The sequence below is a fragment of the Wolffia australiana genome, chromosome 4 (genome assembly GCF_029677425.1).
Source record: "Wolffia australiana isolate 7733 chromosome 4, ASM2967742v1".
Lineage (NCBI taxonomy): Eukaryota > Viridiplantae > Streptophyta > Magnoliopsida > Alismatales > Araceae > Wolffia > Wolffia australiana.
The window spans coordinates 5,632,311-5,704,399 of NC_135838.1; the positions used below are offsets into that span (position 1 = coordinate 5,632,311).

A 72,089-nucleotide genomic window follows, 5' to 3' on the forward strand; every position below is an offset into this window, starting at 1 on the left:
TATCGTTATGTTTTTCCATGTCCGTATCTGTGCGTATCATTTATTCTCGCATCATTTTAGTTTCTCTAGTTTTATCTATGTTGTAAAAGGGGGGGGGGGTCCTCTAATGGGCCTCCCTAGTGAACTCCCTGTAAGGGGCCCATCATGGCCTATATAAGGCCATGATGGGCACCGCGTTCTTTTTTCAGAACTGGAAGTTGTTTTTGGCAGTTATCATTCATCATCCAGGTCTCACCGTGAAGGGAGAGGAAGGGAGAAGAAGATGAAGAAGAAGAAGAGAAGGAAGAAAAGAAAAGAAAAAGAAGAGGAGAGGGGGAAGGAGGAATCAAGGGCCCTTCGCTGTCGCTATCTTCCCGGGAATCTTCACTGTGGACGTGATCATCCTTGCATGTAACCGTCGAGGCCAATCCCCTCCACTGTTGGGTAACGCCCCTGTGGCACTCTCTGTGCACGAGTTGTACTCGACGCCGCGGCACGGGTAGCGCTACCTTGCGGCGTCAATACGCTCCAGTTGGGCAAGGCGTCGACGGTGATGTTGCACTACGCAGCTTGACGTAGCGCGAGGATCTGTCGCCGACAACGATCGTCGTCCAGTGTGGTTGTTTTCGTTGGCTCCTTTCGGAAATGTGGTTTGGTGCCATCGTGGTGAGTCAACGCGGCACGCGTCACAATAGCCCGCAAGCTTCTCACAGTATTGAGCAAGCCCTACTCCAGCATGAGTGCGTCTGTGGCTGGAACCACCCACGGCGATTCATATGCGTCACGCTTCGTGGAGATCTGAGTGGGGATGCGGGCCGGTGCATCCGTCCGGTGCCAATACCGGCGATCGCGATAGTCGCCTGCCAAGGAAGATCAAACACATCATTCTCGGACTTTTCGGTGCTGCTCATCAAATGATCGGTGCAGCAAGCATCCTACGCTTTGATCAAGACCGTGTGTCCTCCGCTCGGACTACAGTGCCGGTGCCCACACGTGTTGCTTAGCACCCGATTTGCCCGACGATTTGCCACATACCTCATTCAGGTCTGCACCGCATCTGGCCCTGCACTTTGGCCGGTTGACCGACACATCGCTGGGCCATGTACGTGGAAACTGAACCAACAATGCTAGTGTGCGGCAAGGGGCGTTGACCACCTTCCCCCCCCCAGATCTCTGCTGCTGCGCTTGTGCATGTGCCCACGTTCCGACATTTGCACCTCGACGGATAGTCTCGTGACACTATCGGTGGACGAACGCCATTCGACTGCTCGTTCCCCTATAGGTGGTCTCGCTGACGCCGACTCGGCACATTTGCACCATTACACGACCCCGCTACCATTGACGCCAACGATGAGTGCAAGATGTCATGCTGCGGCCGTAATGACTACCCAAATACGGTCGCACCGTTGAGCCACGCCCGTTCGCCCGTGTCGCCCGCCGCTACACCTCTCTCATCTTCATATTCAATCTCTACTACCACTCCAGCGCCGCAAATTCCCACTGCGTGTCTCCAGCACACCCCGCCTATCTGCCTGCACCGCCTCGTGCACTGACGAAAACATCAACAATGAACGCCACCACTGATGAGGTACACCGTTCCCCTTGCTCGTCAGTTATATTACGTCTTATAGTATATTTTTGACTGCAGTCCACCGTGCTCGTGTTAGTTTAGGTGAGAGATTACTTCGAGAGAACTACGAATTGAGTGTTCCCCTGGGCATAGCCTCTACGGAATTATCTGTTTGGCACCGTAGTCGCCGTCATTGCTCCGACGAGGTTCAGAAGGTCACCGTCATCGTCATCAGTCGCCCGCTCCCGGAGCTCGGAGCTCGGCAATTTCTCGCAAGTTGGACCTACACGTACACTTCATCTAGGGTTTCATGGCATCACGCAGTTACATTCACTTTAGTGAATTACCCGTCGGATGACACCATTGACGACGTTCGACGTTTTGTTAATATTTTGATATCACAGTGTGAAGCCAAAGTTGTGCGAAAACTACTAAACTTCAGAATTTAGGCATGAGAACTCAATGTGTAGCACATCAAAGTAAAAAAACCCAAGAAGGCCTCTTTTGAGAAACATGCCCTAGAAATCATCAGGGGGGGAGCAGATGCGCAACGAGGAAAGCAAGGTGTAGAAAATCAGGGAGACTCTTGGAATCTAATGCCGGTGGAAGTCACATAACAAAGGTGTATTCATGGGCTTTTAACAGCCCATGAATACACCTTTGCCAGCATGGGGACCAAGTTTAGAGGTGTGGAAGATGGTCGTTGACTAAGACAGATCACTGGGAAATAGTTTTGGAGGGGAATCACCCAACCACACAGAGCCCAAGGAAGGCTACATTTCAGATGGGTGGCAATCATGAGGGGATCTGATGAAAGGTAATCAAGGACATCGAAGAACTCAAATTTAAGTGTATCAATTTCTTGTCAAAAATTGATTTAATCAATAAAACTTATAAGCCATGACTCTTGAAATAAAATGATTAGCTAGTGATAAACAAAGATGACCTCCATAGGGAATGATGATTTGACAAAGGCAAGTTAGGGTGTTAATTTTAGTATTGTTGTAAATTTATTTGCCTAAAACAAATAAAAATTTTGATTAAAGAAACTCAATGAAATACATATAATGGGAGTGACATCACCTCCACATGGATTTAGTTCTACAGTTGAGCTAGAATTAGGATATTTAGGTTAGGCATTGAATTGGGAATTTATTTTAGTAAGATGTAAGATGAAGGATAAATGAGAGAGATGGGGATATGAATTATAATTATAATATGAAGGGAATTATTTTATTATATATATCTGAATGGAGTGAAGTAGCTTGTAGATATATTTCAGGTTCTAAGATGGTTTGATTAACTTGATAGGGTGGCGTAGGCTAAGAAAAGATAGAAGGATTAAAGAATAATTTAGATGTGGGTATTTATATTATTATATGTTTAATAGGTAGAAGATGGATTAATAGAATTAGGTTTATATGTGTTAATTTATTTAATTAGTATTTTTTAAAAAATTGTTTTAGAGAAAAATGAGAGCAAAATAAAATAAATCAGGAAAAATATTTTGATGCATGGAACATGTTTGATAAAATATCTCAAAGAGGATGCAATATGATATCTGGATGAAATCAAATTCAACTTTGACTCGAACCAATATTTATGCAATGAAAAATGATCATAAAATCTTTCTCAAGAAAAATGAGTAAAGATTATTTTGGATCTGCCCTGATACAAAGAGCAATGGGTGGGATTGCCGCCTCCTAACCTTGGCGTGCTCTTTCCCTTATTTTGTCCTCATTGTTTATACAGATATGGGTCTATGTCCACTCTCTTTGGCACCATCATGGGCATTTTTAAGCTGTCATAGAGGAGTTATGCCCCTCCTCTTGCTCGCTCTGTCATTGGTAGGGTATTTTGACACCATTAAGAAGCTGGATCCAAATATGGCAAATTGGATATAAAAAACCCAATGTTAAGGCTTGGGAGGACCTCTCATGGCCGTAGAGGGCGTGGACCACCCTTGGGGATCATCCAAAGCTGTCAGAATGTTGCGCTGGTCTTCCTTGGTCCTCTCAACCTGTCCTGTTGTGGGGTTGAAACAAATTCATTTAGCCAAGATCTCAAATCCAAATTTTTTAAAAATGTTAGTTCTATATAAATATTATGCGAGGGGACAATTTGACATAAACGAACACTTCCCATGTGCTGGTCATTCTCTATGTGCTCTAGGCATTTGTAGGTTGCGGCCTTCCTTCTGTGTGCCTGTGTGGGTGTTCGATGGGCCCGTCTATGTTGATACTATGTCTGTGCTTGCCGCTGCTTTGCATGCTTGCCCTCCTTGGCCGTGGTGGCTTGAGCGCCTTGTACTCGTCGGCCTGCGCCTGGTGTGGGTAATGTTGTGCCTTGTGGCAGCTTAGCCACCTGCAAACCCCCTTTACTTTTTATTTTTCTCCGTGTTTAATTTTTATTATTTATTTAAATTTTACTTCAGCCCTGCAAAATATGAAATAACATACCAGAGAGAAGAATTAAACACTTTAAAATTAATAATGTTTAAAACATATTTTCAATGAGAATTAATGGGTATCTAAATTATGTAAAAATAATATTAAAAAGTGTTGTTTTAAAAGAATGTCCCATTTAATTCTTGAAATGAGGATTGATATTAAAATCAAGATAATATGATTAAAATGATGCCAAAGTAACCGTAAAATATGTAGAATTTGATGCCTCATTTTGGGTTCATAATGATAGAAAATCAATGAATTTATAAATAGTGATTAAGGATGATAAGAGATGATTTCTAAGATACCAAGATATATTGTTAGATGATAAGTTCATAATTGGGAAATTAAAAATATATAAAAATGTTTATAAATAAAAGAAGTGGGCACAACACATGATGATGGTTGGAGATATGCAGTACAAATGAATGTATGTGGCTGTATGGGTGTGGAGTAGTGGGTTGGAGAACAAGATGAGAACATAAGTGCAATCAACTCACTGTATATCTTTATTTTCAGGCAAGATCAAGGTTAATTTTGTCATGGGGAGAGCCCCCCTAATTTTTTTGCTTTCCAACTTTGAACAACTATTTTCATAAAAAAAAACTTGATAGATCTCAAAATCATTTTCTTTTACTTTCCATACCAATGTAGGAGCAGATGAAAGATAATTTATACATATATAGAGTGTCCATTTATAGATTAAAATGTATCGAAGGTGATATGATAAATCGACAAATCTACCCTCAACATTACAGCCCATAACATCTTCTATATCGTCAGATATTGCCATTTGAAGTTAGATTATTTTGAACCATTGAACTTTTCTCTCTCATATCAATCGCCAATATGTCAAGGAAATCCTCAATTGGCAAACATTATGCTCCCCTATACATGCCTAATCATTGTGATCCACATGTAATTGATATCCTAAGATTCTAAAAAAATTTCACCTTGTTATCCAGGTGTCTTCCATTTCCTTTAGCCTAAAAATACGATGAGATCACAAATGTCCCAATCTTTGAGTCACATAATTGGTAATTTTTAGTCATCATTTTTCTTGTGTTGGCATGCTTCTTATTTTCAGTCAGGTTAACACATGTACATGTGGTGCGCTACATTTATTGTAATTAATAGTATCCCTTTTTTCAGCTGTCACTTGTCCCTGCACATTCAAAGAAAATCAGACCATGATTGATCAATCATGGAATCCTGATTTGTGATATCATATTGAAATCTTTTTAAAATGACTCTCACATCATATCATTGGTAAATCTCAATGATTTCCTACTAGTGCAAAAATAAGATGACATCTTGTGAGGACTCAAAATAAACATAATAGTCTTTAAAAACCCTGAATAATTGTTTAAAAAGTTCAATTTGATTAAAAATATGAAAAGCTGATTCTAACTCATAAAATTATTTTTTTATGTATGACAGAAAACAATTAATTAAAGGTATTCTGATTTCAAAATTATGTTATTTATAAATATTATGTCAAAAAAATTCCATAAAATAGATTTTATGATTTTAAACTTCATCATACATATGAAACCTTTAATTTTAACAAGTTTTTTTTATATATCAATTTAAAAATCAATGTGTTATCTGAGACAATCTAAATGATTTGTGTACAGAGTGATGTCAAGTAAATGGTGTGGTCTGTGTTTTGGAATCATGTTATGTTGAAATTAATATGGGAATGCTGTCTGATGAAAAATGCCCTGAACTGTGCAAAAGGAACACATAACCTCTTGAATGAGCTCAAGATTGTTCTTGGGTGACAATCTCAGTGATGAAGCATGTAGCAATGTAAAGGACCTGAGAGAGGTCTCAGATGAGGTATAAACTTCTTAGTTGTGTGTAGTCATCAACATAATAAATGTAACGTAGAACCCCTACAATTGAGGCAACCTGAGAAGGGCTCCAAACATCACAGTAAACAAGGTCAAATAGATCTGATGGAAGAATACCATCATGACTATGATAAGGCAAATGATGATATTTTCCAACATGACATGAACCACACAGAGATTTCTTGATTCAAATACAAGGTCAAGTTTTTTTAAACTTTATATAAGCAAGGATGGCCAAAACAATCAAACTAAAAGGAAAAAGAGGAGGCCGTAGATGTTACAGGAAGACCTTGAAGATCGGAGGATGATTCATCCAACATGCGTTTCCATACACATGGACCAATCTTATGCACCAGACCAAATATTTATCATGAATGAAGATATTAAAATAGTGGAAAGGAAAAAATGTGACAGAGGATAGTGGAGCATGTTTGATGGCATTGCTGAAGAGAAGAAAGAAGAAAAATCTGGGAACATTGAGGAGTTGGTGCAATGGAAGAATAGGATTCAGAGTGGTGGTCTCATGGCCTTTGATTGGACAAGCCTGACCATCGGCAATGGTTTCTAGTGGACTGGGAGTGGCGTGATGAAGGGATGAAATGATGGAGTGTGGGATAGCCTTATAGGTCTAGGCCATTAAGTCAATAATACACATAGATGATAAAACAAGTAAATTGCATGTTCTAGACATGAAAGTGTCCTTCATGGTGTCAAGGCTGGCAAATAAACGCGCATACGATGGACTGGTAATAGTATGTATCCAAGATACATATTCATCCATCATAAAATTCACTTGAATTGTTGGAGAGGAGATCAAATATGATACTATAGTGAGGTGGGGCAAGAAGTATCATAAAATTCACTTGAATTGTTAGAGAGGAGATCAAATACGGTACCATAGTGAGGTTGGGCAAGAAGTATCACACCTAGGGCCTGATAAGATTGCTTGTGCACACTCTAGATTCTCAAACTCCATCCAAATTTTTTTTGATAGGTGGCTGAAATCGCCAAAATAATACATTCTCCAAGGGAATTACACACCTTTCCTTTTACAACTACAACCATCATCACGCTTGGGACTACAATCTCTTCCCCACGTGGGAAGGTCAAAAGAAGTAGTCAAGCACAAATGTGTTAGTGGGGAGAACAATTGAAGCTTTAGCGGTGAAAATTAGACCTGTAGAAAAAGTTGGAGGGAGATCCAAAACACAATCACAAGAGGTACTTGATCACAGGTCAAAGAAGCAGTCATAGAAAACTTGATGGATATTATATGGCCGTCAAGCCATATCACACCGCCACATTTTATTTAAGTTCATTGAATAAAATACTATGTTCATTATTATTCCATTGTGATGTTTATCATGAAGTCTATGAATACACGCAATGACTTAGTTTGAATTATGATGAGATCATAATGTATTAATCACTAGTCTTGAAACACATATTCTAAATATTCCTATTCGGTGGATAGTCAAGATGTACATAAAATTATCTGAATAGAATTTCACTAATTGATCCTACTTATACAATAAGTATATCTGATCATGTGGCTATTAGTGTTGCAACACTAAGGACAAATAGTGGGTGCTCTTTGGAGAAAGAGTTCACTTAATTGATCTGAAGAATCCCTAAATGATGTTATACCTAAATATCAATCACGTTAATTCATGTCGCGGCTGTCCAAGTGATTCATTGACTTGAGATACCAAGGACATCTCGTGGATGGACGACTACATTTTGACGACGACTTACAAACCTCTAATCATGGGATTCAAAGCAGTCATAGCTCGGATGCAATAAGAAGCTCACAGAGATAATTTAGTGGTCAAGATGGGATCATCCACCCTCGGTATAAGAGGAGATTGGCTTAAGGAAGATGATGCAGCAAATTCCTGGCCAGGGTAGTGAGGATATTGGGGAAGGCATTCTTCAATGATCCCCGTTATACGTTAGTACTAATCGAATGATGGATTAGGGTTTGACGATCAACCATACCGTAAGTCATTTGAGAGTCTTGGGCAAATGATGGATTATACATAAATGGTAATCGATGATGGTAAAGGTTCCATGGAAGAGTTTAAACACTACTCGTATATTCAAGAACATAAGGTGTAACTTGGCACCCCACGAACTAGAAACTTAACCTATCGATTGGGTTAAGTCGATCCTTAGTTAATTACTCTACATGTTGATATATTTAATTAATAAGGTTGGCCAATAATTGTTATTGGGCTACTATAATTATTAACCAGAATGATTTATGGGCCTAGAGGGTCACATCATAAGATCATATAGGCATTGGTGAATACATTTTACTTTATGGGGGTTTTGAGAAAAAACTTAAGTAAAATATCATTAGGGAAGGGGCCCTCATTTTCAAGCACCCATGCCATCCAGAATTGAGAGTCCCCCTTTCTTGACACTACTCTCTTCTCTTCTTGACTAAGCAGAGTGTCTTCATGTTGAGAAGATCTTCAAGATTTTCAAGGAGAGTTGGAGAAGAAGAGGCAGAGATCCAAACTAAACATGATCGCATGGATATTTCTAGAGATGGGGCACATGAATGACTTCAGAACGATCTAGAAGTGAGCAGGTCAAGGGTGGAACAAGTTCCCCATAAGGTAGATGTGATGTATGATTTCATAAATCGATTGTGAATCAATTATCGCTTTTGCATCCATAAAAAAACTTGTTTTCATGATTGAACCAAGGTGATGAACCCAATAAAACTCTTAGAAATAATACTTGACAGTTTAAAGGTCAATGTATGGTAGTTGGTAAAGAGATAACTCTTGAATGGCTGGTTGAAGAGACACACACAATAAACCTGAATTAATAAATCATCTCGTGATACTAGTCTAAGAGATTAATATTGTTGTTGTTGGTTTCAACAAAAATCATGAAATCATTTTAACATATTATTTATAAACAAAAACTAAAATTCTCAACTCACTCAAATGTATAAACATGGAGTACAATGAGAATGGGAGAATCCACCTTGAGGAAGGTTCGAATTTTTTTTAAAAATGATTGGCTTGGTCAAATTGAGTCAAATTGAATGAAAAGAGATAATAATTAAGATGCTATTTATCTAATTAATTTTAAGAATAATATTAATCTAAATAGAGATATAAATGTTAACAATCATATAAATATGTCAATTTCTAAGAAGAGACAAAACTAATATCAATTTACAATGTTAAGGCTTTAAAAATGGCCAAATTGATGACATTAGATATCTCTATTTAGATTCACCTAGCAATCGATGTCAGAATTGTATCAATGAGTTATGGATTGAAAGATTATTATTAGAAGAGTCTAAATATATTTAAATGATGTTTGAGATTTGACTACCGAGATATGGATCATGTAGTTCAATGCTCAAAAATCACAACTTGTGTGAGGATAGCCAAACTTTCCGCAAAAAATTCAACAAAAATTTCCGCAAAGTTTCCGCAAAAATTCCACTAAGTCATAAACATTACTTGTTTTCATGAGAATTGAATCAAAACCTATGTTATTTCTAAACTAAATGTCTTTTTAGATCATTTTAAATAAAAAAAATAGTAATATTTCCAATTCAAAACCCCAATAAAGTAGGCCTTAAACTGAGTTCTAAGATAATTAATCGCATCATTCTTTGCTTTTAGAGTATTCCGACCTGTTGGAGACTATTATCCCTCATCTCTTGATGGATTGAGAAGATTTTTACACCAAGATGAGCAGCACCAAGTCAAAAATCCAATGACTACACACTTGATCCATTGAGGATGTCTCAGGTATCCATACTATGAAGAGAAAATACATTCATATAAACACGAGAGGTCTCAGCCATCCATTTTTTAATAATATTGAAAGGGCAAGATGATGCCACATGGTATCATGGGAGAGTCCATATCTTGCACATTATGGGGTCCATAGTGGGGTCGAAGTCTAATGACTCGTGTTCTTCCACGTGTTATTCAACATGTTCTTACATCATCATCTAATGACTCATATTTGTCCAAGTGTACCTACATAGAACTCCAAAATATTAATCCTATATGGAAGTATTTAAAATTTATGAGAGATTATAAAATGCTGATACTGAATATTGTCATGAAATCAATCCTCTTGGCTTCTTATGGGCCACCTTGTGCCGCCAAGGTGATTCGCTAGGGCCACTTAGCTGTGTTGGTCTGTTGGAATCCCTCCACATTGGCACATCCACGTCAACTGCTTCAGTGGGCCATGCCTAGAATTTTTTTGCCTTTTAAATTATAAATAAATAATATAATGTAGAAAATTGATACCTTTTAATTCATAAGGCATTTTTAATGGATTTTTCTCCACTGGTTTCTAATTTTAATGTTATTTAAATCCATCCTATTTGAAATAAAAATTAGACAAAAATGATTAGATTACAAGAACTACTAGTTTGACGTAGAAATTCAAACGTCTAAGCTTTGCCTTTATCTCTTGCTTCCTTGTTTATCCACATAAGTCCTAAAATAACTAAACTCAATAAATATGGTTAATAAATGGGTTGACCTTGAGAAAGGTCTAACATGAATAAAAAATATGATTACTGTTCAAATAAATAAAATTTATGACTTAGTGGATTGTCATGGTAATGGAGAAAATATCATCAAATAGCAATAGCATGAATCATAATCATGAGAATTAGGCATTATGATGGAGGACCATCCCGTTGAGCATGCCCTGACTCTTCATCAACCTTGTCGCAGAGCCCGAGCTGATGCGAAGAATCCAAGCTTCCACTACCAGGTTTAAGTCGCATCGTGATAACACCCTAAATTCGGTCTTTATTTCAAGCAATTTTGCACAATTTTGTACATTTAACGAGACTAAAAAGGTTTTTTATCATATATTTACATGAAATTAATGTTTTCAAGTGATTTCTGATTTTTCCTATTTTTTTTGTTAATTTTATGAATTTTTAGGGATTTATTTGAGCTTGAAATAATTATTTTTAAAATAAAATGGTAGGTTTAATATTTAATTTCGAGGTTAATTAGTATGGGATGAATTACTAAATTTTCTAGAATTTTATGGAATTTTCTATATTTTTAGGATTTTATTGGATTTTTCTGAGATTTATTTAAGTGAGAAATGAATTTTTCAAGAGGAAAAGGATATATTTATAAGGAGAAAATGAGCTTTAAAATAATTTTTACTCTTTTAGGGGATTTTCGTAATTACGAGTTACAATTATATCACTAAAAACAGCTCTTGGTAGTGGCATAGACACATTATGTAAAGGTCTCAGGGATTTAATTGAAATATGCTTGGTATTTTTGTGATTTCAGGAAAAAATAAGAGGAGAGAGAATGCGCAAGGGGCATATTCACAATTACTTTTGGGTGGTGTTCAGCTGCAATTCCACGCTTTCTAAAGGACTTTTGTGCAAAAGAAGAATTCAAAATGCACACGCCAATGAGAGGACGACACATCATGGCGTGTTAAAAAAGAAATGAATAAATAAATGAATTTAAATCCAATGGCTTAAATTGCTGTAAAATTCATTTATCAATAACTTTTGATCCTGAAGTCCGATTGAGATGACTTTTTTATGGATTTGCTCATCTTGATCCCCTCTTTCTATCTGTTGGATCATCCAGATCAAGCCTATGTTGATAGATAAAAATTAATTACAAAATAGGGGTAAAATGATGATTTTCACCATGTAACCTAAGTATAAAAGCTGGATTTCAAGAGGGGAGCTCATTCTTGATGGTGCTCTATCATAGCTGCAAGACAGAGAGGAGCTCCAGCTTGAATCAACTTGTTTGGTATTTTTTCCTTCTTTGTATTCGAACTTTTGGTGTATTTTGGATGTTGTTAGTTGAATTTCTTAATCATTCTTCTTGATCCTTGTCTGAACTTCTAAATCGCTTGGCTTGAGAGACATGTACAATCCCTGACTAGGATTAAGAGGAGAAATTGAAAGATTTACCTAGCTATTCCAAGTGCATATCAAGGAAACTATAAAAAAAACTTATAAAAAGGGTTAACTTTCTAGGAGATTAGGTTTCCCATTTTATTATCCAACAGAGTAGTTATTCCTGCATTATCGAACTTACAGAACCAACCAAAACAAATCAAAATTTTCTTCTTAATCTCTCTAATTGAATTTTTTGATCCTTTTAGTTGGATCAATTAATTCAACTTAGAGCCCCTTATTTCTTCTACTCCTCTCTTCTCTTCTACCTCCCTTTCTAACTTCCTTGTCTAATTTGGTTGATTTGATCTCCATTGAAGATCAAATTAACTCTAATTAGGATTGAATTATCAAGAAAATCATAAATTGGATTAACTTACTAGCTTCCCTTGGACGATACCCTTTACTTGTCACTACACATCTTAAGTAGGGTTTAATAAATTTTATTGTATAAGCTAAAATTTACAACGACAAGGGATTAAATTTGGTAAAATTGACCCCTATTTTTGGCTTATCACATCCGCGTCATGCTGTTTTATGTCGTATTCATGGAGTTTTACAGTTTTGGCAGTCTTTCGTTGTTTTACGATGGTTCCTCTTCGCATCACCAGCTTTACTTCTTCATCCGTGAACTGTAGGGAGGCCCCCTCCTGCGTGTGTACAGGCCTCCCCAATGAGATTGGAGTATTTTGTGATTTTTTTTGTTATCTTTAGGGGGGAGGGAAACCATGCTTGGGTTCCTTCCTCCCTAAATAGCCTTTGAGGGGGAAGCCTACTAAACCTTCTCTCCCCCTAAAGGAGCCCATTAGGGCACTTTAGACCCCCCCTTTCTTCTTTCACTATAAAAGGGAAGGGGAGGTCGTCGTTGTGACACACACTTGTTTTGAAAAAAAGGAAGAAACTGATGTTCTTTTAGGGTTTCCTATCGTACACTCCTTTCCCCCACCCCTTCCCATCTACTAGATTTGTTTTCTCTTCCCAGGGCTTCTTGTTCGGACTCCCTTGCCCCAGAACAGACTCCCGAAGCCTAGAGTCCATCCACGGATTACTCAAGAGGGAGGTCGACCCATCCACAACGCCTTGGGCTCGAGCAGGATGTCCCCAATCCGCGATGGATTCACGGTGCTTCAGGGGCGGCATCCCCGTCTACAGCGGTTGCACCCCCTCCCTCACGACCAGATTAACTTGAGAATCCGTCAACCGTGGGATACGCTCGTTGCCTCCATTCTGCGATTGCTCAGCAGCGTAGCCTACCACTTGCCGTAGTCCAGGGATCGAGCCGGGAGCCTGCTGTGATCCCCGACGCATGGAGGGCGGGTTTTCTTTTCTTCTTCCCCTACGACAGTTGTACGACCCTTCCATTGACGGTGGACCCGTCAGAGGACTTGGCTGACGCTGGAACCGGCCGTCGCCAGCTGCATGATAGAAACCTCTCGGAAGCACCAGCACTGCGTCCTGGTATCTCATGGAAGCGTCAGAACCTTGCCATCGTTTGGGTTGCGGATCTGAACCCGCCTCTGACGCCAAGGACCGCTCTACCCCCGTTCGTAACAAAAGAGCCATTCTGCCCCTTTGACCCTTCCAAGCGCAGTCTACATGGTGTGAACGCATGGCAGTAGCGATTTACATTCGTCTTCTCCTCCGCTATTCGTCAATTGTTGCACCTGTGGAAGACAGTGTCCGCTCTATGGCCACTCAATCCTTGCTCTAGTCCATCACTTGAGGCCCCGAAGAGCTGGGATTCTAGACTTGCGCCCTTGTCTCACCGACGCCCTGACATCCCTCAAACTTCCGGCTTCAACCCTCCAGGTTCAACTCGCATTCCTTTAATAAATTGCAACATGATTACTTTGTTCAGTGCCGGGTTTTGATCGCTCCTGTGCCGTGAGATACCCCTTGTCGACTATATAGGATTAGCCACCGCTTCAAGATAGAATATTCCTTGACAACATCAGATTAGTTAGCTATCAGCGACGGTACAGACACCACCGGATGGTGATACGTCTCCCATTCTATCGGTCTTCAAACTGGTCGCTCGGATCATTGGGAGCCTGGACAAGGCTCGACATTCCCTGGTGTCGTCCCCTGCCCGTCGTCCCGCGTCAGTGGTCACTGCATTTTCTCGTTCAATTTCCCTTTTTCTTTTTTTTTATGTGCTTGCACTCTTAGTACTTCGCATTCCGCCCATTGTAGCTGCTCCAGTGGTGCAATGCGATGATCCGAGCATGTCGTGTTACATCACATTAGATGCTTGGTATCAGGCATACATAATATTCATGGTAAACTAAAGTAGTCTTGCTGGCTTAATTCAAAAAAGGGATGATGTATTGCCTGATACATTGCAAGCATATGATAGCAACTTAGTCAATCTTGGAACACACGAATCATATTATAATGATGAGATATATAAGATTATCTATCAAATAATGAAGTTAGAAGCCCACTTCCAAATTGAAACTGGTGAAACCATACTAATGTTGATTGCGTTGCGTAGTCGTCAGATGGCATGGGGGGATGAGGGCTAATGGTGTAAGTACCTCAATCATAAGAGTAGCATCAATATAAAAGCCATGAATTCAGGAAAAAACTATAATAAGAGGCCAAAAGAAATCAATGAAAAGAAGAAAGTGAAGATCATATGATCATTAGGTTTCTGGTGGACATACATAGAGGCTTTGTAGGATGGTGTCAAGTAACACTTAAATCTCCCACATTATGCTTTGCTGGTGCAAGGGTGGCAGTGTCAGGGCAGGCATAAGCATGTGACAGCTGTAAAGAATCATGAGGGCAGCAATGGCAGCATGAGGGAGACGCTAGCAATGCTGGTGGCCAGAGAATGATGTGGGCGGAGCAAGGCCCATGTTGTTTGGGCAATGGTACTTGTGTTTGGATAGTGCCAGAATGACACTTGTAGTGAATGTAGAAAGGATACTATTACTTCGATACCACGTTGACACAATAGATCATGATTGGATGAAAACCATATGCATATCATATTAAGACAGAGAGGGTACAGTTTTTGATATAAAAGAAAAGAGAAGGTCATTATAATAGAGAGATATTAGCCTTAGTTGATGGATCTTATTCGGGTGCCAATCACACTTCCATGTCAAGTTGTAAGTTCATTCAAATAAACATGTAATTTTTATTCTGATGTAATGTTTAGAATGAAGCCCCTAAATACGTACAATGACATACTGGATTATAATCAGATACTTATATAATAATCACTAGTATTTAAAAAAATATATTATAATTATTTGTTTTATAACTATAATCTAAGCCTATATCTAACTATACGGAAATATTATTACTATCCCATCCTACTTTTATGATAAGAATGGACGATCCTGTGGTATTTAGTATGAAGACACTAAAAACAAATCTTGGGTGATATTTACTGAATTGATCCACACAAATTCATGTATGATATTACTTTTGTATGCCAATTAGGCAGATTCATGTCACAATGTTATATGTGGTCCTTAGACATGAGACACTAGAGACATCTTGTTGATAAATGGCTAAGTTTTGGCTATGAATTATGACTCTATAGTCATGTGATTGAAATCGATCTTAGATCAGATATAGCAAGAAGTACACAAATTTGATTGAGTGGTTAGTATGGGATCATATGTCCTTAGTGTAAGAGGAGATTAACTTGAGGAAGAAGACATATTAAATACCCAACCAGAGTAGTGGATACATTGGAGAATACATTTTCCAATGATATTCGTGACGCAACATTACTAACTAGAACAATAGATTAGGGGCTGGACTGGAATGCTGGATTATAACCATACCCCTAGCCATTTTGGAGTCTTGCACAAATTAACAATCATGCATATGCCATAACCAATGGCATGAAAGGTTCCATGAGATAGTTCAATCACTATTCTATATTTTTATGACCCAGAGGTGTATCTTGGCACTCCCCAGTAAAAAAATATCCTAAAAACTGGAATAAATCAATTAGTGGTTAATTAGTCTATATTTAAACATAGTTAATCAATAATGTTGGTTTAGTGGGCCACATAGATTAGATTATGGACAGAAGTTGATATACTTTAAGTATAAATAGAGGTGTTCAAACATTTTAGGTGCCCATGCCAGCTAGATGTAAGCAATCATCCTTCAGGTGCCCATTTTTGATGCCCATGTCCTCTCGCCCTATCAGTTTTGTCCCCATTTTAATGAGACTGTATGCTGAGTAGATCTATCACATATTCAAGGATTATTGAAGAATTTCAAGAGGATATATATCATCACAGAAATCACATGGATAATTTTAGAGGCTAGACACCTGAACCGCTTCAATGTGCTCTTCAAGGGAGAAAAGTAATGGTAGAATCTGTTCCACATGAGGTGATGCAATCATCTTCTGGGTGAATCATGTTTATATTTTCATTCAATCCTGTACAACTCAACACTAAAGGGCTGCGTAGAGAAGATGCCTAAGCATAGCGTATTGCCAAGTATTCTTTATGATGGTTTCTCAAGAGACTAAGGAGTCATGCACTGCTTAACTTAGGACATTAATTAATGAGGTCTCCACTGCCCATAGTAGATAAAGTTTAGTCTTTTCCCTTCTTTAAATTTATAATTTTATTGCCCACATATTATATTAATTTTTTTTAATCTTATTTAAAAAATAAAAATATATCAACAACAGTTTCCATCTTTCACACCCCCTTATTCTTTACTCGATGTCCATATTATCTTTTAAACATGTCCACATTATCATCTTCCGCATCTTGCATTATCTTCAACAGTCTATATGATTGTTTTCCATCCTACTTAAAAATCTCCTCGTCTATACCTCTCCATCTTCACCCACAGATATGTGTTATTAATTATATTTTTATATCTTTCGCTTCCACCCCTTTTGCATCCTACTAATAGATAAATCTTGTTCAACTCTATATTTCATATTATCTTTATCTTATATTTATATTCCTCAATTTATAAATAATTTTATTTATTATTATTAATAAAACAAGCATACTTAAATGATCCTATATATCATATCATCTTTCATCCTCATCTTATGCCTGTTTCCTTTCTCCTCTTTTAAAAAGCCCTGCTTTATCAAATTCATTCTATCCTTTAAAATTGACCCTTGCCTTGTACTATGATACATAGATTATATTCAGACGAATTCTATTGAGTTGAATAATTATGAAATAATCAGAAAATGAGTTCAACACTTCACTTGTTGACATCCAGGTAGGGTATAATAAATTCGCACACTTTTACATATCCTTATAAATTTCTTTATATATAGATAGAGAAGCACATCTAAAAATCGAGTGAAATGTATACATATCTATATCACTATTGAAACTTAAATTGGAAATTTATGGTAGATTAACTTGTGTTAAGTTATTGAAAACAGATCCTTTTGTTTTTGAATTAGTCACCTATAAATCCATAAGCACTTGGATAAAACCCTTGAGTCCATATAGAAGGTATGGATGAGTACATAATCCCTATTGAATAGTTCAAAATATGTAATATAACATAGAAAAGTAGAAACAACTTTAAATTAGATGTATAATATAGATATTTCTAATATGCCAACCCAAAACCTAGATAAAAAAACTAAATTTAACATAAACTGGACTAATAAAGTGAAAGGTCATACACAATGATTTAGACACGTCATATTAATAATAACAGTGGTTGTCCATGAATCCATAAGTTTTGGCACTATTATTAAAAGGTAAATTTATTGTGTACACAAGGGAATACCCTCATCCACAAGTATAATACATCTCTCAAAAGATAATACATCTCTCATGACTGAGGAGCATTAAAAGATAATACATCTCTCAAAAGGAATAAATAAAAGAATTGTGTTCTCAATGGGTACACTACAAGGCATTTTTTAACAAAAAATAAAAATGATTAGTATATTACTAAGAGTGGTTCCCTTTCACACAGATGAAAAGGGAAGGATGCCAGAGTAGTTTCAATTTGATTGGAGAAATATCTAAACTATGATATCTTTGAATAATGCAGAAATTCTAACATGTATTCCATTAAAATACATAACAAATCATAATGGTTGCACCTGGATTTTATTAAATAAATTAATGTGGGATAATTTGTAAGATTCTTATCAGGAATGATAGTATGAAATTGAATAAATACTCTTAGCTCTTCGGCTCTATGAGGGAACCCTTCTTCAAAATACTTATTATTGAGTTGTAGTAGCTCATGCATACTTTCATACAAACGACCACAAAAGTAGTTGGGCATGTGAATGAAGATAAAAAAAATAATCTTCAGAAATTTATGTTCTATGAAAACCAGACTTTCTATTAATCCGATAAATATAATGTGATACTTGTGTTGTATGCAAGCTACCATTCCAAAATACCTTTTTCATTCTTTATACTTAAGTATGGAGGAACACTTGGCATTGTTATATCAATGGCATACTGGATTAGGAGTATCATCTTATTTAAATTCTACAGGTAAAAAATAATATTCATTTGAAAATATATTGACTTCCTTCTCACAATATGATAGTTGGAAGAAAGTCATTATGAAATCAATGCTATCATTCAAAATTTTCTCAAAGATAATATTGACTTCCTTCTCACAATATGATAGTTGGGAGAAACTCACTACGAAATCAATGCTATCATTCAAAGACAATATTGACTTCCTTCTCACAATATGATAGTTGGGAGAAACTCACTATGAAATCAATGCTATCATTCAAAATTTTCTCAAAGACAATATTGACTTCCTTCTCACAGTATGATAGTTTGATGAAACTCATTGTGAATGAAATGCTATCATTCGAAATTTTAGTAAATTCTTCCCTACTATTAAACTTGACTAGACATGAAAATCGGCACCACTTTTGATCCATAATAATATGATTCTTACAAAGCCTGCTTAAATAATAGGACAAACCCTTAAAACTTATTAGTATTTTGAGATGTCTTCAAGGCATGGGGCTTCAAAAATGCTTTCCCTTAGTTTGATATCAAAATTGGGAGTCTACATCCCTATTGGACTTCTGGAGGAAAGCTTTATAATGTCAATTCCTTCTTGCACATCTTAAGTTCAGAATATTTCAATGAGTAAATAAAAAAAATATACTGGCAATCACAGGAAGACAGCGGCTGATAATTGAAATTTATATAGTATTAAATATCAATTTATCATCATAAGTTTCCCGTTGACATTCTGATCTACATGCGTTGCCTAATCAAATCAAAATTCAAACCATTGAATTGCAGGAATGAATAGTTAATCTCAGAGACCTCCATTTAGTTCTTGTTTCTACATCTTTGAGTGGGCTCTTTTTCATTGTTGTGCCTTGGTCAATGGGCTCCTTTCAATTTGCCAATAAATTGGACTTCCATAAGAACAAATAATTTATTGATCTATTTTTTATAGTTTCCAGAGAAAGTGAGAAGGACAGAGAGAAAGGGAAGGGATTTAGAGTGCAGATGAAGTTGGATGTAGGGGAGGGATATTGTGGAGGGAAGGGCGGTTGATGACATGGGCAGCACGGGCACTACGATATTGGAGGCGCTGGTGGAGGGTTTCGGAGAGCTGGTCGAAGAAGTGTGGGTCCCATCGGTGGATCAGCGATGGGTCCTCAGCAAAGCACACATAGATCGAAGTCACTGCACTCTCCACCACCACCACGGCTAGACCCACCTGAAAGGAACATTATCAGATAAATATATTTATTAGATAAAAATATATAATTATAGAGTGCAAGAGAGATGTCTATAAAACTATTGTGGCACTGTGCTTCCCCTCTACTAATGCTGCCCCTCTCTCTCTCTGGTGCATGGAACTTTCCTCCAAGTATTTTTCTCTCCATCTCACTCTCTCTCTCTGGCATGGGACTTCCCCTCTAGAATTTCTCTCCTCTCTCTCCTCTCTTTCTCTCTCTGGCATAGTACCTCCCCACCAGTATTTACAAGAGAGAGAGATCGGTAGACATGTGGAGAGGGAGATCAGTAGACATAAGTGGAGGGACAGAACAAGAAGGCAGAAAGATAGAGACAGATAGTGATCGAAAATAATGGAAAGAGAAACAGTTATGGTTAGACATAAGTGAAGATAATTCAAGAGGGCTGAAAGATATAGACGAATAGAGATAAAAAGTAAAGCTCCACATATAAACATACAAATCTATATACATGTACATTTTATATGGAAGGAAGAAATGAAAAGAGCGTGTGATTGAAGCTCACCAATATCATCCCCATCAGGGCAGACGTGACACCAATCATGACTAGTGCGTCTTTATTCCTGATCCAGGCCCAGGCGGCAGAGCACGTCCCAGAGATGAGTCCAGCCAAGATGGCACCCATCAGGAGCACAGCTCCAGAACAGTCGTATGCAATTAGTGTTTCAATTCCTGTTGACTGGAAAAGCTCCCAGGCATCTCTTGCTGACTGATTGAACCCCTTACCATTGACCACTATCTGAGACAAATAGTCAAACTCAAGTACAGATTAAACCAATGTACAGAAAAAGAGGAAAATTATAAATAAGACTTTCCAGCACATTAACTTACAAATTATGATTTTTTTAAGAAAACATACAAAAAAAGATGATTCAGGAAAACATATCAGAAGTTGAGTTCATACAAATTTTTTAAACATGAGGCATCATATCAAGTGATAGACATCAACACAATAATTTTTTTTTGTGAATTAAAGAGGGAAGATCACCAGAAATCGGTGATCAACCCAGACATTAACACAATAATGAATGGCTATCGTCTTGATAACCATTAATTATTGTCAACCAATCATAGTTCAGCTTCCATTATAGGTGACAACTGCACAATCAGAAGTCATCGTCATCATCCCATTTCTAAAAGATGTCATCATCATCAATTGTTTGATCACGAATTGTCAATCGTGCAAGCCTAAACAAGGATAATGATATGAGATGTAAGGATGATGATAATGATGAAATTTTTTTCGCTGTTTTCCAATACTAGTTTAGCGTCAGCGATGACGATGAGGAGCGCATTATGATGAGTCATCATTATTGTCAGCATGGCTTTTCTAAGTCCCATCATCTTATTGTCATTGTTATCCATCGCCTGATGAACCATCATCATCGCAATATCAATGAGCCAAGCACGGCTAATAGTGATGATAATGACGATGATAAGATTTTGGGATGATAATGATGATGATCAATTCATTACAGTCCATCCAAGCTCGGCATTAATATTGGAGAACTTGACAAGAACCTGGAGTTCTCATCTGGCACAGGGAGATAGAGGAGAGAAAAACCATCAGTAAGATCATCACCAAGGGGAGACGGATAGTGAATGGAGCATAACAGACATTGCCCAGACTGAAGAAGGATGGACTTTGCCTAGAGGGAGAGAGGGAAATGGGAAAAAACCTTAAACACTTTTTTGCTGCCCACCCAAACAGAGGCTACAATGGTAAAATTCTATTTGAAGGGGAAGCCCTAAATTTAAAATGGTAAAATACCCCAAGAAGGAAAGATGATGAAAATACACCTGATATGATGGGGATCGTATCAGGTGACGATGATAAGTCATTATCATCATTGTCATCCAGTTTCCAAGAGCCTTTATCATCATCACCCATCGTTTGATGATGAGCCATCCAGCTTCCTAGAGCAGTGATCATTGTCATCATCCATTGTGTGATGATGATAGGATCCTTGATAGGATCCTCAACCTATTTAGGGGTAGTTTCGACATGTTTGCCCATAGGGACATTTCAATCATTTGGCAATTACGTATTTCCTTTAAATAGGGATGCCTTCCCTTTAGGAAGGCAGCCAAGAAGATAGAAGAAAGAAGTGTTCTTGTCTCCCCTCTCCTCATCTAGGTCTGGTCTCCTTCTCTCCCTCTACGATCCCCTGCCGTCATGATCGTCTCTACCTCACCGCGTCTTCAGGCGGCTCATCCTTGGCCGATCCCTACCCCCTCTGCTCGGCCTCCTCTCCGATCTTCCCATATCACCTATCTACCCTGGGAATTTCTACCTCGTCTTGCACTCTACCGTCCTTCCGATACGAGCCTAGATCCAGGTTCATATCAGATGATGCATCATCTAAGGCATATTCCGCCACCTTCCTAGAGCAGTCATCATTGTCATTAATCCGTTGTTTGATGACGAATGCTCAATGTCATTTGTCTGAGGCCCAAACATGGGTGGAGTGGCAATTATGATGATGGTGATGTTAGTGTATGTGTCATTGTTTGTGAGCCCTACATATCCTCTATCCTTTGAAGAAACAAGCAGATAAAGAACTAAAGAATGAAAAGGCTGACAATATGATCGTCTAACAATGTCTTGGATTATTACACGATAAAGTCCATAATGGACGTATCATCCATTAATGATTGATGTTGAAAGATATCCATAGGCAGGACGAAATGAAAATATGAGAAAAAACCCAAAATAATGATACTATCGCACATAAAACATAAATGAAAATACGGAGGAAACATATGGCACGTTCACCTTCCATCAGCTATAGTAAAAGTGGAGGTATGTTATCAACCGTTAATACTCCTTAACGGAATAGAATCATGGACAGGACAGGTAGAAAAAGACTTAGTAACATGATATTATTCCACATAAAAATATGAGTTATGAATATCTTTGAAAATATTAAACACCTTCATTCTACATAAATTGTGTCCATATGCGATTGATCACAGCGTTTGTGAATAATCATTGCGAGAATTTAGACATAGACAGCAAAGGTAATTAAACTGCCAAGTTCACATGTGATCTGCTAGAAAATAAATATAAACATTTTGTGGATATGGAAGGCAAGAAGACAATAAACAACTTCGATTGATGATAAAATATGCCCAAATGAGAAGAATCAAGTAAGCAGTAAATAATCAAACCATGATAGAGAGAAACAAGGGATACCAATTTATTACCTGAACGTAGGCATACTTGTTAAAAAATCTAACCAAAGTTTCCACCAAATGAAATAATAAGTCAACGCAACAGAGCAAACATTCATTCTTTCCAATCTTTGAACGAATCCCACGAATCTGAATAGAAAGAAAAAAATTGGAGATTAATGTAATGGAAATAACACTCTTGGGCAAACGATTATTCATGGGCAGTGTTTGATACATCCCAGACGTGGGATGGGGGACTTGTCTCCCCAAGGTTCAATCTGACCGGCATCTGGACCTGTTGGACAGGACAAGGGACACGCAAGAGAATGCATGCAACAGACATGTGCTAATTCATTCTATCGGGCTAATTCATCTTATCAAACTGCTAGCCCCAATCAAACACCTGCCCAACCAGATAAACCTGCCTGCATCGCACCATTAATCAGGCATCTCGATCACCCAAAACAAAAGTAATCTGACTTTATAATGAGGAATTTCTACAGAGAAAAGAGAAGGGCTTATGTTATCATTTCAACGAAACTTCAAAGCCAGTCCACGATGTCAGAAGAAACTTAGTAAATTTATGATACAGGAAGACAATGAAGAATATACTCAGCCCGTTACAGAAGAAAACTTGATGCAGATATATGATATGCCGATCCAGGATGGACTGTTGTTTGCTGTTCAACCCCCATCTTCTCAAATTTTGAGAAGGGTGGGGAATTATTAATGACCTGAAGCTGATTATCTTAATAGATGGGCATCTACTTTTAATTTCATCCACTCTATAGTGGTACACAGACTTGGTTTTCCCATCATGTCTAATCACAAGTTTAACATATTGGGGAAAGGTTTTATAGACAAACTTCCAGCAGGTGCACTACCATCCTTATTTCTCTCCAAGACCTCACATTCATTCAAAATCTTATTCATACTGCCATATTATACTGGCAAGGTTGATATCATTTGGGGCATACCATGGCTAAGAAATTTGGAGTATTTCCACTGCAATATCAATTATTTGATGCTCAAAGTTGTCTGGCAAGATACCATTTATACCATCCAGGCAGATCCTGAATTGAACCTAATACAAACGTCCCAATTCACTAATTGAGAAAGAGTAAGAAGTGCCTCAGGAGGGAGGTGATAGAGTCCCTATGAGGACCTATCATAGAACGAAGAGAAGTCGCGTAGCAAGGAACTCAACACGTGAAGGGGACGACGCATGAGTGGCGTCAACCTAACTTTTCAAATAGGGTTTACTATAAAGCGGGCGTGGACGGATGGCGAAGGTACGGGAGAACTAGTATTGGCGAGTAGCGGAGATCCTCCAGCTCAAGCATCACCAAGGCGTCTGATCCGGCCGTCTCCTGCTCTTTCCCTATCCTCCTTCTACCCCTACCTCTCTGTTCGAGCTAGCCTCTGACTAAACTCGGATTCTTGTTGTTCCTCTGCTCGGGATATCAGTTCATCGTACTGGTATTTGCGGATTATAGGAACTGTCAAGAGAGGAAGGAAGAAGATAATGACATAACTCAATAGAGTACATGGCTGGGTATACATATACCCTAGGAGGGAGAGAATGATAAGAGTGCTAATGGGCTTATAGAATAGGGCCCATTAGCCCATAAGGCTGACTATCTCACTAACACCCCCCCGCAAGCGAAGTATGAATGTCATCCATGCCGAGCTTGGACACTGCACGTTGCAGGAGAGGTCGAGATAGTCCTTTGGTAAGGACATCAGCAGCTTGATCAGCGGATGGAACAAATTCCAAGTCAAAGATGCCCTCGTCCACGCGCTCCTTAAAGAAGTAGCGGTGGAGTTCCATATGCTTGATCCGTCCCTGTTGGCCAGGGTTCTTTGCCAAGGCGATTGCCGACTTGTTGTCGCAGTAGAAGTGGATCGGGCCGGAATACTCCACACGAAGGTCATGGAGAATTCCGTATATCCACTGGCCTTCAGAGGCCCCATCGGCAAGTGCCCGGTATTCGGCTTCAGCACTGGAGCGGGACACTTTGTCCTGCTTGCTGCTCTTCCAACTGACAAGACTGCCGAAGACAAAAGTGCAGTACTCTGTGGTGGAACGACAGTCCACAACTGAGCCGGCAAAGTCCGCATCAGTGTACACCTTCACGGTCCGCTCCATACTCCAAGGAAAGAACAAGCCCTTCCCGGGGCAGCCATTTAGGTACGCAAGTACCCGGTTGGCCGCCTGACGATGGATCTCCCGCGGAGAGTGCATGAACTGACTGAGGAGGTTGACGGCGAAACTGATGTCGGGGCGGGTGTGGGTCAAGTACAGGAGTTTCCCCACCACCTGCTGGTACTGATATGCGTTCACCGGTGCTGAGTCCTCCCCCTTACCCAACTTGACGTTAGGGTCGATGGGAGTAGTAACCGGTGCACACTCAGTCATTCCGGTCAAGGCCAGTAGGTCAACGGCATACTTCTGCTGTGACACAAAGATCCCCCGGGGGGAGTAGGCTACCTCAAGGCCGAGGAAGTAGCGAAGAGGCCCGAGGGCCTTGATTTCGAACTCCTTGGCCAACGCAGAGCTGAGGCGGCCGGCCTCTGCAGAATCGGACCCCGTGATGAGGATGTCGTCGACGTACACGGCCAAGATGGAGACACCCGCAGAACTGTGACGGAAGAATAGGGAGGCATCCCCATTGCTCTGAGTGTAGCCCTCGGTCTTCATGACCGAAGAGAACCAACCGAACCACATCCGCGGTGACTGTTTCAGTCCATAGAGAGACTTCCGCAGCCGGCAAACGGTGCCCGGGGGGCCAAGGGTATACCCGGGAGGTGGCTGCATGTACACCTCCTCCGTCAAGTCACCGTGGAGAAAAGCATTCTTCACATCGAACTGTAGTATCGGCCAGTCGGAATGAGCCGCAAGCGCCAAGAGGAGACGGACTGTTTCCATCTTCGCCACAGGAGAGAAGGTCTTGAAGTAGTCCATGCCATACGACTGAGTAAACCCCCGAGCCACAAGTCGAGACTTGAGGCGCTCGAGAGTACCATCAGCATGATGCTTCTTGGCATGAATCCACTTGCAATCCACCGCCCTCTTGCCAGGAGGAAGTGGGACGACTTCCCAAGTGTGGTTCTTGAGCAAGGACTGCATCTCCTCATCCATCGCCGCTTTCCAATGAGGAGAAGCAAGAGCATCGGATAGGCGACGAGGGAGGGGATGCGACTCGATGTGAGAAAGAAAGGACCGGTAGGAAGGGCTTAGCCGATCAAAAGAGAGATAGTGAGATAAGGGATAGAGAGGTGTGCGAGTGCACTGACGAACCCCTTTCCGAAGGGCGATAGACCATCCCAACTGAGCATCATCATCAGTAGACGAGGGTGACGCATCGTCCGACGGAGGAGCGGAAGCAAAGGAGGGAGAAGAAGATAGCTCCCCGGGGGTAGGGGGAGGCTCCCCGGGGGAAGATGGTGTACTAGGAGAAGGATACGGTGCACCAAGAGTAGGAGGTAGCTCCCCGGGGTGAGAGATGGACTTCCCGGGGTTAGGAGGTGCACTAGGGGGAGGATACGGTGCACCGGGAGGTGAGACGGTAGGAGGCAAGGGAGAGAAGGTGGCTGGGAATGGCGACGGTGGAGGAATGGGTCCCACAAACGGAAAGGGTTCCAAGGAAGGAGTCGAAGACGCCTCAACCAGCGGAAGGCGTGGCGAGGTAGAATCACCGAAGAAAGACTCATGCTCGGCAAAGGTGATGTTTGCCGAGATGAAAAATCTCCGAGACGGAGGGTGGTAGCAACGGTAACCTTTCTGGAGAGAAGCGTACCCGACGAAGACGCACCGGAGCTCGAGCATCGAGCCGTGCAGTGGGAGCCGTATCGTGGGCGTCGCCATGCACCCGAAGATGCGAGGAGAGTCCAGTCCGCAGTGAGAGATGGGGAACGCCGTGGAGAGCGATCCAGTGGGCTGACAAACCCGAGGGGCTGGGAGGAGGCGGTTTACGAGATGGGTACTTGTTAAGACCGCCTCACCCCCAATACGCCCACGGAACAGAATAGTTCAGCAGAAGGGCAGGCGGTCGGCGTGACATACCCGATCCGGCGTTTTGCCATACCGTTCTGTTCGGGGTGGCCACAAGAGGACTCGTGGAGAATCCCATGGTCAGCAAAGTCGTGGCCAGCTCGGTGTTGACGAAGTCCCGGGCGTTATCGGGCGAGCGCTGAATACCTCGGCCAAACTGAGTACGAACCATGGTGCAGAAGTGACGGACCGTCGGAGCAACCTCAGATTTGGCGGTCAACAAGTAGACCCATGTGTAGCGGGTGGCCTCGTCAACAAAGATCTGAAAGTATCGGTGGCCCTTTAGGCTAGCCTGCGGGCGGGTCCCCAAACATCACTATGGATGCGAAATAATGGAGTGGAGGAGTGCGAGGTGGGCGGAGAGAAAGATGAGCAGCGGTGCTTCGCCAGTTGACAGGCATCACACACGATAGTCTGAAGGTCCAATCAGTACACATCGAAGGAAAGAGACGCTGTAAAACTGAAAATGGAGGGTGACCCAGCCGTTGGTGAGCCAACTGGAGACGTCCCCATACGCTGCACATCCGCCGGTCGGAGTTGGCGGTGAAGCAGGAAGCACCGAGCGCCCCCATCGTCCAACAACAGCAACCCGTTCTCCCACCTAATCGGTGTGGTCGACCCACCTTGTCAGATAGAAACATCCCGTCAGGCTGGAGGTGAAAAGAACAGGACAAACTGTCAACCAAACGCTGAGGAGACATAAGTATAGCTCGCAGGGCGGGACATGAAGAACATTGCTGACCACTCCGAGGCCGTCTACAAACACTGCCCTAATTCCAGCAACACGCAACCGTCCACCACGGCTGTAAGAACTGTACGGTCCCACTATGCCTTCGTAGGATACAAACCGGTCATTGAGCGGGTCATATGTTCGGTTGCCCCGAATCAAGTACCCAGCTCGTATCCGATACGAGAGGCGAGTAAAGCCGTACCACAATACCACTGTTCAGACTGAGGAGAGAACGCACCAAATCCACCAAAATGTGCCGTCGACTGAGTCGGAGTCTGCATAGTAACCGCCGTCACGGAGACGGGCCAAGTCGGCTTGGAGCTGCTCAATAGTTGCCGGGCTGGTAGAAGAGGTAGAGGAGGAGGCAACCATAGCTTGCCCTTCGGTAGGCTCCTTCTTTTTCCGAGTGTCGTACTGACGCTTCTTGCACCACTTGCGGAGATGTCCAGGCTTGCTGCAGTAGGAGCAAATCAGCCCGGAGGGCCGCCTCAGCGGGAGCAGGAGCGGGCGAGGGAGGCCGGGCGAGGAGGGCAGTCGAGTCACGAGCTGCCTCCGAGGAGAGAGTGCCAATGACATGAAAATGACTCTCCTCTTCTTGGAGTTCCTTCACAAAGTCATCAATGGAAGGAAGGCCTTCCTTGCGATGGAGGGCACGGCGCCGAGTGTCGTCATACTCCTTGTTTAGGCCATAAAGAAACCCCAAGAGGCATAGGCGAAGAGTGTTCTGGAATGACTTGCACGTCGGATCATCCGTCGGCAAGTAGTAGTCCACCTCGTCCCACAACTTCTTGTGTTCTAGCGCATAGTCCGAGATGGACAGTGCGCCTTGGCGAAAGTTGTTGGCTTTAGCAACGAGCATAAAGAGGCGCCAGTTGTCCCCTTCGCGGCCGCAAAATTTGTTAGCCTGGTCCCAAAAACCCATCACGGTGGAGCAGCGAGGGAACCTTTCACGGAACGAGGGTGCCAGGGAGGTCGTGTAGAGCCATCCAAGGACGAAGTGTTCCTCGGCTTCCCACGCCGCATAGTGTGGATGGGTCGATGGAAGCGGGGTTTGTGTGCAATGCTTGAACAGTTGGCGAGCCTTGAGAGTAGTCTCGACAAAGTGACGCCACTATAACAAATTCGGGCCCTGGAGACACGTCGTGTCGGGAACCGCCAGCAGAGAATGAGTAACCTTGTGTGACAAGGGTTCTCGTTGAAAGCCTGCATCGGTGAAGCCATCATCTGGGACGGCTGGTTGACGCGTCTGGCCCGTGGAGTAAAGTTCCTCCGACATCAGAGCCGTGGTCTCTACGGAGACGGCTGTTGTGACTGAGGTTGCGGCCCGTGTTGCGGCTGCGGCTGTTGGCTGTGGCTGCTGCTTCAGCGGCGACTGCGGCTGCGGTGGCTGCTTCGGCGGCTGCTGCGGCTTCGGCTGGCGCAGGGCTGCGGCTGCGGCTGTGCGCGGCTGTGGCTGCGGCTCTGCGCGGCTGGCGCAGGGCTGCGGCTGCGGCTGCGCGGCTGCGCTGGCGCGCGGCTGCGGGTGCGTGGCTGCAGCTGGCGAGCGGCTGCAACTGCGGCTGTGCGCGGCTGCGGCTGGCACTCGGCTGCGGTTTCGGCTAGGGCTGCGGCTGCGGCTGGCGCTCGGCTGCGGCTGCGGCTGCGGCTGCGGCTGCGGCTGCGGATGCGGCTGCGGCTGCGGCTGCGGCTGCGGATGCGGCTGCGGCTGCGGCTGCGGCTGCGGCTGCGGCTGCGGCTAGGGTTTTGGCTTCGGCTGGTTCTCCGGAAGCTCCGCGGGCTGGCTACAGCTCGCGCTGTGGCTGATCCGTCGGTCACGCTCCGGGTTCGCTAGACAGCGAGAGGGTGATGTCAAACCCTAGATGGAAGAGCTCTGGAGCTCTGATACCATGTCAAGAGAGGAAGGAAGAAGATAATGACATAACTCAATAGAGTACATGGCTGGGTATACATATACCCTAGGAGGGAGAGAATGATAAGAGGGCTAATGGGCTTATAGAATAGGGCCCATTAGCCCATAAGGCTGACTATCTCACTAACAGGAACATTTTGGGATCATCTATATTTCAGATTTCTCTTTAGTATTTTTGTGCGACTACTATCGGGTGTCTATTATCGGGCGTCTATCAGGAGGCCCCTGCGACACAAGAGCCCATTTGAATGAGGCATTTTGTCTGGAAGGGAGACTATGAATAAGACCTTTCCCATGCAGTACATTCAAGAAAATCTTACCTGAATTCGCCAAGGTGAGTGGTTGATCCAGAGATGCTCCAGATCCAGAGGAAATGCCTGACTGATGCCGCTTAGCTCTCCACCTTAGTTTCCTTTTCTTGACTTGCACTCTTTGATCTCTCTAATTCTTCACTCAGTCGTCTCTCTCTACTCACAGATCCCTGTACTCTGATCTCTATTCCTATCATGATCAAACTACATTGACGTATCATTGGTGTGCACTTTTTTTTATTAATATATTATGCCGACTGAATAGATTTGACGAGATCTCTAATCGACTCCCATAACCTGTTTCCCGTGATCTTTTTCATGAGGTAGATGGAGTTAGACACTGATAATGAACCAAAAATCTAACTCTGACAGTCCCTTTGCTCTTTTTCAGAGGGAATAGATGTGATTTGCTGACTTGCTCAAGGCCATAAATGCCTCTCCAAAACTCCATAAAAAGTGTCCATAACCTCTGTCTCGACTGACTCCAAAAACTCAAGAACACTGGGAATCTTTCTGGACAGGAAGCACATTCTCCATTTAACCCCATGATGTCCACCTCCCCGACTTTCTCTAAGAATGGGCTCACCAAATGAACCTGCTGCTCCGGCAGCACCCTGGTTGGTTTTCTACTGTTCCATCTCAACTGGCTTTCGGGCCCTCACCCAGAAAAGGCAGGAAAGTGATCTGGTAGGGTTTCGCCAACTGCATGTGCCCAGCATGTTCCTGGTTCTTCACTAGAAAATTTGATATTCGGTTCGATCTCCTCATTCCATTTACTATGAGATGAAAAAAATATACTGTTAGTGTTACCTTCTTTAAGCTACAATCGCTCAATCTTTGTCTCCAATCCATCTTTATTTTGCTATCTTCCTTTGCTACCACATCAGTAGATCCCTTTTGCTGTGCAGAGGGGAAGATTGCCTGCTGTCAAGCTCCTAGGTGTATGCTGTATGCCATCTGACATCAACACCATTGCCATCAACCCCATCACCCTCAATCTTCTGCCGTCTGCCATCTGCCATCTGCTGGCCGCCTACTGCCATCCTCTGTCAACCACAAATCGTCTGCTGACCATTGACTGCCGTTGCTTGAATCAGGATCTTTCGCAATCTTTTGCTTGAATCGTATATTTTTCTTGTTGCACCAACTCATGAGATCAGACAAGGACAAGCCCTCTGGAATGTTAGATGACCCATCTGTCAGCTCCCCTGGACCAACTCTACAGTATCATATTCAAGCTAGAAATGGCAGATCAACTTGCCGCCGAAACTTAAGGATCAATGTCTCCAAATATCAGCAGAGGAAGGATAAAGGGCTATGCTACTATTGCCTTAAAAAGTTGAATCCTATTGTGATCTGTGGATGGCACGTCCCACAAGTTCAATCCAATGAAGAGATGGAATTCATGCAGTCAGACAACTAGAATCAATCTTCAACTAGCATACAAACACATTTCAGCACGATCAATCAAAATGTGGTGCAGCATTAAAAGATTTGAATTAGTTGTTCTAATCAACGGAGGAGCGACTCACAATTTTACAACATCTAACTATTCAGTGAATTCTAGCCATACGCATCCTTGGACTGTACATGGTTCAATGTGAAGCTTAAAGACGGATCCATAAAAAAACCATTCAAAGAAGTATGCCTGTATGTACCACTCTACGTACAGAGCTTGGAACATTATACAAAACTTTCCCCATTAGCCTTGGAATGTTGTTATGTTGTTAGAGTTATTAGACTGATTTTCCTCCTATTACAACACGCTGACCTTGAGATTTTTGTGGGAGCACTGTTTATATATTTGGAAAACATATCAATAACTTAAACCTCTTAAAAATCTGACCCAAGCATCTCCTGAAGGGATCCAACAAGCGCGACAATTCCGAAAACCCAGAGAAATGTTGTCTGGTTTACCTAGGGCTGAATACAACAAGATTGTATCTTATCATTCATCAAAAAGGATTTATCCACTCAAAGGTGCATGTGAATGGGATTCGCAACATCCATATTTCCTTCTACTGTGTGACCACTAGAATTACACGCACTCACACCATTAACTGATTCCATTAAGAATTTACTAGTGGGAAATTTTATCAAATCATTTCCCACACAATTTTTATGAAACTCAAGCTGACAATCATCAATGAGATGGGCAGTTCCAAGAAGGGGTCATAGTCTCCTTAAACATACGTTCTTACAGAATGAAGTCTCGGCAAGAAAACGAACCTTTGAAAAAGTAGGCCCTAATGCTTTTAGACCTTATAAATTCCTAAAAATCATTTCGACTTTTTATCCCCTCTTCCATGCATCAACACTCAAAAAACCTTTGGAAACTTTTGTTAACGTTAAATCTCTTTGTCCTTTTCTTAAATGTACAAGGGATTGGCAGGTTTATCCCAAAGACATCATCTAAACAAGGCCAATTTCTGTGGGTCCAGAAGTATGCGGCAGGTAAAAAAATGTCACAGAATGCAAAGATAAACAGAAGCCTATGGATCAATTTCGCAAGGCTTTCCCCACTTCAGACATGCCGAAAAAGCGAAAGTTCATGAGGACAGTGCCAAATGATAGCAGAGTGCACAGTGCATGTGGTTGTGTCTGGGATGGTGTTCCTCACCTGCACCAAACCCTAGCTGACAGGTGGAGGGCTGGAGACACAGAGATGAAAAAAAACTCTGTTTCACTCTTCTTTCTGTTCCCGTGTAACCCTTATATAATGGGCTGCAGAATGAGGTACAAATAATGGGGCCATTTACAAAGGAATAATGAACCTCTCACAGATCAAACAACAAAAAATGGTAAAGCTCCAGCTAGCCGAGAGTATTGATACATTATTTACAAGAACATATTAAAGAAAGCAAAAGAGGAGGGCCAAGAAGATAGCACATGTGCAAATCCATTAAATAAAGAGGTAGCAGGAAGCGGCAAGGCATAGAATCTTTTTCAAGAAGTCATTGCCCGATGTGGCAGATGCGAGCAGCTGAGGGTTGAGATGTACCAGATGCCAGCGACCAGAATGGGAGGAGAATGCTAACTCCGCCAATTGTTCATTCACCATTTATCTTCATTCTACTTTCTGATCTCTACTTCTACCCATCTCTTGTTCAGGAATTTGTTGTGGATTTGGAGGGTGAATGGAAAATATTCATTTATCATTGTTGGATTTCCTCAAAAGGACTTACATTTGATTCTTATTGGAATTGAACGTACCTCCCAACGTAATGTGCGAATGGCTGCTGTGAAAAGTGATCCATAACAGATGCTCCCAAAGGACGTTGTCATGGCAAATCTGAGGGCATTGAGTAGTGGCCTTGGAGGCATGGAAGGCGAAGCTTGGCCACCGTGGTAGAGAATGAGGAACACCATCCCAGACACAACCACATGCACTGTGTTGCAAAGCACAGCGCCAGTCCAGAACAAGCTCACTGAGAAGACCTGTGCGCAGTGAAGAGTATAGTCAGCGCTTGTTTTAGGAATCAACTGCAGATGAGAAAAAAGAAAGAACCAAAGAGAAGACTTGCCAGCTCACCACAAGAAGCCACCAGCGCCCCTGGTACCCAATGTTTGAAGCAATGACTCCAGAAACCCCAAATGACCAAATTGTCATCCAGGAAAGCATTATGAACATGAACCCATAGGGCACTCTCATCACCTGTGGAAGATTCCACACTGTCTTGATTGCTTTTTGCAGTACCAGCATGGTAAATGGAAGTCTGCAATTGAGCAATAAACTTAACGTCTCATTTTTTCCATCTACATTTATTACGTTACAGGTTTTTCTCTTCAGTATTTTTTCCGATAGGGATTTGGCATCCATGATGAGGATGAAGACAAGGATAAAAATTGAAGATGGTAACGCATCAGAATCATCGGATTATGAATTCATGACTTCATTGTTATCATCTCATCATTCCTCCCATGAAAAAAATGGATGACAATGACAAATCCTTGCAGTGGCCCTCATACATATGAAGTCTTTGAAGATGAGATTGCCATCGTCATGTCATTTGTCTGATACCAAATATAATTGACGATAACAAATCATCAACATGTTCATCATATGTCTGAATCATCTGACGATGAATCCATCATTCCATCACCATCATCTCATACTAAAAAACAGATGACGCCGGAAAATCATCATCATGGTCATCATTGCATCACAATCTCATCATTGCATCATCATCATCTCATATCAAAAAATAGATGAAGATGGCAAATCATCATATTGGCCATGATAAGTTTGAATTATCTGTTGATAAATTTATGATTGAGTCATCATCATCTCGTCATCCATCTCATACACAAAAAAGGACAATTTATGTCAACATGTTTGTCACTTGTTTGAATCGTGATGAATTCATCACCATCCCTGCATGGCATTATCATTATCTCTTCATCAACCTTCAGATAACACTAATTCCTCGCTGGGTAGGAAAAATTTTGAACAAGAAAGTTATAGCAGTAATTTCTAGAAGATGGTCAAGGAGAAAAAATGTAAAGCGGAGATAAATGCTACTAAAAATGGGCAAAAAGATAACCACACAAAAGACATGAATGGTTCAGTTCAAAGGCACTAAAAAGCTCAGGACCTAAGATTTTCATCCAGCAAAGAATCCTACCTGTCAACAACAGACATGACATACATGAACTGAAGAGCAGCACCAACAGCAAAAGCAATACCCCAGAAAATATGTTCTTTCCAGAAGCACAACACGCTTAAAATGGATAGGTATGTTGTCAGGAAATGCACTGAAATTTTGAGCATCTGGCTGGCACATGAGCCAAGAAGAAGAAGCCAAGTCCACCCTAAGACAATTCCCACCCCTCCAGCTACGCCATACAAAGGCCAGTAAGTCTCTGTCAGCTCAGCCGAATTTACACCATGTTGGCTAGTAAATCTGTCTATTTTGATCCTATCTGGGGTCCCGTATCGATTTAATCCCAAAATTGAGAGAACAAAAGCAAGCCCAAGCAGGTGAAGAGAAAACACTGCTAGCCAGAAGACATCTCTCCAATGCCTTCGCGCTAAATGAACCGGAGGCAGTGAAATTGCACCGTTATTATGGATTTGGCTGTGTTGAGCAGTTTCCTGGAGGTATAGCAAAAATGCAGAGTTACAAATCCAACCCTGGCAAACTTTTAATTACCAAAGCAGAACATCAAAGCACCATAAAGTACAAGGTGACGTATAAATATTGAATAAACTCGACATTTCAGTAGTGTGTCATTCTGCGGCCAGAAATATTTGTTCAACAACATTTCTAGAGAAACCAGGTCAGTTTGGAAAGAAATTTTTTGGGACTACTCTCGTAGTTTCAACTTTAAATAAGATTTTTTTTTTAAAAAGGTATTTTTTGTTTATTTTCTGGGGCATGTCTTTTCCAATATCTTCCATCTATATGGACTGACTGTGTTGACATTATGTCTATATTATTCCATTGGCTTTGTTTAGCTGTTTCCTGCAGGTGTAGCCAAGATGCCAAGGTACAAATCCAACCCATGACACATTTAATTCGCAGCGAGGTACATAAAAACTCAATAAAGTAGGAGAAAAGGTATCAAAATCGACTTAAGATAATGTACATTGATAAACTTGGCATTATAGTAGCGTCATTCTATTTCTTCAAATAATTTCTAGAAAATCATGCTCTGTTTTGAAAAAAATAAAATTTTAATTAAGCTAGCTTTTGGGACTGCTCTCTTGTCTGCAAGTTTAAATAAGAATTTATAAAATATATAATATATATTTTATTTTCCCGTGCGTTTCCACTCCAAGTGAGCCTTCTAATTCTCTAATTTTTGAAGGGCGGTCTCACAGAAATTAAATGTCTCCTTCAGAAACCGAAGACAAGAAGACTATAACCGAATTCATTTCCTGCTTGGCCTTTCTTTCAAAAGATAGCAATATTAATAGAGTCATTCATCCTGGACAAATGAAGGGAAAGGGAGAGAATTTTGGAAGAGCCACATGATCATTATCAAAACGAAAATATCAGAGAGAATTCGAGGGTATCCAATCGAACCCACAATCTGAAGATACACTGAAACTCTCAAGATCAATTTACGGAAAATTCAATTTTCTTTTCACATTCCAAGAACCATAGATCCTCCGAATCGCCTAATTCAACAATCCCTGACCCGACCCACGACACGGACGGCAAAACGCCAAACTTTCAACTTGATTTCAACATAGAGTGACCGATTACGAACCTCAACGGAGTAAGTGGAGCCAAGATCGGTATCGGATGACGCGGAGGCGAAGTCATTGTTCCTCATCGATAGCCCTCCTGACCCTTTTGAGATCAGCTTCTCAGCAATTAAAAAACCGATGGAAACGAGCAATCGGGTAGTGGAAATCCGAAGATGAAGAAGATGGAGGGCAGATGATGAGAAGGTTCTGATGGGTTCCCCAAGGTCAACGCAAAGATCAAGCGGGGAGAGAAGGGTACCATCAAATTCTTAACTTCAACGTGACCCATAAAACTGAAGTGCCCGCGGCGTCAAGCCGTCAACTCCCAAGATAGAGACAGACTATAGAGAGAGAGAGAGATTATATATATATATATATATATATATATATATATATATATATATATATATATATATATATATATATATATATAGAGAGAGAGAGAGAGAGAGAGAGAGAGAGAGAGAGAGAGAGAGAGAAGAGGAAGAAGAAGAAGACGAAACTTGCTTTGTTTCAACAGCTTGTGACGTGGGTCATGGATGTAGAGTGTAGGTATGGACCAACCTCGAACATGCATTTCAGCTCCAGGATAAAAAAAAAGATTGAGAGAGAAGACAGAATATAGAGGGAGTGATATATATATATATATATATATATATATAGAGAGAGAGAGAGAGAGAGAGAGAGAGAGCCAAAAGATGGAGAATAGAGAGTGAGATGAAGAGAGAGATAAAGCCAAAAGATGGAGAGTAGAGAGTGAGATAGAGAGATAGAGTCAAAAGATGGAGAGTAGAGGGTGAGATGGAAAGAGAGATAGAGCCAAAAGATGGAGAGTAGAGAGTGAGATGGAGAGAGAGATAGAGCAAAAGACGGAGAGTAGAGAGTGAGATGGAGAGAGAGATAGAGCAAAAGATGGAGAGTAGAGAGTGAGATGGAGAGAGAGATAGAGCCAAAAGATGGAGAGTAGAGACTGAGATAGAGAGAGAGATGGAGCCAAAAGATGGAGAGTAGAGAGTGAGATGGAGAGAGAGATAGAGCAAAAGATGGAGAGTAGAGAGTGAGATGGAGAGAGAGATAGAGCCAAAAGATGGAGAGTAGAGAGTGAGATGGAGAGAGAGATAGAGCCAAAAGATGGAGAGTAGAGACTGAGATAGAGAGAGAGATGGAGCCAAAAGATGGAGAGTAGAGAGTGAGATGGAGAGAGAGATAGAGCAAAAGATGGAGTAGAGAGTGAGATAGAGAGAGAGATGGAGCCAAAAGATGGAGAGTAGAGAGTGAGATGGAGAGAGAGATAGAGCCAAAAGATGGAGAGTAGAGAGTGAGATAGAGAGAGATGGAGCCAAAGATGGAGAGTAGAGAGTGAGATGGAGAGAGATAGAGCCAAAAGATGGAGAGTAGAGAGAGAGATAGAGAGAGAGATAGAGCAAAAAGATGGAGAGTAGAGAGTGAGATGGAGAGAGAGATAGAGCAAAAGATGGAGAGTAGAGAGTGAGATGGAGAGAGAGATAGAGCCAAAAGATGGAGAGAAGAGAGTGAGATGGAGAGAGAGATAGAGCCAAAAGATGGAAAGTAGAGACTGAGATAGAGAGAGAGATGGAGCCAAAAGATGGAGAGTAGAGAGTGAGATGGAGAGAGAGATAGAGCAAAAGATGGAGAGTAGAGAGTGAGATGGAGAGAGAGATAGAGAAAAAAGAGGGAGAAGAGAGAGAGGGATGGGGAGAGAGAGAGAAAAAAGATGGAGAGTAGAGACTGAGATAGAGAGAGAGATGGAGCCAAAAGATGGAGAGTAGAGAGTGAGATGGAGAGAGATAGAGCCAAAGATGGAGAGTAGAGAGTGAGATGGAGAGAGAGATAGCCAAAGATGGAGAGTAGAGAGTGAGAAGGAGAGAGAGATAGAGCAAAAGATGGAGAGTAGAGAGTGAGATGGAGAGAGAGATAGAGCCAAAAGATGGAGAGAAGAGAGTGAGATGGAGAGAGAGATAGAGCCAAAAGATGGAAAGTAGAGACTGAGATAGAGAGAGAGATGGAGCCAAAAGATGGAGAGTAGAGAGTGAGATGGAGAGAGAGATAGAGCAAAAGATGGAGAGTAGAGAGTGAGATGGAGAGAGAGATAGAGCCAAAAGATGGAGAGTAGAGAGTGAGATGGAGAGAGAGAGAGCAAAAAGATGGAGAGTAGAGAGTGAGATGGAGAGATAGAGCAAAAAGATGGAGAGAAGTAGAGAGAGAAATAGAGCCAAGAGATGGAGAGTAGAGAGTGAGATGGAGAGAGAGATAGAGCAAAAGATGGAGAGTAGAGAGTGAGATGGAGAGAGAGATAGAGCCAAAAGATGGAGAGAAGTAGAGAGAGAGATATATAGCCAAGAGATGGAGATAAGGAGAGTGAGATGGAGATAATGAGAGAGAGATGGAGAGAGAAATAGATACAAAAGATGGAGAGAAGTAGAGAGAGATAGCGCCAAGGGATTGGGAGAAGGAGAGATTGAGATGGAGAAAGAGAAATAGAGCCGAAAGATGAGAAAAATAGAGAGAGATGGAGCTAAGAGATGGAGAGAATGAGAGAGTGAGATAGAGAGAGAGAGAGATAGAGCCAAAAGTGGAGAGGAGTAGAGAGAGAGAGATAGAGCCGAGAGATGGAGAGAAGGAGAGGGTGAGATAGAGAGAGAGAGAGAGAGAGAGAGAGAGAGATAGAGCCGAGAGATGGAGAGGAGGTGTAATATAGATAGATAGAGAGAGAGAGAGAGAGATAGAGCCGAGAGATGGAGAGAAGGAGAGAGTGAGATAGAGAGAGAGAGATAGAGCAAAAAGCAGAGAGAAGTAGGGTGAGAGATAGAGCCAAAAACAGAGAGAAGTAGGGAGAGAGATAGAGCCAAGAGATGGAGCGAAGGAGAGAACGAGGTAGAGAGAGATAGAGCCAAAATATGGAGAGAAGAAGAGAGTGAGATAGAGAGTGGTAAACAGAGAGAGAAAATATAGAGAGAAGTGGAGAGATAGAGATATATATAGAGATAAAGTGATGGTAAGAGAAATATAGACAAAGGGAGGGAAAGATAGTTCATAGAAATATAGAGACTGTGAGTAATATAGAGAAAAAGATAAAGATAGAGTGAGAACTATTGACAGATAAAGAGAAAATTGAAGGGAAGCATAGAGAGATAGAGCAAGATAAGAGATACTGAAAATTTTGAGAGAGTGGAGAAAGATCAAGTGAGAATTATAGAGAGATAGCCAAATATAAAGAGAAGTAGAGAGATAGAGATAGAGAGAGAGAGTGATGGAGTGAGAAATATAGATAGAAAGGTAGTAGTAAGACATATAGAGACTGAGAGTAATCTAGAAGAAGATATAAAGATAGAATGAAAAATATGGAGAGATAGAGAGAGAAAGATAGAGTCCTAATTGTAGATTTGCATAGAGGGAGAGGGAAAGATAAGAGAGGTTGAGGCAAAGAGATATAGGGAGGGAAAGATAGAGTCCATATCGTAGAGGCAAAGAGAGAGTGAGAGAGAAGGATAAGCAAGAGTGAGAATTTTGAGAGAGGAATAGAGAGAGATCAAGTGAGATATATATATATATATATATATATATATATATATATATATATATATATATATATATATATAAAGAGAGAAAGATGAAGTACAATTTTAAAGAGGCATACATAAATAGAGAGAGAAAGAAAGGAAATAGTGAGAATTTTGAGTGAGATCAAGTAAAATATATAAAGACATATAGAGAAAGATAAAGTACAATTATTGAGATGCATACAGAAATAGAGAGAGAAAGACAGGAGAAAATGAGAATTTTGAGAGAGGAATTGAGAAATATCATATTTAGAAATATAGAGAGATGGAGTGCAAACTATAGAGAGGCAGATATGAAGAAATGGAAGATGAGAGTGTGAGAATTTTGAGAGAGGAGTATAAAAGATCAACTTAGAAATATAGAGAGGGGTTGAGAGACATAAAGGTATAGAGGAAGATAGAAAGACAGAGAAAGATAAATTTAGGATTGATAGAAAGACTCAGATTTTGAATTCCAAGAATAAATTGTGACTTTTGGAGGACTTCTACTGTCGCTATCATTAAACTAGTTTTATGGTGTCTTCAACAATGATGCAGTTTGTGTTGGATATAATAAATGACTAGTTTTGGTAAGGATACACCTCTCTCAGCTGTTGGATATAACATGTCATTTCTTCTGGGTCAGATGCACATGCATCATAACTAAAATGATTTGTTTATCATTAAAGAATTCAACCTAAACAGTACATTTTAATCATTTGAATTTTTTATATACACAAATAAACAGAAATAGTAGTGGACATTTTATGAGAAAACAAGAGATGTAACTTTAAGCTCAGCTGGATAATATATTTGGAAACATTAACTATGCCCAGTAAAAGATAAGAAAAAAATAAATTTATGTTTCCACCAATTAAATGAATATATCTTTTAGTTTGCAAGATCATTCAACCGAGTTCCAGGCTACATTCAATTTTATGGTTAAGTAGTACTGATGTTTTGAAATTTTTTGTAAATGGAAATATATCTTGTTTTCTTCACTCAATGAAAAAGACGTTGGTTTTGATCTAAAATTTTTAAGCAACAGTTTTTTTGGGATTCCAGAAAAAGAAAGTCCCAAAATCTATAATTTGGATGCAATCCTCAAAATGTTTTATTGTGTGTTTAGATACAATTTCTCGTTTCCAAATTGCTACATTTCTTTACCACACACACTGAAATGGATAACTAGAGGGGAGGACATTAATATTTTTTAGCCTAGATGAGATTATTCAGGGTTAAGATTATATATAATTTACATTGTAATTGGTTTTAAAAATATGGATACAAAATTATACAGTTGATACACATTTAGAGATAGAAATAAGCCGTATTAACTTCTTAATATCCTAAAATAGTTTCTCTAACATGCATCCACAAATCATTTCAAGAGTGTGATGGAAATGTTCACTTCAAAAATTAATTTAATATAGTTCTCTTCATAAAGAAGTGGCACATGTGGCCTATATTTGATATATCATATGTTCCATATGATGGGATGTGGTCTAGCCAAGCAAAAGGTAAAAACATATTTAATCAATAAAGGATATGTTTAAAATTCACAATTTTTTTGGTAAATACTAAAAATGAGGTAAACGTCATCGAAGATATTTAACATTATTATGTGTTTAATGACATATCTTATAGGTTTTATGGATAGTAACTATTTTTGTCAAATGATATTTTCGTCATTGATAGTAAATTAATTCACCTGTAGTGTTTGGTATTATAATTATCAGAATTTTTGTGCCGCCTTGAAAGGATAATTTAATTAGAGCCACCTTTCAATCTTGCTTCATTTGAAACTAATCTAAACTTTGGAGACAATGTGGAAAGATGTCTAATTAATTTTTTGTGATTTATTGAGGGAATATTTTAATTAATTAAACGTAAACTAAATATTAGAATGAATAAAAATAACTTGATAGTAGGCTTAGGATATTTTTGGACTTGGCTTCCACCTGTCATACATAATACCTCTTTACTCAGTTATTATATCACCATTATTCATATTTCTCTCTATTTCTAATCTTATAAAATTGCTTCGCATACCCTAATAATAATCTAGAAGTCATTAATAACTATCCAGTTCTCATACCTTGCAGAGATGGGCTCTTGCTCACTACTCTCTAGTAACAGTTAGCAAAATCATAATCATTGTGAATATTAATCATTCACATATCTATGGGCAACAAATTAAACGCCCTACGAATGAGTTTATGAATATGTGTTTTCCTTTTAATTCTCTGAATGATATCAATCATCTGCCAATGTGATTAGTCCACCCATAGCTAACTAGATTCTAATTGATGGAGCACGCCATCAACAATCGTCATCGACGTCATCCATGCCACACGCCCGTGACGTTGAAGACCATGTGATCGTGCTCAGTTATCCGTTCTATTTTCTCGTCTCTATCTATCTCTCGTGTTTTGCTTTTATCCCGTTCTCATTCGCCATTTCGTCATGTTTCGTCGCACCCGCGACGTTGGTCTTTTCGTTGTTTTACCGTCGAGGGGGTTGGGTCTCTATCTACCCCCTCTTCCCCTTGTTTCTTCCCCTTTTTCTTCTTCCTTATTTTCCCCTTATTCCCCATTATTCTCGTCTTGTTTTTGTAAAGGGGAGCCCATTTATAAGGGTTCCGCAAAGGACCCCGTTTGGCCCATTAGGGCCCATCCTTCCCCCCCCCCATAAGGGAAAAGGTGGGCGCCCTAATGCCTTAGACCTGTTATTCTCATTGTGACATTTTATCGAACAGAACGCAGGTCTCCCTTCCCCATGCGTGAGAAGTGAACAAGGGAAGGAAGAGGAGAGAAAGGAGAAGAAAAGGGAGAGAGAGAGGAGGGCGCCCTAATGCCTTAGACCTGTTATTCTCATTGTGACATTTTATCGAACAGAAAGCAGGTCTCCCTTCCTCATGCGTGAGAAGTGAACAAGGGAAGGAAGAGGAAGAGAAGGAAGAGAAGGAAGAGGAGAGAAAGAAGGAGAAGAAAAGGGAGAGAGAGAGGAGGGCGCCGCCGTCGCGTGCTGCAGCCGCCGCCTATCCTTTCCTCCTCCCCCCCCCCGGTCCGCCGTTCGTTTGCCCCGCGTGCCGTCGATCGCCACCGCGCTGATTCCCGCGCGCGCGACCGCCGCCGGGCGCTGCCGGGCGCCGCCGCTCACGACTTCCCTGCCGCACCGTCAGCCGCCCTCGCGCCCTCGTCGCCGCTGCCGAGCCGCCGCTGCCGCCGCCGAGCCGCCCGAGCCGCGCCGTAGCTGACCACCGCGAGCCGACCGGTTCGGCGACCGGTCAAACGATCGGACGACCCGAGCGGTCGCTCCGACCCGATCGGCCGGTCGAACACGATCGACCGGTCGACCGACCGGCCGGTCCGACCCGACCGTCCGACCGACCCGATCGACCGGGCTCGTCAAACCGGTCAATCTGACCCCGGCAGTCGATTCTGTCGGTCTGGTTGACTTGGTCAAGGGAGCCGAACGAGCCGACCGAGCCGTCCCGTCAAGCCGGACGAGCCGAGCAAGCCGAATTGAATGGAACGCGAGCACCTTCGACCCCACCTTCCATCCGCCACCCTTTGCATCGCTTCGGCACCTCCAGTGCACGTCGAGCCGCCGTATCTCCTCCGGCGTCTCTCAGCTACACCCGCTCTGACACGCCATCGACAAAGACGAAGTCCTGCACTATGAGCCACCGTCGACGAGGTACGCCATCCTCTCCCCTCGCTCATTTAGTTATTCCTTGCATTTGTCTTTCGTCCTGTCTCCACCGCGCTCGGGCTAGGTAGGTGAGAGAGGCTAACGAGAGAAAGCTACGATTGCGAGTGTCTTACCGGTACGGACGAGTACGTCTGTTACGTGCGAGCCCTACGGATTGATTTCGTTCAGTCGTAGACGTCCTCGTCGCTCCGACGAGGTTCAAGAGGCCACCATCGCCGTCACTTGGCGACCCATCCAAGCTAGGCGCTCGACGCCCCCTCGAGTCGGAACCTGCACATACGATACGTAGGTCATTCATCATCTCGTAGTTACATAACCCGTTAGGGTTTACCGTCGGACGACGACACCATCGTTATCCGATACTTCATCCTTTATATCGCCACGGAGCCATCATACTCGGTGACGACTGGGCGACGTCCCTAACGCCGTCCTGCATCACTACTGATACACAGAAACTCACTATGAAATATTAATTGCATTGTTATCGAGATCTATGAAAAAATTATAATGATTTTAAAATTTTCAAATTTAATGATTAATATTGATCAGTAGAAGAAAACCTTTGCATATAGTTTGATGAAGTATAATGAATGGCACCATTAAGCCCTTGATAAAGGGTATATCTGACATTATCGTAATGTTTTTTATGCACATAGATGTTGCCACATTGAAGCTACTCGATTGGAAAAAAATGTAAAATGACAAAGACTAATTGGGCTATGTCAATGCTACATTTGTTATGATTAAGTTGTATGAATTTGAATAAAGTTTTAGAATATTATAAAGGAAATTACATTAAAATTTTATAAAAATAAACTCATCATGATTTAGATGAATTAGCATTGCTTATATTATAATTTCTAATTATTAAAAATCAGGTAAATAAAATCAGTATAATGCTTCCTAATTTTCCTATTTTTTATAAATTCATATGGATTTATTCATGCCATATCATATTTCAATAAAAGTTATATTGAATGAAAACGAATACCAAGAGGACTTTCTTAGTTTCATGGGAAACAACAAGCAAGAAAACAGTTCTGATTATAAAGCTTTGTTATTCTCAAGATCACTGATTCTAAAGTGTACAGTTTCCATGTAGGTTGAGTTAGTGGAGAAGGAGCTAATAGAGGTTGACAGACTACTATAATCTCACTATATCAAGAAATAAAGGATCCATCAGCTATAAGAGGGCAATCGAAATGCATGTTTCATTCATGCGTCAATCACTTATCCATATGGATATGATAATACATCCCTCCTTGAAACATGTGAATTGAACCTATCTTACATGCATGAGGTAGGTATGGATTATTTATGTATCCTACTTGCCTCCCACCTGATTCAGCACTTGGAGACTATGTTTTTCTCCATTCCTTCTTTGGTGATCTCTCCCAAGATATTTGACACCATTAGAGTTCCCACCCATAAAGAGTTCAAAATATGGTCTTCTCTATGGCTTATAACCAATCACTTAGACTTGACCGCACACGAGGTCTCCCAGTATCCCCCATATTCTTCATACTCGTTCAGGAAATCCTGAGCCAAAATCTCACAAGAGGAATCACAACACATGTCTAACCAAACCACTCTAAGAGGGATTGTTGGATCATCTCACACTCTATGTTTGTCCATGATGCAATACACTTCCTCAATGGATGCACAACATCCATTAGACGTTTGATGGATACTCTCTTGGCATATGAGAGAGTATCCATCAAAAGTAGCATCTTCTACTAAACACCTCCAAGAGTAGCTTCTTCTACTTGCATAGAGCTATCAGTCAATTATAAAAACACCTCCAAGATTAGCTTTATGGTAGCATCTTCTACTACCGTACCCATCATATGCCACATTCAGAATCACATAAGGTTCAAACATAATGATCTTCCCTTTGACTATCTCGGATGCCCCATCTTCTTAGGCTACACAGAAGTAGACATGGTCGTTCTGTTCTGTTCGTTTGAAACGAACACAAAATTCGCACAAAAGAACCGCACATGCCCTTGTTCTTCGTTCTGTTCTTTTTCTTTTTCAAAAACGAACAAATTCGCACAAATTCGTGCATTCGCACAAAATTAGACTAAATTCGCACAAAGCGAACAAAAGAATAGAACATGAGTCTGTTCGATGTTCTGTTCGAATTCATTTTTGTTCTGTTCGAAAAACCGAACAAAACAAACAATTTGCACAAATTCGAACCAAAAGAACAGAACGACCATGTCTACTCAGAAGTACAACATTTTGATGCCCTCTTGAGTCAGCTAAGGAAGAAACTCACAAGATATAAGCTTTAGTTTTTATCCCCTAGTGTCACGCGGTCAAATCCCGAGCTATGTCAATTGCTCGAATCTGACGCGTGCCGGCCTTAGTGCTTGGAGCAGAACGCTGGGCAGACTTGATCTCTTGCAGCGGAAGTCTTTTGCAATAGCTTAATATCGCATAGAAGGGGTTAGAGGAAAGGGTAGGGATGCAGCCTCGTCGAGGAATAGTGTCATTGAATTAATATCATAGAAGGTTACATTGTAGTCGTGATCGTTACATGGGGGAAAACCAAGGATGATACAAAGTAACAAGATGAGGTGCATTGCTTCAGGATAATGTCGCCTCCCCGCCTTGAGGCCCACCACTCTGCGTGCGCATGCCTGCTAGCTCTACCACTATACATGTGCCCCCAGGCTGGGCACTACGCGCCCACGTGCGTGGCGATCACACACGCCACCCTTTCCTTGACGATCACACACGCCACCAGCACTTGCGCTGACACCTATCATGCGCAGAATGCGTGACGCTGCCTCATTTGGTGCCTCAAGCCGGGCACTGCGCGCCCGACACTACTCGCAGGGGCGCAATGCCTCAATGTCGCCTCAACGCTCACTATGCGCCACTGCCTTAGTCTCTTGATGGGATGTCTCCCGCCCCGCGGCCCGCACATGCGATGTGCGTGAGGCCCATGCGGTCGCTGCCGGTTGCCCACGCAACTTTGCACATTTCCCTGCATCACTGCCGCCGGCCTGCGAGTCCTGCACCTTCGCGCAGCGCTTGGCACTCCCTCGGCACTCGCACAAAGCGTTGGCGCCCACGCGTGGTGCTCGGCGCTGGCGTATGGCACTTGGCGCCCGCGCGCTCACACTTGTCGGCCTGCGTGCCCATCACGCGCAGACTTCACCTGATCCGTTCTGCCTAGGCACGAACGGGCGCGCACACCGTCCGTAGTGAATCACCACTACGGGGGCGATGGCATGAAAGATAAGGTTTGGGCATCGCTACCCTTAGCTCATCGTAGCACTAAATATGATTCAGTCATTACAGGTTGTGAGTCTAACGTGAGCACGACCTCCCAATAAGCACGCAGGCATCTGGGAAAGGAATGCCGCCTAGTTAGGGGCCTAACACTTGGGGATACGGCATGTACTTATGAGCATACCTCTTTACCTCCTAGTGCTCCTTGAGGCACCCGACAGTGACTTACAATTAGAGAGATGACTCTGTACATCGTTTCATTAGGATGACACACTCAAAAGTCCCGCTGCCAGCCTAAAATTTCTTGGGAGAAAGCATGTCAACCGATAGATGAGGGTGGCCTTGAGATTAGGCAGCCTCGAGACATTCTCAACATGCTTCAAAAGAAAATAATATGGATGATGCATACCATGCCATCACTTCTAGGGAACTTTGTGTTAGCCAAATATAGTGAGTGGGCTCATCAATGTGCCGACATCAAAGGGGTTAAGTGTTGGGACAATTAGCAAAGACACTAGTTAGAGATGGTGCCTGCGATCCCTTGGTAGGTTGGATATTATGAGGTGTAGTGAAAGCACATCTGCTAAGAGAGGAAAACTGAATCGGGTATGCCTTATCCATGCATACAATGCATACATGACAAAGGTCTGTTTTCTCCTTGTGGATCACACTACCGCGAGCAAATTAGTAAGCCATCCTTGTGCATTCGAGGCACATTCCTCTTCATCGTCTCTACGCAATGGCATATACCCTAGACCTGCCAGATTTCATATAGTCACGACATTTACAAGCATAAAGGGTTCTTCACCATCCTGGACCAAGATGACAATATCGGTCACTACATCCTTTTCAGGTATCCATTTCTGCACACATCAACTAACCAGCACATGTCAACATTTGATCATTTGTGTTATTGCACCTATGAGTCTGCCTCCACACACACATCTGATACATAGGATCCCTCCATACACTCACGTACACATCACAACCTTCTCTCGTCCTCTAGATGGGTTGATACTTCAGGCTTGCATGTGTGTGGTGCAAGTTTATTTACGAATTAGCACACTTGTTTATTGCTCAATATGATATGCAGTAATAAATTCAAATGAGAAATGGATGTACGACTGGTTGGCATGCCTCCAATATTGTTAAAACTTGGTCTTCAATGACCAACTGATGTAGACAAAGCAGAAGTAAATAACTTGCACATTTCCAATTACTAATTTGAAGTCATCAACCAAAAACAATTACGCACTTGAGGTGAAAATTTAGCTAACAACCTACCGTTGATTATAGAAGTACATTTATTTATTTATTCTTCTTAAAAGTTGTGTATCTGACTTATATAACTCAAAATATTTAGACAAAATAATTTTTTGAATTTTATTTCAGCCAGTCTTTTATACATCATTGTCTCAATTGAATCCTTTAACAAACCAAATACTTTGACTGAATTGTGGAATTTACTCTAAAATATTTGATTAATAGAGCAACAAGACGTTTCGTTTCATTCAGAACCTCTACCATCAAGATCTATTTATGGCCATTAAATCCATCAATGAATGATACTCTTTCTTTTAAAAATTATTGTGTTTCAATAAATAAGGTAATTTTATTTTTCATATAATGAAAATAAGAAAAGCAGTGGAAAGTAATCATGTTTCCTTATTCATCTTTCTAAACTTGACGTACATCTGGACACCCATATTTGTCAAAACTGTAGTTCAACTAGGAAACTCGATGTGGATAGAAGATATTATTTTTGAAACATATTGGAACTATTAGATATTATTTATGAATCATTTTCTTGATAATTAAGGAAAATAGTAGAACTATAAGATATTTGGCATTTAGTAAATTACTTAAATGCTAGATATTTAGTTAAGTATCAATAATAAAGGCAAGTTAATGTGAAAGAGATAAGATATCTATACTAGCACACTGTTAATAATAGGGGAGAGTAAAACATGGGTATACTTGGATAATACGTGAAGAAATGCGATAACCATTAAAAACATTACATCACTATGATACATAGACTCTTAGAGGTGAAATGAGTTATGTGGTGGGAATTGTGGATATCTTAAGCTCAAATATCATTATAATAAATTAATTTTATGGATAATTTAGAAAGAAGATAATAGATTTCAGAAGTATTCTTCATGAAACTCAAAATTAATGTGGATTGATTAATGATATCTCTAAAATATTATGATTAAAATCATGTTGACTCATTTTTGAAAATTTTCCAACAAAAACGCTCTATATAATTATCATGAAAAAATACAAGTAATTCAGATGTAACCAATAGTATATTGAAGAAAATTTTCTATTTGTTAGGATCCAAGACGTAACACAACGAACTGAAATCAGAAGTCTATCATATTATAACTATTTATGAAAAGATATCATACATGAAATAATGTACGTGTAAAGATAAAACTGAAATACTATATGTATTTACTTAATCAAAAATGCATTTTATATTAAGAATCAGGTACAAATAAATCATAAAGAGTTTCCTCATGGGCTGATTTATTACCATATGAGGGACTGGGGGGGGGGATAGGGATGAAGAGCACTTGAAATGGGGGATCTAGGAGTTGACTTGGAGTTGGAGAAGGCCTAAGCCAATGAGGTAAGTGTTGGGTTTCGTGCCTTGGTTCGGCCATGGAAAACACGTTCCATGGATGCGAAAGCATGTCGATCGATTCACAATCAATCTTTAAAACAAAATATTGAAAGTACCTTTTGGGGAACTCATTCCATCCTTGAATTTGCTGCTCTGATATCATTTTGAAGCCGTTCATGCGTCCTTCCTCTAGAAGTATCCACGCGATCACTCAGCGCTTGATTCTCCACGTCTTCTTCTTCAACACTTCTTGAAAATCTAGAAGATCTCCTCACCATGAAGACACTCTTCCTTGGATGAGTGGAGAAGAAAGTCGAGAAACGGAGAGGTGCTCTCAAATCAGGCTTGCATGGGTGCTTAAAATGAGACCCTTTCCCTCTTTATATTTTACTTAAGGTTTTTCTCAAAAACCCGACAAAGTAAAATATATCCACCAATGCCCTTATGACTTGTGCGTGTGACCCTCTAGACCCATGTATCATTCTAGTAATTACTTTAGTGGCCCAATAACATTTATTGGCCAACCTTATTAATTAACTATATTAACATTTAGATTAATTAAATAAGGATCGATTTAACCCAATCGATAGGTTAAGTTTCGAGCCTGTGGGGTACGAAGCTACACCTCGTGCTCTAGAAGATACAAAGGAGTGTGTATCAACTCATTCATGGAACATGTTTAAGCACCCATGTATATATAGTTAATTAATAAGCACCCATGTATCATTCTTGCATGTTTAAGCTACACCTCGATTACCGTGTATATATAGTCCCTCATCCACTTCAAACTCCTAGGATAACTTAGGGTATGGTCAACTTTCAAACCCTAATTGGTCATTCACACCTTGGCCAAGGACTTCTCGCATTATTTTCCATGAGCTGCCACCTCTTATACTCTGAGGGTGGATGATCCCATCTTGACCACTCAATTGTCTTCATGAGTTTCTTGATGCACCCAAACTAAATTTGTTTAGAATCATGTGACTAGGAACTTATAGGTCATAGTCAAAGTATAAATATCCGTCCACAAGACATCTTTGGTGTCTCAGGTTTGAGGACCACTTACACAACTATGATGCGAATCAACCTGATTGATAGTTTGGTACAATACCACACAGTGAGCTCTTTCCACTAAAGAGTACCCATTATCCTCGTATAATGTGGCTGACCATACTCATCATACCTCGTATAATGTTACATTGTTGGATTTGTGTTTTCCTCTTGAGAGACTGATATTACTTATATATTTGTGGGGTTTGGAGTACCCAAGAAAACCACAAGTAATGGCCCAAGGCGCTAACTTGCTAGTCTGATGTGGGTGCAAATGGGCATAGCACTCACAACAAAATAGCCGCAGTTCCAAGTGGATATGAAGCTTATCTTTTGGATAAGATGTTCAGAGAAGCTCCTAAGAAGTTTTGTCCCTAAGTGAGGCAGTTAAAAATTGGATAATCAAATATAGTAACAATAAAGGTGCCTTCTCCACAAGGTTTTAGGGACCTAACTCTGAGTAGTTTTGTCCCTAACATGCACTTTTTAAAAGTGTACCCTAATATCCTCACGACTACACCATTTTGTTGTGCAGAATAAGGACATACTGATTCATGGATGATTCCTTGTTTCTTTTGGGTAGTTCTATTTCAGGGTTAATGAATTCCCTCTCATTATATATGTAAAATTTTTAAATATGTGTACGATGATGAGGTTTAGATCTGTTTTAGACTGTGGTTTTAAGTTTGTCATATGGTTGATAGCACCAGAATCTAATTTTCAATGACATGTACAATGATGCGGTTTGGTAGCAACTGAGAGACGAGATGAAGTACCTGAATGGACTAAGCGTAAACAAGGTAAAAAACCATGCTCTTTACAAGGTGGTGCAGCTGCTATAGTTGGTCCTTTATCATCTGGATTTCACTAGTGGCCATTTTTGTCCACATGACTGATCATCATTCTTAGTTTGAGTAACATTGTAACTTATGCTGTTTTGGTTGGAAACCTTTCTCTTTGGAGGTAAATCTTCAACTTTTGACCTTGGTATGCTGGTGACCTGACCATGGCTACAATATAGATGGTCATTCTCATTCCCATAGATACCTAATGCAGATAGGTTTTGTTCTAGCCTCGATGTTGCAGCTGAGGTGTTGCATGCGTCTTAAGTGCTATAATTTCCCACGAGACAACTTAACCAGACATGCAGAGTTATCCACAAAAGGTTGACTTTCATCTCTAATAAGTCCAAATTTAGTAGTTTTATGTCTTTGTTTTAATTCAGACTTAACCAACAATATTTATAAAAATTTTCACTTAAATACTCTATAATTAATACAGGACAAGTAAGGGGTCGATCCATAGAGAGGCAGAAATTTAATTACGGAAATTTTCTTAAGCTTGAAACGAAGAAAATGAGTTTAAAAATGAGAGATAATTTTTGGGCTTTTCTAGATTTTTTAGTTAATTTATATAATTTTCTATGATTTAAATTGAAGCAGGAATACAAGGAAAAACACAAAGAAATTTTATACAAATTTTGCTAATTTTAATTAACAACAGAAATTGAAAATAAATATTTTTATAATTCTCTGGAACTTAATTTACACCAAAAACCACAAGAAACATAAAAAATGAGAGTTAGAGAATTTTAAAAACTTTTTAGATGTTCAAATCACAGGAAATTGATTATATAAAACTTTGGGATTTTTTCTGAGTTTTTTGGAAATTTAAGTGCAGAAATAATTTTTCCTGATTGTTCCTGGTTTTTTTATAATTTTTAAATGCATAAAATGAGGAAAATACCTACTCTGGCGATCGCAAGTGGCGGCAACGGCAGAGCCGTTTGGGCCTTTGGGTCGGCGGGCGTGATCCTGGTCTGTTTAGGCTGGCCTTAGTGGGTCCATTCGCTAAGGATCAGCCACTATGTCAGGACGTAGCCAAATGGGTCAGCCCAATTGGGCTTGGCCCAATAGGGTTAGGACTTAGCCGATTTGCTAAGTCCTCCACAGGGCACTCCTATCCCCTATGGTTTACCATGCTGTGCGCATGCGGAGCTGCAGTCAGAGGGGTGTCCCTGCTGCTCAAACGCTGCATGACACACATGACAACGCACGACGGCAACGGTAGGAGGGGAAAACGAGTTTTTTAAAAGATCAAACTGAATTTTAATGGGATTTTTTTGGGATTTCAAATGGAAATGATATAGTACCTAGAGAGAGATAGAAATGATTTTATAGAGATGACTAGAGAGAGAAAACATCAAAATGAGAAGATAGAGAGAGAAAGTGAAGAAATGGTGTAGAGGTAGTTTGAGATGGAATTTGAAGGTGCAAATGAAGGAGATTTTTTATCAAATTTTGAGGTGATGAAATAGGGATATGGATGAAGGTATAGAGAGATAAATATTCAATTCTCGCGAGAGAAAGCAAGGAAAACGAGTGTTGAGGGTGAGAAAGCGATGATTTTAAAGGGGAAATGGATGGATAATGATGGGAAAATAGAAATCTAAGTTCCTAAAGCCACAATGCAAGATTAATGAACCCTCAATGCTTCCTATCAAGTCTGGATCCTTATATTTTGCAAGGATGTAGCATTTTTCAGTGCAAACAAGAGCTGAGATTGGGTGAAAATTTCAATAAACATACATCAAGCTGGTTGAGCAACCTGGATTCTAAAATATGCCTTGTCATGCTGGCGAGCCACTTGCTGGAGCACGTCCAGAATGAAGGGAAATGAGGGAGAAAAAGAGTATTTATACAAAGGAAGAATTACTAAAATACCCCTATGGCCATTTTCTATTCTATTTTCTTGCCATTTTGCCTCTTTTTCTCCATTGGTTGAGAGCTTTGCATTGTAATTTCCAGCTTCTTTTTTTTTTTAGGTGTTTGAAAGCCCTATAGGTAGGTCAGGGTGGCCAACCCCTTCTGATTTTTCTTTTAGAAGCCCACAAAACCATCTCATCATTTCAGCCTATTTTGATAATCACTAAGCTCCCAAAATTCTCCAATTCCCTATGAATTGTGTCTTCTCATTCCTGTAAATTTCTGCTCATTTGGAACTATAAAATGCTCATCAGTAATCAAACTGCTTGACTTCAGAGAAGTCAAAATGTTTAGTAAAAAATAACCATAGTGTACAAAAATTAGAGTTTATAGCTTATACATAAATATTTAGTTAATTCAAATAATAACATGATAAATTCAGAATTACTAATACCAAAATCATCTAAATTGTATCTAAATATCCATGCATTTATCATGTTATCAACCTCTAATATGAATCTATCTTTTTAAGATCTGGATCACCATACCTTCAATACTGAGCTTGTTTTTTTGGTTAAAAAACTTAGAACAAATACTTTCAAATTCCGGACGTAAGCCAATGAGATAAGTATACACTCCCAACCAATAGAGTTAACCATGGGAGGATGATTGAAGTCAATCTCATTCCGTAAGGATTGAAGCTCAATAGCATTTTCTAGTGCAATATGATGCTATTGGAGTATTCACATAGCTTGATCCCATGAAATCAGCTAATGTTGATTCATCATCCCTTTGAGAATATTTTTTTTGGGTGGTATCCCATATTTCTTTCACATGGTCATATGAATATACGACTTCTTGGCTATCATCAAAATCTTACAGCCAGGTGAAGAGTATATCTTCCGTACCACACCACTTGGTATAGTTTGTGGCTGCGGAAAAATGTGGATTTTCAGTCAAAGGATAAGCCTAATGCCAAGGTTGGAGAATGATCTGAACATATGTGATCCATTGAAAGAGGTTACATCCAGTAAAAAGATTTTTAGAAGCTACTTGCAGATGGTGGGTGTACCATTTTCCCCCTAAGTGAGGAAGTGTGACACTAGAATCAATCACACCTAACATGGCCTTGGTTGGATGAAGCAATCCGACAGATGGAACCTCACAATACAGAAGTAGAAACATGAAGTGTTGGAGGAAGAGTAAAAATTGACCACACCTGGCGACTGAGTCAACAGAATATGTTGGAAGAGAAATGTAACCTAGTAAGGCTGGTCAAGCAATGCAACTTAGACAAGGAATAAGAACTTTTGCTAAGGGCATGTTGGGAAACCCAACGAAGCCAAGAGCAGGATGTCTTTGAGACAACACAAAGAATCCACATACAAGCAGGCCGGAGAACTCGGCAAAGCCAAATAACATGACGTCTTCATTGTCACTAGAACAGGAAGAGAATCTGGCAAAGCCAAAGAACTTCCACGTCATTTTCATAGTAAGGTTCTCTGCTCTAATACCCTGTCAAGAGCTCTGGATCAAATGTTCAGGAGGGAGAGGAAGTGAGAGAGATAGAGAGAGGGAGAGAGAGAGAGAAAGAGAGAGAGAGGGAGAGAGAGAGAGGGAGAGGGAGAGAGAGAGAGAGAGAGAGAGAGGAGGGAGTGATAAAGGAGGAGTTTTACTCGGTCAACGCCAGCGACCTCCTGTCAGGAACATAAACAAGGTTAGTTAGTAAAATGAATGAATACCATATACTCGTTAGAGACTTAGAGAATATGATTAAATATAGGTTCAAAGATAGATTAGGATTAAACATAGACAGCTAGGATCAAAGATAGATTAGGATTAAACATAGACGCTAGGTTCAAACCATAGATAGTGCTAACGGCTGAGATTAAACCATAGGATATCCATTGTAACAGATGGGTCCACGGCACCAATCGACGGCTGTGATCGGTGCACCCAACTTGTTATAACAGTTGGGATTAAACTGTATTTTATATCTGTTGTAATAGTGTTACAACGGATGTATGAAACAGAAACTTCTTTAAAACTATTCTATATGTAATATAAATACAACCAATGTAGCGTTGGAAAGACTTGCGGAATAAAGAACGATCTTCTTGTGTCTTCTTCTTCTTTCTTCTCTCCCCACTCTTTCTCTTCTTCCTCCATATTCGTTCAAGACACCATGAATTTCAACAGGGAGAGAGGGAGAGAGAGATGGAGAGAGAGAGAGAGAGAGAGGGAGAGAGAGGGAGAAAGAGAGAGAGAGGGAGAGAGAGGGAGAAAGAGAGAGAGAGGGAGAGAGAGGGAGAAAGAGAGAGAGGGAGAGAGAGAGGGAGAGAGAGGAAGAGGGAGGGGGGGAGAGAGAGAGAGGGAGAGTGAGGAAGAGAGAGAGAGAGGGAGAGAGAGGCAGAAAGAGAGAGGGAGAAAGAGAGAGAGAGAGAGGGAGAGAGAGGAAGAGAGAGGAGGGGAGAGAGAGAGAGAGGGAGAGAGAGGAGGGGAGAGAGAGAGAGAGGGAGAGAGAGGGGGGGAGAGAGAGGGGGGGAGGGAGAGGAGGGGGGGAGAGAGAGGGAGAGAGAGAGAGAGGGGGGGAGAGAGAGGGAGGGAGAGAGAGAGGGGGGGAGAGAGAGAGGGAGAGAGAGAGGAGGGGAGAGAGAGGAAGGAAGAGAGACAGGAGGGGAGAGAGAGGAGGGAGAGAGAGAGGAGGGAGAGAGAGAGGAGGGAGAGAGAGAGAGGAGAGAGAGAGGAGAGAGAGAGGAGAGAGAGGAGAGAGAGATAGGAGGGAGAGAGAGAGAGGAGAGAGATAGAGAGGAGAGAGAGAGGAGAGAGAGAGAGAGAGAGAGGAGAGAGAGAGAGGAGAGAGAGAGGGAGAGAGAGGAGAGAGAGAGGAGGAAAGAGAGAGAGGGAGAGAGAGAGAGAGAGAGAGAGAGAGGGAGAGAGAGAGAGAGAGAGAGAGAAGAGGCAAGAGAGAGAGGGAGAGGGAGTGAAAGAGAGAGAAAGAGAGAGAGAGAGAGAGAGAGAGAGAGAGAGAGAGAGAGAGAGAGAGAGAGAGAGAGAGAGAGAGAGAGAGAGAGAGAGAGAGAGAGAGAGAGAGAGAGAGAGAGAGAGAGAGAGAGAGAGAGAGAGAGAGAGAGAGAGAGAGAGAGAGAGAGAGAGAGAGAGAGAGAGATAGAGAGAGAGAGAAAGAGAGAGAGAGAGAGAGAGAGAGAGAGAGAGAGAGAGAGAGAGAGAGAGAGAGAGAGAGAGAGAGAGAGAGAGAGAGAAAAGCAGAACAGAAAAACACACTTTATTCATTATATAGGGACTACATAGAGACACATTACAGCGTGCGACACGCCTGTGATCACAAAGGGGTGACATATCCATTGGTATCAACTAATGGATAGGGTCCACCAGTGAAAGGAGGAAATCTCTGTAGTGACCCGACGTTTCCGAACGGATTGCATCGCTGAGACTCTTTCCATATTCCTTCTGATATTCTGCCTTGATGTATTGCATGTCTATCTCTGTTCGGCTCACCACAATCCTTATGAGTGTGCTGTCATCAGTGCCCACTCCCTTCATCGCCTTGTACAGTTCCTATGGAATTACCAATCAATTTCATAATTAACACACCGTAAGAATTCATAATTAATGATATAAAAATAATGTACCTTAGCAAAGTACTTGGCTGGATTCATGGCACATCTTAATATGGTCAGCAGCGCAAACTCAAACATTCCCGAAGTCTCGCTTTTCACAGCCTGACGATTAAAATTACCCAAGAACTGTAAGACACGGGTACCCATTTAAACAGGTAACTATAATATTGAATCACCTTTTCAAGAGAGCTTCCATATATTCTCTCGTAAAGGGAAGCAACAGCAGCCAAATGCGAAGAGCTTCGTTCGGTGAAGACCCGGATGAAGGCAGCCTCGTCAGTACCAAGTCGCGTCTCCCCAGCTTTATACAGATCTTTGGTGTCGTTTTCCACAAGTATGTGATCAGTCCCAGGACCTTCGTATCGAATTTTGCCCACATAGGCAAGCACGAGCTGAAACAAGAGGCAGCAGGGTAAGCCTAAGGGGAAAAACAAACAGAACAAAGCTTCTACTAAGATTCAGCATTAATGATGATGATGATGACATATTGTCTTCATCATCCTGTGGTTTGATGATAAATTATCATCATCATCATTTGTCAAAGGCCAAAAATGATAAGTTGTTGACGAGATTTGGAGATAATGATAATGAAAATGACAAATTCGTCATACGCAGTGTTCTGCGACGATGATAAGGAAGACAAGTGGACGATGACGAAGATTAATCAATTTTTGAAGATTAATCATAATTGTCATTTAGTTACCAAGAGCGATCATCTTTATCCATTGGTTGGTGATGAGTTGTTATTTGTCATTCGTACAAGCTCAAATACGGATTACGATGATGATGAATTCACCATCATCTGCCAACCCTAGTTGTGTGCCAACAATAATGATGTCTAGTAGACAGTGATGAATCATTCCCATGAATGGTTTCCATGATCGGCCATCATCATTTTTCGTTGGAAAGTTTGATGAGGAAGTGCCATCGTCATTGTCGTTTTTCCAAGCCAAAACATGGATGCTGATGACCGTAATGATTACGATGACGAATTTGTTGTCGCCTGCAAACCCTATCTTGGACAAGTAGAAACCAAGGGGAGGCGATTTTCAAGAACCAGAAAAAAAAAGAAAAATTAGTGCCAGAAGAAAAGTATTGGAGAACTAACCTTTTGAAGATCACCCTGCATACACAAATTAATATCATTCTCCAGCGTTACACCAAACTTTGCATGGTAGATCTGCTTGAATGCCTGAATCTGAGATGAGGTTCGAGAACATATAACTTCAATGGCAGAATGGAGATGAATCGCGTCCCCACTTAACGCCTTCCTCACTATGAGAGCATCACGTTCAGCTGGCCCATAAATCCAAAGTAGAGCAGCCCTCTAAATAAATGAAAAACACAAAAAATATTTAAAAAGATTATCATTGGGTGATTTCATGGAAAATTCAACTAAATATGCATTTTACGGAGGTGTTACTTCGAGATCTCCGCTCAACTCAGAGCGCAGTCGGTGCTCCAAATCTTCTCCATACATCGACTTGTATTCTCGTTGGATAAAAGCACGTTGTGTTGCATCACGGTGCGCGAGAATTTTGATTACTTTTCCTTTATCGCAGCCAAGACCTACAATAAGTTCATCACACATAAACCAGTTTGAGAATCTTGAAAAAACTAAGGTACAGAAATTCACATTCAGCTTGTAAGAAGTTGGGGTGTGTCAGCCCCCCCATTACGGGAATATGAAGGGGGAGGGCTTGACTAGTCAAACCCCAATAAAGGAAGGGGGAGTTGAAAAGTTTTAACCCCCCTCCTCTTGTCTCTTTGTGGGAATATGAAGAGGCTTCTTTGGAGAATATGAAAAGGCTCTTGGCTTTTCATATTCCAGACCTTTCAAATTCCCTGAAACTGTAATTGGCCCTCTATATATAGAGGGCAAATCTATTCTGAAATGTAAGGCATATGAGTTTTCTGTTCATTCTTCTTGTCTCTTCCTCTCTTCTCCTCTCTCTCTCTCCTTTGGTTTGTCTTCATCACTCCTTGGTGGCCGCTCCCTTGTCTTGGGAGTTTGAGGAGTTGCTCCGCAGCACCATACGAGAAGTCATTGCCCTGCACCAAGAGCCTTGCACGTTGACGTCACGCCGGTGACGTAAAGAGGTTCTTGTTTCCTGTCTCTATACGCCGACACAGTTATCACGTCCGAGTTGATTCCGCATTTCACCGTAGCGTCTTGGGTCGTTGTTTCTCTTCAACGAGTTACAACATAAGAATATGATCATCAACGCAAGTTTCTTCAGGATTGTTCGAGTTGTTTTCGCTCTTGCACAAGTGAGAACCGGAAAAAAAGGAAGAAAAATTCACACGACTGATCTCGTGCACTCATGATACAAATATTGTTATTCTACAATAGATCACGCATAAGTAATTCTTCGATTACTTTGCGAGCTTAATCTCGCAGAATTGATTATAAACAACATGGGTTCATCATAAATGATACAGATGTTGAAGATTCACTCATGCATCAGTATACCCCAAATGAAAGCTTAGAACGCTGGACGGGTTTGGGTGTTCTCAACCAGGAACAATCGACCGAAATCCTCTTAAAATACGAAAAAGTATGGCTTCCTACTAACCTTTGAAGGCCTTGTGAAGGGAGATTGCGTCTTCCCTTGCCGAGAGAAGACCCGGAGGAACGATCAGAGTCGACATGTTTCAAAAAAGAGTAGTTACTCGGAATATCTCGACTTCTGGTGGTCGACCCGTCTCCGTTTTCCCCAATTTATAACAGTAGGCAGATGCAAGAACGATTCTGTAAGCTAGTTTTGATGAAGAAAATATCGGAAAAGTGGGTTTTGGAATTCGTACACGCGCCAGTCGTTCAGAAATCAGAAGCGCTCAGACTGACTTTGACGGTATCTTCAACCTTTTTCCTCGGGATTGACGGACAACGCAAGCAATCAACAGTTGATCGTCAGGAAGCTACGCGAAGAAACGACGAATTGGGAGGAATCTTGCAACGAGTACATGTGGAATCTCGGGCAACCGGTACATGTGGAAACAAACCACGTGGCTTTCCCTCATTGGACGCTCTCTCTCTCTCTCTCTCTGTCTCTCTCTAAAAAAACAACCGGTTGCCTCATTTCTTTTGGCGCTCTTCTTTCGCGCTCTCTCGCCCATATCAATTTTCTTTTTCCTCTCTCTCTTCCCGGCGATTCTCCGGTGATTCTCCGGCTTCCGGAAAGCACCGCCACCAGTCACCGCTGCCGCCGCCATCAGCCTCCGCTTCTCGAAAACGAGTCGCCTCGCCGGCTCCATTTCTGATCTTCGATCCGGCGACTGAAAGAAATCTGTATCTTTGTGACGGCAGGGACGATCAGATCGAGGCGATATCCACCAGGCTGCCGGTTGAACAGGCTGATCTGGAGAGATTCTTCCCAAAGTAAGAAGAAGAGGAGAGATTGGAATCAAGGAACGAACCTCCATTGCTGGTTCTTACTGTTCTTGCCGTCTCTCCTCAGGGCGTGGTGCGATAGGTACGGCGGGGTGGTGCTCGACGTCGTCAAGAAGGAGTTCAAGGACCACGTTGGCGAGATGGAGACGAAGAGGAACGCGGCGGCGGAAGGGCGGCGCCGCCGGCGGAGCTCCGACGAGAATCGCTCTGTCGCGGGCCTCTGTCGCGGGATTCGCGGGCCGCCGCTGCCGGCGCCGACTGAGAGGGCGGCACGGCGGCCTTGGAGCAGCTGGACATCGAGCGCGGAGTCTGCGTTCCTTTCTGCAAATACTCGCCCGAGGCGGAATTGAATTCCTCCACAGGTCTGAGGAAACATGGCTGTTCATCATAATCTCCATTGCCGGATGTTTGCCGGTTATCTCCAGCTTCCCATTCCGGAAAATCCTCTGTTTTTGATCTCTCATATCCATCAAACATCCCAAAGAAATCCAAATTCCGACACCACTGATTCCCCCCAATCTCAGCAAAATCCTGTTCTTGGCGGTTCTCCAGCTGAAGAACATCATCAAACTGAACGAAGAGTTCTTCTTGAGGGATCTTTTTCTCCCCAAAGATGTTCAAAACACCCATCAATTCTTCCTCCGCAGTAACGCTACATTCATTAATCTCTGGTAGAAAACTCGGAGATTCAAAGGGAACGGAGAAGACGGAGTGAGCTTCTTGAGATCGATGCCTCTCGTACGCGTAATTGAGATTTCTGTAGCTGAAACTCTCCGCTCGTTTCTCTCCGTAAGTCCTAAAATACGTGAAGAAATAAACCGCAACCCAGTTCAACGGATCAATCTCCTTCTCCTTGCATCTTCCCAGAATCTCTTCATCTAAAGGAACGGCAACAGGGCGATGATTGTTACCTGATTTTGCAAGAACTTGAGCTGATAAATTTGGGGAAGAACAGGGGATTGAAGGCGAGATCGGATAGCAGATCTCTGCGCTTGGAGGGAGAGGATGGCCGTAGGTTTCTTGAATATCGTATCCGCCTCGATAGGGATGGGAATTGTAGAGCTCAAAAACGTTGTCGTCCATCGTTTCCAAGATCTGTAGAGAGAAGACCGCCACATCGCGGTTTTCTTAATCTCGACGACGATCTATAACGATGGAATTGGCCGCTGGTGGGTCACTCATCAAACAGCGCAAATCGTCGCCTTTGTCTCTGTTGAGTCCCCCTACTCGTCTTTTCTAACTCACGCAGCATCAAATTACAAAGTTTTAGCACGGAATATCTTGTGGGTTCTTTCCGTTTCCCTTGGATCTTCATTTTTTCAAGAAATTCTCTCATTGCCGCCAGAGGGAGGGACCGCCGGCGCCGACCGCGAGCCGCCCGGTCTGGGAACTCCATCCCGCCTCGCCCTCTGGCGGCAATGAGAAGACGCCTCGCCTCCCTCCCTCCCTCCCTCGTCCTCTGGTCGCTTCCCTCCCTCGAGAAAAAAATCGAGGTAGAATCCCCCGAGATTCCACGGTACACGTCAAATTTTTTTTCAAAATTGAGAAATGAGGGGCCGTTTTTTTTTTAATCTGACGTGTACCGGTTGCCCGAGATTCCACGGCGGCAACCGGTTGCCCGCGGAGCAGGGTTGAATAAGGAAAGGATGGTCGCGGAAATTTCTGACGGTTTGAAATCAATTGCACGGTGTGGGGGACGGTCCTTGGGTGAAATCAGAATTGCGAACTGCGCAAAACGGCATTGGAGAGAAGAAATGAGAGAGAGAATGCGACGAGAAACGAGAGGAAGACAGAGAGAGACGAGAAACGTGAGAAAGTAGAGAGAGAGACGTTAAACGAGAGAGGTAGAGAGAGAGACGAGAAACGAGGGAGAGAGAGAGAGAAGAAACGAGAGAGATAGAGAGAGACGAGAAACGATAGAAAGATAGAGAAATTGACGAGAAACGAAGGAGATGGAGAGAGACAATAAACGAGAGAGACAAGAAACGAGAGAAAGATGTGCAACGAGAGCGACAAGGAGCGCGATAGAGAGAGAGAGAGAATACGAGAAAGGAGAGAGAGAGAGATGAGCAAGGAGAGAGACAAGAAACGCGAGAGAGTGAGGGAGTGACGAGAAAGGAGAGAGAGAGGGGGATGAGCAACGAGAGCGACAAGAAGCGCGAGAGAGAGAGAGAGTACGAGAAATGAGAGAGAGAGATGGGCAACGAGAGAGACAAGAAACGCGAGAGAGAGAGAGAGAGAGGGAAGAAACGAGAGAGAAATGGAGATAAGAGACAGATTGCCACAGAGAGATAAGCGAGAGATGACCAACTGAGAGAGAGAGATAACAGAGAGATGACCAACTGAGAGAGATAAGACAAAGATGACCAGCTGAGAGAGAGAGAGAGAGAGAGAGAGAGAGAGAGAGAGAGAGAGAGAGAGAGAGAGAGAGAGAGAGAGAGAGAGAGAGAGAGAGAGAGAGAGAGAGAGAGAGAGAGAGAGAGAGAGAGAGAGAGAGAGAGAGAGAGAGAGAGAGAGAGAGAGAGCGAGAGAGGGGGGAGGAGAGAAAGAGAGAGAGAGAGAGAGAAGAGGGAGGAGAAGGAAGGGAGAGAGAGAGAGAGAGAGAGAGAGAGAGAGAGAGAGAGAGAGAGAGAGAGAGAAAGAGAGATAAGAGAGATAAGAGACAGAAGACCAGAGAGAAAGAGAAAGAGAAAGAGGGATTAGAGACAGAAGACCAGAGAAAGAGAGAAAAAACAGATTAGAGACAGAAGAACAGAGAGAAAAAAAGAGAGATTGTAGGCAGAACACCAGAGAGAGAGATAAGAGAGATGAATAGCAAGAGAGAGAGAGAGCGATAGAAGAGAGAGATGACCAACTGAGAGAGATAGACTTAAGAGAGATGACCAGCAAGGGAGAGGACGAGAGAAGAGAGAGATGAACATAAAGAGAAAGAGAGCCAGAGAAGAGATAGATGAGAAACTGAGAGGGAGAGACATATGAGAGATGACCAGCAAGAGCGAAGGCGAGATAAGAGAGAGATGAGCAAATGATAGAGATAAGACATATGAGAGATGACCAGCAAGAGAGAGGGTGAGATAAGAGAGAAATGGACAGCAAGAGAGAGAGAGAATAGAGAGATGACCAACTGAGATAAATAAACATATTAGAGATGAACATCAAGAGAGAGAGCGATATAAGAGAGAGAGCGAGATAAGAGAGAGATAAAAAGCAAGAGAGAGGGCGAGATAAGAGAGAGATAAACAGCAAGAGAGAGAGAGAGAGAGATGAACATCACGAGAGAGAGAGAGAGAGATGAACATCACGAGAGAGAGAGAGAGATTGACAGAGAGAGAGAGGGAGAGAGAGATGACCAATTGAGGGAAGTAGACATATGAGAGATGACCAACAAGAGGGAGGGTGAGAGAAATAGGGAAGGGAAATTCTCCGTTTGTCCTGGACCAAACGCTGTTCGTTGACGAACGAACAGGTCAAAATCATTGTTCTTGTTTGTGTTCAGTTCATTCGTGTTAATTTGCATTAAATTTATTATATATGCATGTTATCAAACTTAAAATGATAAATCTATTTTTAGAATGATGTTCTGAATTTTATGCATTTTTAATATATTTTTAGGATTACTATAACAATAGATTCTAAAATAAAATAATTTTCTGAGACAGAATATGATTTTTTGGAATTGTTCGACATTAAATTTGGAAAAATATGATTTTTCTAAGTTGAAATATATATTTACATTTATTTTTTGGACTTTTATTTTAATAAATATAGATTTTTGATTGAACCTTTCTATTTTGAGTCACTAAGTGTCGCCGTTCGAAACATTGAATGACGACAAACTAGAACTGACAATAATGATTGGCGACACCCAATCATTTGGCTAAACCATTATGACATTGCAAAAAGCGATGCCATAATGGCATTCAACTACCAAATTATATTTTTTGTTTTTTTTGGCGCAGGGGCAATGTGGACCAATAAAAAAATGAAGGCTTTGTTTGCAATAAATGCGCGCATGGGCCGAGGTAAAAAATGATAAAATCTAACTTGTTTCTTTTTTGCTTTGAAATAACGGGGGGCGACTTGGCCGCGTGGCATGGGGCCACGTGTACACGTGGCGCGCACGTGTACATGAGGCGCTCACATGTCAGCTGCTGATTGGATGAAAAAAGGAAAAAGCTGATGTGGCGCGCGTTGACGCGCCGCCATGTCAACTACTAGAATGAGTAAGTAAAACTATTTAAATAATATAAATATATTATGATTCTGTTTTGTCTTTTCCTCTATAGGTACACATGGCGTCTCCGGAAAGTGCGAGTGTGGAAGCCGAGGTGGCACGGACTCCTAAAGATGTGATGGTTTAACAATAATGGAAAATACGGAATCATCAGCGATGCTGACGAGGAGATAGAAAGAAATCAAGGGCTAGGATTTCTCCAACTTCAAATGACTATATCTGACGATCTACAGCTCCTATTGAGCCGAAATTTTCAGCTGTACTTTGTCTCCCCATCATCTTCCCATCCATGCCCTTTGATCTATAAATAAAGGTATGGATCACTGTGAATTTCATCTTGAACTTTCTTCCTACTTGTGTGGGCTGATTTAAAGATAGTGAGTTTTGAGATCTATCAAGTGTGTTCTTGGTGTCTTGGGTGTGTGGGAAGAAGCATTAGAGAAGAGGGGGAGCTTATCGGCACTTGTAAATCACCATGACCCTGGCGGTAGTCAGGATGTAAGGTAAGCGTCTTCGCCTTAAGTTATTTCTTTCCAGACATCATCATTATCATAATTAGAGTTTACTATCACCCTTTTTACTATCATACCACTTCCTTACATCCCCATTATCTCGTCTCTCTGTGCCATCACACCGTTCACGCACTCGATCACTATCGTATCCTTCATGTCCTCTACCTTATTCTCGTAACACGTCTCATAATTCTACTTTTACTTCCTCATTTCTTTGCTAATTTTAAGTTTGAATTATAACTATTACAACCCTTTATCCAATTTCACTATCTCGCCCATTATATTATCATCTTTATCTTTTCTCGTATCATTAATCAACATAATAAGAAAATTAAATCCTTAATCGTCGTTCCCTGTGGAGAGAATCCATACTCATCATTAGCTTAATATTCCTGAGTACAATAAAATATATTTTTTATTGAATGAAAACCATAAATTTGGGATTAAAAGACACTATCCATTCCATCATAACATTATTAAGCTTCGTTAAACCCATCTCATGGACAAATCTGAAAATTGTTGATTATGAATTTTTATGAATTTCAAAACATAGAGAATAATCAAGATTTAGGTTTTGGGTAAAAGAGAAATAAAAATATAGTTTAGTTTTTCAAAATGCATAAGTTTCGATTATGTGTGCCTAGTTTATCATAGATAAAATAAAAATGTTATTATGGTTAGAGTTGCAGGAATATTTTAGAAAAAGAAAGAAGTAGGCACGAAATAAATAAAATTAAAATAATAATAATAATAATAATAAGAATGGTAGTTGGTCGTGAGTGGTGAAAAAAAAAAAAGAAATAGAGAAAAGTAGCGGGATTTTTTAAGCTGCGGGAAAACAGAAAAAGCTTGGTGATCTTGTGCTCCTGGTAGAAAAAGCTTGGCGATCTTGTGCTCCTGGGAGAAAAAGTTTGGTGATCTTCAGGTCCTGGGAAAAAGCTTGGCGATCTTGAGCTCCTGGGAAAAACAACTCAGATTTCAGGGAAACGTGGAAGACCTTGTGCAGCGACTCAGATCATTCTTGTGATCTTTGATGTCGATCAAAATTGTCAACCCTGAAGATCTTGGGTGAAGGTTCTAAACGGCATTGGCATCATTGGTAAGAGTAACAGATTCTACGACCTCAGCATTCCTGGTAAGAACAGAACATTAAATTCATTGACATTTTGAGTTTCTTTGGTGAAATTGAATGTTTGAAATTCGGAAAATAACAATTAGGCTTGCATTCTGAACGAATTTTCATTACTATTGAAATCGAGATTAATCTTCTTTCTCATTTGCAGAATAAAAAAATTTTGAATGAATTTTCATTCCTGCTGAAATCAATATTAGTTTCTCTTTTCATCTGCAGAATTTAAACTGAACAATTTCAAATTACCTGCTGAAATCAATATTAGTTTCTCTTTTCATCTGCAGAATTTAAACTCTGAACAATTTAGAATTACCTGCTGAAATCAATATTAGTTTCTCTTTTCATCTGCAGAATTTAAACTCTGAACAATTTAGAATTACGTGTTGAAATCATTGATTAAGATAGAAACAGATCAATATTAGTTTCTCTTTTCATCTGCAGAATTTAAACTCTGAAAAATTTAGAATTACGTGTTGAAATCATTGATTAAGATAGAAACAGATCAATATTAGATTCTCTTTACATCTGCAGAATTTAAACTCTGAACAACCTATAATTACCTGCTGAAATTGTTGATTAAGATAGAAAGAGATCAAGATTAATCTCTCTTTCCATTTGCTGATTTTAACACTCTGAACGAATTAGAATTACCTGCTGAAACCATTATTTGAAAGGAAAAGAGAATTGGATTTCTATTTTTTTTACTGTTGAATTTCAAATCGGAAAAAGGGATCAGATTTTCAATTCTGTTCTTTTCAGAGTCCTGATATCTTAAGAAAGTAGTATTATCACAGTATCAATCTTATTCTTCAAGTTTTTTTTTTAATAATAAGGACTTGAAAAATATTCATATATATATAAAAAAAATTAAATACATTGGAATATTTTTGCTCTTGAGCTAACCTTTCAGGTAAATCGAATACAAGTTTTTCAACATTTTCACAATGTCTTTCAACACTTGTGAAAATAGAGACAATATTTTGAGTAAAGGAGTTTTTGGAAGCTGAGAAGGACTTGAGTGGTCCATTGGAAGTAGAAGTGAAAGCAAGGATACCGTCAAAAAGGCTGAGGGGGCTCAAGGTCATTCTTGTTTTTCAATTTCTAGATAGGAGGTATCTGTGTATCCCTTTTACCAGGCTGTTTTAGCTTGGGGGGCTATAAACTTAGTTAGGGACATATTAAAACTCCGGCTGGATACCCCGGGACAGGATTAAGGGATTAGCCCTAACCTGTATAAAAATTCTGGGTGTCCACTTCTTCTCTCTTTATAATTAGGTAATAGGTAGATATATCTGGAAAATAATAATACAAGAAGAAAAATAAGAAAAGGGAGTGGTCTAATTCACCCCCCCCCCCTTAGACCATTCGTAGGATATTAATCCAACAAAATCTATCTTAAAAAATCAGAATTAAATATATATCAGTCCCGCTATATTTGAATAGTTGGGTTCCATAAACCCCGTCAGAAGTTTTCACATGAAAATTCTAATTTCATTAAGGCAATGCCAGGATGAACTCAATGTTATACAATATTATTTTAATGGTCAATCAAGTTCATAAACATAAAAAAAATATCATATAAATATATTTTACAAGCATCTTCATGCCCTTGAAATTCTAAGATTTAATTCTAGTTATTACCATAAAACTTAGCATTTTATAAAAGCTATTCACGTTTTTTATTGGCCCCCTTTTCCTTCTAACTTCATATCCCTGTCTTATTATGCTTAACTCTATCATTTCTATCTTTTGGGAAGCCCAAGGGAAAATAAATCTTCTTATATTGTACCAAAAAAAATGAGTCAACTAAGTCATAATAAAAAATACCCCATTAAAATTTTATGCTTTAATGTCTATAAAAGTTTTAAAGGTAAAATACTTCAATTTAAATAACTAAATTAAAAGTTTAGACATTAAATTTTCATTAAAAATAACTAAATCACACTGACACAATTTAGTATTGATTTATCTTATTTTGAAGTAGTTTGAGTGTATGACAAAGGGAAACACTGGTAAACGTGCATGTCTAGAAATGTCCCATGCACACCAACAAATGAAGTGTATTTTAATTTAGTTATGGTGATGTCAGTATATGTAATCAACATTGAAAGATATATCATACTATGCAAATAAAAACATAAATCATGCAAACTACTGGACTTTCTATAGTTCAGGTCTTGTGAGGGTAGCAAAAATATAATGGAGAAAACCTAGATGGGGGAGCCCATCTTGGCAGAAACTTGAGTAAAAGCAGCGCTGGGCATTAACAAATTCAAATGTATATGAAATACAAAAAATCCTGGCAGCGCTGGGCTCTCCCTCCCTCTCCCTCTCCCTCTCCCTCTCCCTCTCCCGCTCCCTCTCTCTCCCTCTCTCTCTGTCTCTCTCTCTCTCTCACTCTCTCTCTCTCTCCCTCTCTCTCTCTCCCTCTCTCTCTCTCTCCCTCTCTCTCTCTCCCTCTCCCTCTCTCTCTGTCTCCCTCTCTCTCTTCTCTCTCTCTGTCTCTCTCTCCCTCTCCCTCTCTCTCTGTCTCTCTCTCTCTCTCTCTCTCTCTCTCTCTCTCTCTCTCCCTCTCCCTCTCTCTCCCTCTGTCTATCTCTGTCTCTCTCTCTCCTTCTCTCTCTCTCTCTCTCTCTCTCTCTCTCTCTCTTCAGAGTTCACGTCCTGAAGAAGGCGACCTCAATGCGCATCAACAGATGAAAACTATTTTACACAACAGAGAGAAGCCCATTTCTCTCTCTCTCTCTCTGTCACTTTCCCAAAAGTTCAAACAAAGAGGGCTTTCTCTCTCTATCTCTCTCTCTAGAGTTCAAATGCTGAGAAAAGATTAAGGGAAGAATGGATGAAGGATCTATGTGGGGGCTTTACCAGTGACCTTGTCGGCGATCCAACCGAGCCCATCGTAGAGGCCCATGCCAGTGATGGCGGAGCTGGCCTGGATGTGCCAGTCATGAGTCTTGATGCTGTGTAACGAGAGCGCATCCGTGATCTCCGCTGGGCTCATCGCCTCCTTGAGATCCTGCTTGTTGGCAAAGACCAGCACCGCAGCGTGCTGCAGGTCCTCGTGCTGCAGCAGCCGCATTAACTCGTCCTTCATGATCGAGATACGCGCCCGGTCCGTGCTGTCGATCACTGCGATCACTGCATGCGTACCCCGGTAGTAAGTCGCCCATGACGTCCTCAGCCTGTCTTGCCCCCCCAGATCCCACACCTACCCAAGAAATAATTTATTTACAAATAGTATTTTTAAGAAAAATATAAGACATAATAGAATTATTAATAAAAATTATTTAAAAATATTAAAATTAAATAAACTTGTTTTAACGAGGAATAGAGATATGTTTCAGGAAGGATATGCTTGAATCGAATATAACAGATCATAATTCAAGCCACAAAAAGGAACACTTTTTTGATCAAAATTAACAGGTCACTGTTCTTTTATAAAAATTACTGTGAATCTGGTTTTATTTTCCAGCTACGAGGGAGAACAACCTTGGATGACAAAGAACACACTAACAATCCTTCATTTGTAAAAATTGGAGTGTCTCTGAGTCAGGTTTTAATTTAAATAAGGATTATTCAGAAAAAATATAAAAGAGAATTGTAAATAAGGATTAATAATTATTAAAAAATATTTAACTTCAATAATTTTTTTTTAAGGAGGAATAGAGAAACATTTCAGGAAGGATATGCTTGAATGTAAAATAACAGTTCATAACTCAAGCCACAAGAAGGAACGCATTTGGATGCAAATTACTATGAATCTGGTTTTATTTTCCAGCTACGAGGCCGAACAATCTTGGATGACAAAGAACACATCAATCATTCTTCATTTGTAAAAATTCCTGTGACACTGAGTCAGGTTTTGATTTCTAGCAACTGGGAAGAACAACATTGAATGCCTACTAGCAAATCTAGGTCTCTTCCTGAATAAAAGTGGAATGGCTACGAGCCAGACTCTAACTTCCAGCAACGAATGAGAACAATCCTGAATGAAAGACAACGAATATATAATTCTTCTTCCATAAAACTATGATGACCCAGAGACAGTCTCTGATTTCCAGGTCAGACGTGGACTTATACATTAGTTCTATAACTATGTGGGTGAACGAGCTTAAATGCCAAGAAACGGAGAGTAGTTCGGTGAGAAAAATGATAGGAACTGCAATAGGTTCCTATCATGGATGAGGACGAAGGAGGGATCAAGCAGAGGAGGTAGCTATTGATCTTGGGAGCCAGAAGAAAATCAGAAGGGAGGGAATCGACAAGGTTTGAGGAGGGAGACAGATTAAAGACAAAGTAGGGAGCGACCATGGACAAACTGGCTAAAGATCCTGTAAGGCGATCGCAGAGAGGCAGGGATAGCTGAACACCAGTAGGAATTGGATCCTGATATATAAGTAGGTACCAGAGGAGATTGCTATGATCTTCACTGTATTTATATCTAAGAAATGCTACGTAGTGCTTCAATAGTGTGCAATATCCTAATAAATGCCTAGTGGCATGATCAAAGCTGAGGTTGGGTCAGGCTGTGAGACAGCGGTTGACTGTGGTCAGCGGGCCTCGCGGCCTTGACAAGATGTTATATGAGAAAGATTGGTTGTAGGAGGCAACAATGCAGAAGCCGGAGGGTTTCTGTGGATTTCTTATCTTCTCCACGATTTTCAATGGGCCCATTTTCAGGCTAGAACTTCATTAAAATCATCCTTTCCACTGATTTCATCACTTATGGAAGGACTCATAGCTATTTCCAGTTGCACATTGATTGATTTTTTTTTTTTGCAGATTAATTGATTTGATTACCAGCAGGGTGATATGTGTTTTATTCTTCAACTAAAAATGCATCTGATGCATAATCTCCCACAAATCCTTAGCTGAGGATGTTGGGAGAAAATCTCTACCAAATGAAGAATCTTTCGTGTGAAGCAACCATGCCTTGTGCCAAGCCTGGCATCCAACAGGGTTGTATGATGGGAGGTTCAACCATTTGTAAGACGCCTGATCTTCCATTGCCTTGAGAAAATGATTCAGCCCATCTAGGAGTTTATGTCTCTTCAATTGCGTAGCTTGGGAATCTCGGGAAGTTCTAGACAGGCTTCAGTATACTAATGAGAAAACTCCACATAAACAGGGTTGAGGCTAGATCTAGGCATATTCTGTGATCTAGCTATAACCGGTCTAAAAACTAGCTTAAAAAATCATACGACCCTGGTCATCTCTAGGGGCATTTTTGTCACTTCCGTTTTGCATGTCCTATTAAATAGGGCAGCTCCCATTTCAGGAAGGCACCAGAGAAGAAGGTAACAAAATTTGTTTCTCATTTCTGCTCTTCAGGCATTGTTTTTCAAGCCATCTTCCTTGTGCCCTTGTCATATTCTTCTGCATGCCAATGCACAAGTTCTTTCCTGCAGGATATCAAAAACAGCCTTCTTGTCCCTCATCCCGGAGCTAATCTAACTGCCGTCTTTCCCTCCTCAGTCTGTCTCTCTAAATCAGTCCTAATGAAGGATTGATATCCATTTATTAATATTCCAAAGTACATTTTGATAGGATCCCAACCAAGATCTTATCATGATGTCAGAGGCCTGAGTATCCAAGCACAGCAGTTCTGCTAGTCATGGGAACTGATAAAATAAAAGCTCAGCTAGGAGAGAAGTACGGATGCTCCTGATCAGTATGGAGGAAGGAAGATAAATACCAAATGATCTGTGAAAAAGTGTGAATGCAAATGCTCTCTATAAGTGTAAAGACGAAAGAGAAATACTCATGTCCGGTGCTTCATGAGATAAGATCCTGGTTGGGATCCTATTTAAATGAACCTTGGATTGATCCCTGAATTAGTATCTAATAGGGAAGAGACTGAGAAGGGGGTACGAGGATAATAAAACCATTACCAAGGAGAGAGAGACAGACTAAACAGGTGGAATGAGCACCGAGAGAGGAGGTGGGATGGACTTCACCAAGAGGGAGGGAGAGACAAAGAATGACAACTTCAATAGTTTAATTCACGGCCCTCCTTAGGTGAGGGCTACATATATTTCTGTAGAGAAATGCAGGAAAAGGGAAAAAGGGTCAAAATAACCCTCACAGGGGATGTGGTTCATATCATAAATATCAAAAGCTCCCACTAAAGGTGAGGCCACAACGATAAATAATCACGAAAGCTGCTAAGGAATACATGACCCTGTTTCAGATCGAGATAGAGAAAATGCACCTGACAAACTCTGATGCCATATAAGAAATAGAGTTTGCATGTTCATCCAATCTCCATTGGATCTCCAAGAGCAGCAAGGTCGGAGATGCAAAGCAGAGAAGTTGTTCACGAAGAACAGACAGAGAATTAAGACATACTGTAGATTGTATCATTAGGAAACAT

General features: G+C 41.1%; 4 protein-coding genes across 6 annotated transcripts in view; 1 reads left to right on the plus strand and 3 right to left on the minus strand.

Moving 5' to 3' along the window:
• Positions 1–19,154: 19,154 nt before the first annotated feature.
• LOC144701708 (Plasma-membrane choline transporter family protein) lies at positions 19,155–36,214 on the minus strand. Its single transcript, XM_078573454.1, has 7 exons — positions 35,914–36,214; positions 34,323–34,792; positions 33,230–33,413; positions 32,911–33,135; positions 22,727–22,843; positions 20,025–20,258; positions 19,155–19,479 (listed from the first exon to the last, which is right to left on the minus strand). The coding sequence occupies exons 1-7, from the start codon at positions 35,977–35,979 to the stop codon at positions 19,255–19,257; spliced, it is 1,521 nt and encodes a 506-aa protein (XP_078429580.1). The 5' UTR covers positions 35,980–36,214; the 3' UTR covers positions 19,155–19,254.
• Positions 36,215–56,069: 19,855 nt separating this feature from the next.
• On the minus strand, positions 56,070–59,157 carry ANN5 (annexin 5). Its single transcript, XM_078573455.1, has 6 exons — positions 59,018–59,157; positions 57,865–58,010; positions 57,550–57,768; positions 56,618–56,833; positions 56,454–56,543; positions 56,070–56,379 (listed from the first exon to the last, which is right to left on the minus strand). Exons 1-6 carry the CDS (start codon positions 59,091–59,093, stop codon positions 56,176–56,178), a joined length of 951 nt encoding a protein of 316 aa, XP_078429581.1. The 5' UTR covers positions 59,094–59,157; the 3' UTR covers positions 56,070–56,175.
• On the plus strand, positions 58,134–60,353 carry LOC144701711 (uncharacterized). 3 transcript variants are annotated; one of them, XR_013581083.1, is made up of 3 exons: positions 58,134–58,541; positions 59,752–59,823; positions 59,903–60,353. XR_013581083.1 is itself a non-coding variant. In XM_078573456.1 (2 exons), exons 1-2 carry the CDS (start codon positions 59,180–59,182, stop codon positions 60,183–60,185), a joined length of 684 nt encoding a protein of 227 aa, XP_078429582.1. In that variant the 3' UTR covers positions 60,186–60,353. The 3 variants fall into 3 exon arrangements, 1 of the variants encoding a protein (XP_078429582.1); XR_013581084.1 differs by lacking the exon at positions 58,134–58,541 and adding an exon at positions 59,301–59,429; XM_078573456.1 differs by lacking the exon at positions 58,134–58,541 and adding an exon at positions 59,180–59,429 and having other exon boundaries at positions 59,752–60,353.
• Positions 60,354–68,378: 8,025 nt separating this feature from the next.
• Positions 68,379–72,089, minus strand: part of ARFC1 (ADP-ribosylation factor C1) — a 7,199-nt gene continuing 3,488 nt past the window's right edge. The window contains exon 3 of the mRNA XM_078573457.1: positions 68,379–68,924. Coding sequence (XP_078429583.1) covers positions 68,565–68,924 — 360 coding nt within the window. The 3' untranslated portion in view covers positions 68,379–68,564. The remainder of the gene's footprint in view (positions 68,925–72,089) is intronic.

Coding starts and splice junctions, on each gene's coding strand:
- LOC144701708 (XM_078573454.1), bottom strand. CDS start 35,979: ATGAGGAACAATGACTTCGCCTCCGCGTCATCCGATACCGATCTTGGC. Junction 33,136..33,229: donor GGCGCTGGTGGCTTCTTGTG/GTGAGCTGGCAA, acceptor CACTGCGCACAG/GTCTTCTCAGTGAGCTTGTT. Junction 20,259..22,726: donor ACAAGTATGCCTACGTTCAG/GTAATAAATTGG, acceptor TATTTGTCTCAG/ATAGTGGTCAATGGTAAGGG.
- LOC144701711 (XM_078573456.1), top strand. CDS start 59,180: ATGCAAGAACGATTCTGTAAGCTAGTTTTGATGAAGAAAATATCGGAA. Junction 59,430..59,751: donor TGTGGAATCTCGGGCAACCG/GTACATGTGGAA, acceptor TTGTGACGGCAG/GGACGATCAGATCGAGGCGA.
- ANN5 (XM_078573455.1), bottom strand. CDS start 59,093: ATGTCGACTCTGATCGTTCCTCCGGGTCTTCTCTCGGCAAGGGAAGAC. Junction 58,011..59,017: donor CCTTCACAAGGCCTTCAAAG/GTTAGTAGGAAG, acceptor AACTTATTGTAG/GTCTTGGCTGCGATAAAGGA. Junction 56,380..56,453: donor CAGCCAAGTACTTTGCTAAG/GTACATTATTTT, acceptor GTAATTCCATAG/GAACTGTACAAGGCGATGAA.